This window comes from Notamacropus eugenii, chromosome 2 (genome assembly GCF_028372415.1).
Source record: "Notamacropus eugenii isolate mMacEug1 chromosome 2, mMacEug1.pri_v2, whole genome shotgun sequence".
In the NCBI taxonomy this organism is placed as follows: domain Eukaryota; kingdom Metazoa; phylum Chordata; class Mammalia; order Diprotodontia; family Macropodidae; genus Notamacropus; species Notamacropus eugenii.
This window is the reverse complement of record NC_092873.1, coordinates 416,610,064-416,682,152: the sequence shown is the minus strand read 5'-3', so window position 1 is coordinate 416,682,152 and position 72,089 is coordinate 416,610,064. Positions and strand designations below refer to the sequence as shown.

At 39.1% G+C, this 72,089-nt stretch overlaps 3 long non-coding RNA genes across 4 annotated transcripts; all 3 read right to left on the bottom strand.

The window, feature by feature from the left end:
* Positions 1-7,754: 7,754 nt before the first annotated feature.
* LOC140529268 (uncharacterized) lies at positions 7,755-25,776 on the bottom strand. Of its 2 annotated transcripts, XR_011975477.1 has the most exons (5): positions 25,585-25,776; positions 14,970-15,045; positions 13,462-13,678; positions 9,539-9,621; positions 7,755-7,819 (listed from the first exon to the last, which is right to left on the bottom strand). It is a non-coding gene; the product is annotated as an uncharacterized lncRNA (long non-coding RNA). The 2 variants fall into 2 exon arrangements; XR_011975478.1 differs by lacking the exon at positions 13,462-13,678.
* Positions 25,777-35,028: 9,252 nt separating this feature from the next.
* Positions 35,029-40,383, bottom strand: LOC140524121 (uncharacterized). Its single transcript, XR_011973572.1, has 4 exons — positions 40,036-40,383; positions 38,749-38,907; positions 36,414-36,516; positions 35,029-35,115 (listed from the first exon to the last, which is right to left on the bottom strand). It is a non-coding gene; the product is annotated as an uncharacterized lncRNA (long non-coding RNA).
* Positions 40,384-56,656: 16,273 nt separating this feature from the next.
* On the bottom strand, positions 56,657-71,129 carry LOC140524120 (uncharacterized). The gene is made up of 3 exons (XR_011973571.1): positions 70,902-71,129; positions 65,250-65,383; positions 56,657-56,927 (listed from the first exon to the last, which is right to left on the bottom strand). It is a non-coding gene; the product is annotated as an uncharacterized lncRNA (long non-coding RNA).
* Positions 71,130-72,089: the final 960 nt, after the last annotated feature.

Sequence of the window (72,089 nt, the reverse complement as noted above, 5' to 3'; positions counted from 1 at the left end):
ATCCCTCCACTAATAAGTCTTTTGCTTGCCTCTTTTATGAGAGATAATTTGCCCCATTCCATTTCTCCCTTTCTCCTCCCAATATATTTCTCTCTCACTGCTTGATTTCATTTTTTTAAGATATGATCCCATTCTCTTCAATTCACTCTGTGCACTCTGTCTCTATGTGTGTGTGCATGTGTGCATGTGTGTGTGTGTGTAATCTCACCCAGTACCCAGATACTGAAAAGTTTCAAGAGTTACAAATATTGTCTTTCCATGTAGGAATGTAAACAGTTCAACTTTACTAAGTCCCTTATGACTTCTCTTTGCTGTTCACCTTTTCATGCTTCTCTTCATTCTTGTGTTTGAAAGTCAAATTTTCTTTTCAGCTCTGGTCTTTTCATCAAGAATGCTTGAAAGTCCTCTATTTCATTGAAAGACCAATTTTCCCCCTGAAGTATTATACTCAGTTTTGCTGGGTAGGTGATTCTTGGTTTTAGTCCTACTTCCTTTGACCTCTGGAATATCATATTCCATTCCCTTCAATCTGTTAATGTAGAAGCTGCTAGATCTTGTGTTATCCTGATTGTATTTCCACAATACTTGAATTGTTTCTTTCTAGCTGCTTGCAATATTTTCTCCTTGCCCTGGGAACTCTGGAATTTGGCCACAATGTTCTTAGGAGTTTCTCTTTTTGGATCTCTTTCAGGAGGTGATTGGTGAATTCTTTCAATATTTATTTTGCCCCCTGGTTCTAGAATCTCAAGGCAGTTTTCCTTTATAATTTCATGAAAGATGATGTCTAGGCTCTTTTTTGATCATAGCTTTCAGGTAGTCCCATAATTTTTAAATTGTCTCTCCTGGATCTATTTTCCAGGTCAGTTGTTTTTCCAAGGAGATATTTCACATTATCTTCCATTTTTTCATTCTTTTGGTCTTGTTTTGTGATTTCTTGGTTTCTCATAAAGTCATTAGCCTCCATCTGTTCCATTCTAATTTTTAAAGAACTATTTTCTTCAGTGAGTTTTTGAACCTCCTTTTCCATTTGGCTAATTCTGCTTTTTAAAGCATTCTTCTCCTCATTGGCTTTTTGAACCTCTTTTGCCAATTTAGTTAGCCTGTTTTTCAAGGTGTTATTTTCTTCAGCATTGTTTTGGGTCTCCTTTAGCAAGGTGTTGACCCGCTTTTCATGTTTTTCTTGCATCTCTCTCATTTCTCTTCCCAGTTTTTCCTCCACCTCTCTTACTTGATTTTCTTTTTTTTTATTTTTTTATTTTATTTTTTTTTATTTTTATTTTTTAATGTTTAACAATCACTGCCATACAATTGTGATTTTATCCCCCCCACCTACCCCCCACTACCCCCCTCCCTCCCCACAACTGCATACAATTCTGTATAGATTCTACATATACTTTCCTATTGAGTATATTTTCACTATAGTCATGCTATGTAGTCAGACTAAGATAAATAAAAGAAATCGTATAAGAAATCAGAACATGATACACAAACACATACACATACACAAACATGATCTGCTACATTATGTGAGTGACTTCCATATTTCTCTCTCTGAGTGTGGCGGGCATTTTGCCTTGAGATCCACCATTGGGATTTTTTTTTTTTTTTGTAAGAAGTTCTTGTGTTATTACAAAAATCTAAGTCTACCAGAAAAAACTCTCACACACTGTGGTCGTTGCTGTGCATAAAGTTCTCCTGGTTCTGCTCCTTTCACTCAGCATCAGGTCATATAAGTCCTTCCAGGCCTCTCTGAAGTCTTCTTGTTCATCATTTCTTATGGCACAATAGTACTCCATTACATTCATATACCATAATTTATTCAGCCATTCCCCAATTGATGGACATCCCCTTGACTTCCAGTTTTTGGCAACTACATAGAGTGCTGCTATAATTACTTGATTTTCAAAATCCTTTTTGAGCTCTTCCATGGCCTGAGACCATTGAATATTTATTTTGGATGTTTGGGATACAGAAGCCTTGACTTTTATGTCTTTTCTTGATGGTAAGCATTGTTCTTCCTCATCTGAAAGGATGGGAGGAGATATCTGTTCACCAAGAAAGTAACCTTCTATGGTCTTATTTTTTTTCCCCTTTTTGGGCATTTTCGCAACCAGTTACTTGACTTTTGGGTCCTTTGTCAAGAGTAGGGTATACTCTGGGAATCTGTAAAATCTCATTTCCTCCAAGGTGGCACAGTCAAGCGTGTACGCTGGTCTGGGAGCAGGAAAGATTTTTGTGCCCAGAATCTTAGCAGAGTTTCCTTTCCACAACCACTTGGCCTCCAGTTCCGCCAAGCTAGCACTGGGGGGTGGGATTCAGTCAAGCTGTGGGGGCAGAGCCTCCATTCAGTGCAAGTTAAAGACCAGCTCCCTCAGGGCTTCTACACAGGGCTGAGGAAAGAATCAGCTGCTCAGTGCCCCCAGGGGTTTTACAATCCAACAATGGATGGGGGCTGCTATAGGGGCTGCTCCCCTGCCTGATGTGGCCTCTGATGCTGCTGCCTGAGGCTGGAGCTATGGGAAGGCCCTTCTCCCTTCCCGGCCAGCTGAAAAAGCCTTGTCACTGACCTTTGGCAACTGTGGGTTGAGGGATCTGTGAACCCGCTGCAACTGGGACTGGGGATTCCGGGACTGGAGATTCTGCCCCAAAGGGCTGTTCCTGAGCCATATGGCCAAGGCTGGGCTGGGCTCCACTCTGCGTGGGTGCAACAGACTTTTCCCTGGGCCTTTCAGGTCACCCTGGGCTGGAAATCTCCTCCACTTTGTTGTTCTCCACTTCTGCTGCTCCAAAATTTGTTGAGAGTCCCTCTCTACAGGTATTTTATGGGCTGTGTGGGGACAGCCTGCATTTTTGTGTCTTTCTACTCCACCATCTTGGCTCCACCCCCTCATCTTCTATCTTTTCTTGTAGGGCAAGATAGATTTCTATACCCCATTACCTGTATTTCTTATTTCCCAGTTGCATGCAAAAACAATTCTCGGCATTCGTTATCACAACTTTGAGTTCCAACTTCTCTCCCTTCCTCCCTCTGCACCGATCCCCACTGAGAAGGCAAGCAATTCAATACAGGTTATACATGTGTAGTTATGCAAAAGACTTCCATAATAGTCATGTTGTGAAAGACTAACTATATTTCCCTCCATCCTATCCTGCCCTCCATTTATTCTATTCTCTCTTTTGACCTTGTGCCTCTACAAAATTGTTTACTTCTAAATACTCCCTCTTCCCATTTGCCCTCTCTTCTATCATCCCTCACATACCTCACTTATTCCCTTCTCCCCTATTTTCCTGTAGTGTAAGATAGATTTTCATACCAAATTGAGTATGCATTTTATTGCTTCCTTAAGCCAAATGTGATGACGTAAGCTTCACTTTTTCCCTCTCACCTCCCACCTTTTCCCCTCCATTGCCTCTTTTATGAGAGATAATTTGCCCCATTCCATTTCTCCCTTTCTCCTGTCAATATATTCCTCTCTCTCACCCCTTAATTTTATTTTTTTAGATATCATCCTTTCCTATTCAACTCACCCCGTCTGTGTATATGTGTATACACACACACACACACACACACACACACACACACACACATACATATACATGTATGTATAGAATCCCTCCAACTACCCAATACTGAGAAAAGTTTCAAGAGTTACAAATATTATCTTTCCATGTAGGAATGTAAACAGTTCAACTTTAGTAAGTCCCTTATGACTTCTCTTTCCTGTATATGTTTTCATACTTCTCTTGATTCTTGTGTTTGAAAGTCAAATTTTCTATTCAGCTCTGGTCTTTTCATCAAGAATGACTGAAAGTCCTCTATTTCATTTAATGACTATTTTTCTCCTGAAGTATTACACTAAGTTTTTCTGGGTAGGTGATTTTTGGTTTTAATCCTAGTTCCTTTGACTTCTGGAATATCATATTCCAAGCCCTTTGATTCCTTAATGTAGAATCTACTAGATCTTGTGTTATCCTGATTGTATTTCCATAATGCTCAAATTGTTTCTTTCTGGCTGCTTGCAATATTTTCTACTTGACCTGGGAATTCTGGAATTTGGCTACAATATTCCTAGGAGTTTTTTTCAGTCCTCTTTCAGGAGGTGAAAGGTAGATTCTTACATTATTTATTTTGCCCTCTGCTCTAGAATATCAGGGCAGTTTTGCTTGATAATTTCATGAAAGATGATGTCTAGGCTCTTTTTTTGATCATGGTTTTCAGGTAGACCAATAATTTTTAATTTGTCTCTCCTGGATCTATTTTCCAGGTCTGCTGTTTTTTCCAATGAGATATTTCACATTGTCTTCTATTTTTTCATTCTTTTGGTTTTGTTTTGTAATTTCTTGGTTTCTCATAAAGTCATTAGCTTCTATTTGGTCCATTCTAATTTTGAAAGAACTATTTTCTTCAGTGAGCTTTTGAACCTTCTTTTCCATTTGGTTAATTCTGCTTTCTAAAGTATTTTTCTCCTCATTGACTTTTTGGATCTCTTTTGCCATTTGGGTTAGTCTATTTTTAAAGGTATTATTTTCTTCAGCATTTATTTGGGTCTCCTTTAGCAAGCTCTTTACTCAATTTTCATGATTTTCTTGCATTGCTGTCATTTCTCTTCCCAATTTTTCCTCCACCTCTCTTACTTGATTTTCAAAATCCTTTTTGAGCTCTTCCATGGCCTGAGACCATTGAATATTTATTTTGGATGTTTGGGATACAGAAGCCTTGACTTTTATGTCTTCCTCTGCTGTTATGCTTTGTTCCTCCTCATCCAAAAGGATCGAAGAAAATACCTGTTCCCCAAGAAAGTAACCTTCTATAGTCTTATTTGTTTTCCCCCTTTTTTGGGTATTTTCCTAGCCAGTTACTTGATTTTTGAGTCCTTTGTCAAGTGGAGGATATACTCTAGGGACCTATAAGTTCTCAGTTCATCCAAAGTGGCACAATCAAGGGAGAGGCCACAATCAAGGCCTCTCCTGGCCTGCACTCTGGTCTGAGGGCAACCACAATCTTTTCTGCCCAGTATCTATGAGTAGAATTCCCTCTCCAGAGCCTCCACCACACCAGCCAGTGTTCCTCCTCACCCCAGGATCATCACTCAGAACTGAGACCGAGATCAGCACTCAATTCCCCCAGGGTCTTTATGCCAAGGGCTCCAAAAGTGGATGCTGCTACTGCTTCATGTCACTGCCCTGGCCAGGTTCCCGTCTCACCCAGGTGAAAGGAGTTTCTTACTTACCTTTGAAGCTGTCTTTGGGGTTTGTGGGCTAAGAAATCTGGGAACTGCAGCTGCTACCCATGATTCTGCACCTTGAAACCTGTTCCAATCCTGTCCCTGTTATGCTGCAAGGCCAAGGCTGGGCTGCACTCCACTCTGAGCCCAGTGCAACAGACCTTTCCTGTTGGTCTTCCAGGCTGTCTTGGGCTGGAAATCTCTTTTTACTCTCTCGTTTTGTGGCTTCTGCTGTTCTAGAATTTGTTTAGGGTCATTTTTTATGGGCTATGGGAGGAAGAGCTACAGCAGATCTATCCTTCTTCTCTGCCATCTTGGCTCTGCCCCCACCCAAATATTTTATTTTTTAAATAGTATTTTATATTCCCCAGTTACTTGTAAAAAGCAATTTTTAACATTTATTGGGTTTTTTTTAGATTTTGAGTTCCAAATTCTATTCTTCCCTACCTCTTCTCCTGGCTTCCCTCCCTAAAACAATAAGCAATCTAATGTAGATTGTACATGTACAATCATGTAATGCGATTCCATATTAGTCATTTTGTGCAAGAAGACAAAAAAAAGAAAATGAAAAACAGTATACTTCAGTCTATATTTGGACAACATCAGGTCTTTCTCTGGAGGCAGATAGCATTTTTCACCATGACTTCTTTGGGAATATCTTGTATTGTTGTATTGCTTAGAACAGCTAAGTCATTCACAATTCTTCATCATACAATATTACTGTTACTGTGTATGATGTTCCCTGATTTTCCTCCTTTCACTTTGTATCAGTTCATATAATTCTTTCCAAATTTTTCTGAAATTATCTTGCTTGTCATTTTTTATTGCACAATAATATTCCATTATAATCATATGCCACAATTTGTTCAGCCATTTCCCAATTGTTGGATATCTCCTCAATTTCCAATTCTTTGCCACTTCCAAAAGAGCTGCTATAAAATAAGTTCTTCCCCCTTCCCCTTTTAAAAAATCTCTTTGGAATGCAGATCTAGCAGTGGTATTGCTAGATCAAAGGGTATGCACAGTTTATTAGTCCTTTGGACGTAGTTCCAAATTGCTCTCCAAAATGGTTGGACCAGTTCACAACTCCATCAACAATGCTTTAGTGTCCCAGTTTTCCTACATTCCCTCCAACATTTATTATTTTCCTTTTTGGTCTAATTAACCAATCTGATAGATATAAGCTGGCACCTCAGAGTTGTTTTAATTTGCACTTCTCTAATCAATAGTGAGTTAGAGCATTTTTTCCATGACTATAGATAGCTTTGATTTCGTTATCTGAAAATTTCCTGTCCATAATCGTTTGACCATTTATTAATTGGGGAATGGCTTGCGTTCTTATCAATTTGACTCAGTTCTCTATATATTTGAGAAATAAGGCTTTTATGATACATACTTGCTGTAGTGTTCTGCTTTTTGGTTGCATTGGTTTTGGTTGTACAAAAAAACTTTTTAATTTTATATAATCAAAATTATTCATTTTACATTTTGTAATACTCTACATATCTTGTCTGGTCCTAAATTCTTCCCTTATCCATAGATCTATTTATATTTTTTAGAGCACTTTAAAGTAAGACATTTAAAGAGAAAAGCTTGTCTGTAAACAATAGACATCTTATAGAAAACAAAAAGATATTAAGTAAAGTATATAAATTCACATGGACTCCCTCCCCAATCTTCTTCACTCCACCAGAAACTTGGACTTTACCCTTTTCACCAGGTTTTAATGGGTAAACCTTTTGCCTTACTTTGTCAAGAACCAGTTCTTCATGGGGTCTCCTTGCAATGCTCTCAAAGTAGGCACCCTCTCTCCTACATATACCCGGGTCTTCCTCTTCTCTCCTCCTTCCCATACCCCTTCATGTGTGCTGTCTTTCCCCATTGTAATGTAAGCTTCTGGAGAACAGGGATTATCTTGTTTGCTTGTTTTTCTATTCTGTGCTTAACACAGTGTCTGGCACATAGTAAGCCCTTAATAAATGCTGCATCTATCAATCTATAGAGTTGAATTTGTTTCTTTCTTTCTTTCCTCCCTCCCTCCTTCCTTTCTCCCTTCCTCTCTTTCTCTTTCTTTCTTTCTTTCCTTCTTCCTCCCTTCTTCCCTCCTCTTTCTTTCTTTCTTTCTTTCTTTCTTTCTTTCTTTCTTTCTTTCTTCCTTCCTTCCTTCCTTCCTTCCTTCCTTTCTTCCTTCCTTCCTTCCTTCCTTCCTTCCTTCCTTCCTTCCTTCCTTCCTTCCTTCCTTCCTTCCTTCCTTCCTTCCTTCCTTCCTTCCTCCCTCCCTCCCTCCCTTTCTTTCTTTCTTTCTTTCTTTCTTTCTTTCTTTCTTTCTTTCTTTCTTTCTTTCTTTCCTCTCTCCCTCCCTCTGTTCCTTCCTTCCTTCTTTTCTTCCTTTCTTTGCAATTAACATTAGCAAAATTATGTCTAGTGGAGACCAGAGATACAAGTAATTGAAATATAATTCTATGACAAATACATGAAGGCAGCAATGAAGATTGCTTTTCCTACCACTGAAAACCAAAACAAAGGGTAGACAGTAATTGGATACATTTATCCTAAGTAGCAGTCTTTTTATCCCAGCAATCCTTTCATGCTCCCTGTAAAAAAAAAAAAAAAAAAGGCAGCACAGTGGCCCAAAACTGTAATTGGAGTCAAACATGATCATATCATGTTTTTTTTAATTTAAAAAGCATGATGCTGTGGTTTTTCAGCTGTCTAGATATATCACTTTGGAGCTGGGATTTTGAGAAAGGAAACTCTGAAACAGCTTTACTAGTAGCCATTCATCTTCATAATAATAGAGGAATAAAATGGCATGGATATAATTGAGTTAATTCCCTGTGCCAAGGTCCCATGCTCTCTATGCCCTAACCTCAAGGACAGAGAATCATTTACTGACCCACATTGCATCAGAAAGGTGAGCTATTAGGGAGGGGAGTAACAGGCTTGGACAGGTTAGATTATATTAATTTAACTACAATGATTATTATTCATTGTAAGGTATAATCAGTAAGGATTTCAGAAGAAGGAAGCAAGGTAGAGTGGAAAGAGCACTGGCTTTGGAGTTGAAAGACATATATTCAAAGCCCTGCTCTATTATTTACTACCTGTGTGACCATGGGTAATTCCTTTGAACAATTTGGGCCTCAGTTTACTGATAGATAAAATGTCAGGTTGATCCCTAACGTCTCTGTCAGTCCTGGATCCTATTATTGTTTCTGAAAATGAAAAGACTATATTTGATATATCTTATTTGTCACAAATAGCCTTTTAAAAATGTCATTATACTGGAGCTAATTTAATTAACAACATAATCTGTATTCCTTCCAATTCTGTAATAATTTGTTCATTATTGTCAACATCATCATTTCAAATCAATTCAACAATTATTGAAAGACTTTGCAAGATATAGGGGGCAAGGACAGGTACAAAGATGCCTCAGGCATCCTTAAGAAATAATCCATCCTTATGCTAGAATGAGGAACAGCTGGGTGAAGGAATAGATCGTGTGCTGGGCTCAGAATCAGGAAGATTCATCTTCCTGAGTTTAAATCTGGTCTCAGATACACTAGCTGTGTGACCCTGAGCAAGTCACTTAACTTTGTTTGCCTCAGTTTCCTCATCTGTAAAGTGAGCTGGAAAAGGGAATGGCAGTCCAGTCCATTATCTTTGCCAAGAAAATCCCAAATGGGGTCATGAATTGGAATTCAGTTGGATACAACTGAAAAAACCAAATGAACAAAATGTTAGAACTAGCTATGTGCATGGCATTGTACAGAGGGCTAGATTTTATAAATACCTATTGTTCTATAAAGTAATGTTAGTCTTTAAAGTTATTGTCACCATCATTATCATCATTATTATTTTACTATTATTGTCTTACATGAGCATTTTAATAAAAATTGTATTATGTCTTAGGAAAAAAGGATTTATGCAAGATAGTAATAAAGTCTTTAAAACAGAGCCCTGTCCATATTAGTTTCTGATCTACTCAAAGAAGGTAAACTTAAAAATGCTGAGATGTTAAGCAATGAATAAAACAAGGGAATAAATAATTCAATAAACATATTAATAAATATTTCAGTGCTAAATGGAGCCCTAGTTAATGTATGTTAGCATTTTGGTAAGTGAAATTCTTTGAGTGTTTAATTGTGCCTGTTTTCTCCATGTTGTTTTTTAAGCATTCAATATTTTGTTGCACATGGAAAAGTTTGAATTTGACTAATCTAAATAAAGAATTGTGAAGATTTTCCATAAATGAATACATTAATAGTATGTTAATGACACAGTCTATCCACACATGTAAAGATACATACCTGCAGTTTTTAACATACTCCAAATCAAACTCTTGTACTGGGTAGAGTTCTTCCCACTTAGACCAAGTTGCCATGGCTACATTCTGAACAAAAATTATAAGAAAATTAGCATTATTTCATTCTATATCTACCTTCATTTTATATAACAGACATAGTCTTTTAAAAGCCATATGCAAATATAATTTTTATGAAAGAAATTATATATGAAAATATATACATATACAAATACATACATACATTTTTACATAGTCATAGGCAGGGGTGTACTGGTAAAATGTTTAAGAACCTAGACAATCAAGTAAAACAATAAATCAAATCATGTTTTATAGCATATACTGATTTCTAAGGTATAAACACTCAAACTGAACAATTAACAATCAGGCCACTGGACCCAAATGGCTCAGGAGAAGAAAGTGAGGTTGGTGATCTTACACAGCCCTCCCTCACTCAAATCAAAGTGAACTGCAAGTCATGTCATCATCTTGATGTCATGGTCCTCTTCAAGAATGAAGGACAAACGCACGCACACACACACACACACACACACACACACACACAAACACACAGAACAATTGGTTTTCTCAGGAACTGATTTGGACTTGCTCCAGTAGACCTCTAGTGAACTTGATAGTTAACCAAATTCCATGTATTTTTCTTTGCCCAGGTACTTCCTCGGGTCTGGACCATACTCCCTTCTCATCTCTACCTTTTAGAAACCCTGGGTTCCTTCACAGCACAGCTAAGACCTTTCCTGATCCTCCCAGTTATTTTTGTTGTTTAGTCGTTTTTCAGTTGTGTCTTACTCTTTGTGACTCCATTTGGGATTTTCTTGACAAAGATGCTGGAGTGGTTTGCCATTTCCTTCTTCAGCTGACTTTACAGACAAGAAAACTGAGGCAAATAGAATTAAGTGACTTTCCCAGGATCATATAGCTAGTGTAAGGTCAGATTTGATCTTAGGTCTTCCTGATTCCGAGCCAGCACTCCATCCATTGTTCTAGTTGTTAGTGATCTATCTTTCTCCCCTTTCCTGGCTCCTCAAATATTACTTTCTCTACATACTCCATAATCCAGCCCTGTCTCATCCTCTCTTTCAATTTTCTATTTTCTGTTAAGGATACCACCAAACTTCCAGTCACCCAGGTTTGCAGCCTTGGTTTATCTTTCACCCCGAACTCTCCTTCACCCCAAATATCCAATGAGCTGCCAAATTTTATTGTTTCTCTTTCCATAGCATTTCTTATCTCTATTTCCTCTCCACTGAAATGGCCACTGCCCTATTTCAGGCTCTTATCACCTCTCATCTGAACTATTACAGTCGCCTCCTAATTGGTCTCTTTGCCTCAGGTCTCTCTCCTCTCTAACTAAGCTTTCATAAAGCTGCCGAAACTATTTTCCTAAAGTGAAAATCTGATCCTGTCAGTCCTCCATTTAATAAACTCCACTGACTATTACCTCTAGGATTAATTTTAATTTCTTCAGTTTGGCTTTCAAAGTATTTCATAACCTGCTCCTAAGTGACCATTCCAATGTTACGTATTATTCCCCTTCCCCAATCATCTTGTTCAGTCAAATTGTCTTTCTTGATGTTCCTCAAATATTCCATTTCTTGTCTCTGTACTTTGCACTCTTTGTTTTAAATAAATGCACTTTATCACCTATGCTTCTGGGAAGCATTTCATAGTTCTTTTTGAGTTACTTCAAAACTCAAATGTCATTTTCTAAATGAGACCCTTTCTGATCATCCCAGTTGCTAGGGTCCTTCCCTTTGCCCCAGGTTTACCCTGTATTTATATATATGTTCTCTCTCTCAATATAAGAATCTTGAGGATAGAAACTATTTCATATTTGTCTTTGTATCTCTAGCACCTAGCTTAGTGCTTGGCACTTGTCAACTGATGATTGTCGTCAATCAGTTGTTTCTTTTGGCAAAAATGGAACTACCGAACTATACTTGTTTTGTCTCTTTGGTGTAGAGGAACACTTTCTTGAACTAGTTATCTGGTACACTCATTTGCTCATATTTCATTGTCAAGTATCTTTTCTTTTTCTTCCAGGGATGGATACCCTTTAGGGCACATCACCCTTATGGTTACTCAAGTTGAGTGTTTTATATAATAAAATATATATCATAAGTCTATATGATTTGTTTATATCAATAAAAGCATAGATTGAGATTTTAAACTTTGTTATTCAGTCATTCAATGGTGTCCAACTTTTCATGACCCTGTGTAGAATTTTCTTAGCAAAGATACTGGAATGGTTTGCCATTTCCTTCTCTAGTAAGGTAAACAGAGGTTAAGTGGCTTGCCCAAGGTCACAAGCTAGGAAATTTTGGAGGCAGGGTTTGAAACCAGTTCTCCTGGAATCCATATCCAGAACACTGTCCACCAAACTACATGGCATCCATAGAGATAAACATATTTTTTTCAGCAGGCTGAGGAAAAGCAGCTACCACATTTTTTCCCCTTACTTTCTGTGCACCATCCAAGAGCAAAAACTTCTAGGATTGGGGCCATGTCTCACTATTTCTTACTACTTTGCCCTCTATTCATCCTATATAGTGTTTCCATTTCAGTTCAAGGATCCATGCCAAGGGCAATGAGAACCTTGAATGTTGCTATGTCAGTAAATACAAAGCACAGTAGTATTAGTTTTATTTTGTGATGCAATGGAATAGGACATGAAATAAATTAGAACAATATTGCCTAAAACATAATTAATAGGGGATATCTTTAGGCTTCTACTAATCAGAAGAGAAGGGACAGCATTTCTGAAAATTTTTTATTAGAAATCTAATTAGATCTTGCTTAAGGCAAGACTTGGAGCAAGTCACTTTAACTTCTTTGGTTTCCTTAGCTATAAATGAAGGATTTGGACTAGAGGATTCTCAAGTCTCTTCAGTAAATGATCTTATGATCCGGATTCTTTGGCTATCAGCATGTGTGCCTCATGTCTGGGATTTGGGGAATAGGGATGGGCACTAAGGGCACTCACCCAATCAATGGAGGCATGAAGTGCTTTGAGTCATAGATCAAATCACCATCGAATCTTTGCAATCTTAGCAGCTTTTTGAGTCTTGCGATGCTACCAGCATCTCAGTGCTTTTATGATATACAATGCCCTCCCTATCACTGATTTGCTGACAAGATCTCTTTTCCATCCTACACATCCCTCCCTCCCCCCAAATATTATTGGTTGCCTTTAAGGTCAATATGAGCCAAAAATTTGATATGGCTTCCAAAAACAATTTGCTGCACATATTAGACATCATTAATAGCCATATGATGTCCAGAACAAGTTAAATCACATTTTAATCTTCAGTAGTCAGACTAGAGTGGTGAATTCAAGTTTGGAAGTTATGATTTAAGGAGGATATATCTGGAATGTATCCAGAGAAGAGTATGGAGGGTGTAAGAGCTTACAGAGAACTATTAAAGGACCTGGTGGTGTTTAAGAAGCAGGGAAGACTTAGTAGACGATGGTAAGAGTCTTCAAATCTTTGAAAGGCAGCCTTATAGAAGAGGATTTTGTCTTATTCTGTATAATTCCAGATAACAGAATTAGGACCAGTGAATGGTAGTTAGAAGAAGGCACCTGTTATCTCAATATAAAAACCCTCCAAACAGAGCTTTCCAGAGCACCACAAAACACTTTCTTAGGATGGTGACCTGTACTTCCTGCACTTTTCCAGGGCCAAAGTTAGTTCTTGAGTGGAAGGCCACTATTGCTTTGGTGGACCTCTTCTCCAGAACTCTGTCTGGTGGCCTGAAACCCTGGGAATTTGATTGGCTTGCTCTGTTGAGGTTAAGGCTATTTCTACAGCAAAGCTCTTTGCCATTCGACTTAAAAAAAAAAGTTGGTTTTTTTTTTTATCTTATATCCCTCCTGTCTAATGACCACTAGAGGGCACAGTGACTTACTCAAGCACAGTTACTTGCTCGCTGTCCTTTCCTTCAAAGTCTTCCTGAAGTCCCTTGGTAAGGGTCACTTCTTTCAATAAGCTGCATAAGCTTCCAAAAGGAAGTAACCTCTTCCAGGTATTCTCAGCATAGACCAGCATTCTTTTACTTCGACACTGGGCTTTCCTTGCTTATCAACAAAAGACATTATGGGCCAGTGGCTTCACCTTGTTGAAAGCTGGAGATAGACAGATAAACCAGAAAACAATTCCTTCCCTGAAGGAGCCTACATTCTCCTTGGGATAAAAAATATATACATAGATAAGGAAATCCACTATAGACACAGAATAAATGTAAAGTAATCTTGGTGGTGGTGGAGAGAAAATTACAAATTGGAAGGATCAAGAAAGGCCTCAAGGAAAAGATGGCCCTGGAACAGGATTTGGAGTTGGAAGATGTGATTCCTAACCTTAGCTCTGCCAATAACTTACCATATGATCTTTATTAAATGATTTGATTTTTCTGGGCCACAGTTTTCTCACTGATCAAAGAAGAGGATGGGATTACATGATCATCATCATCATCATCTTCACCATCATGATAAAGACAATGATAATAATAAATGGCATTTCTCTAATGCCTTCAGGTTTGCAAAAGGCTTTGCATAGTCTCTTTGATCCTCACAACAATCCTGTGAGGTAGGTGCTATTTTTATATACTGTTTATAGATATGGAAACTGGGTTAGAAAAGTGAAGGAATTTTCCCACAGTCATACAGCTAATAAAAGTTAGAAGCAGGATTTGAATCAGGGTATTCTGACTCCTGATGTACTCTGCTTTTAAATTCTGTGACTTAAGGGGATTCTGATTAAAGTACAGTCCTAATGAGATCAAACCCATAGGCCATATAAGCTTTGATCTGATTTGTCTCACAGCCAGCAGGAGGTACCCCCAAACCCAGGAAGCTATTTTTAAAACATGTGCCCTTGATGACATGTGATTTAATACAGTACTGTGAAACTCAAATAGAAACAGATTCCTACTGGCTCATATTGATTTAGAAAGCCACAAATTAACACTATCTGTCATATTGTATTTTTAATTTTTTTAAACATTTCCTAATGACATTGTAATCTGAGTTCTGCAAGCCAAGAGCATGACTCGTCTGGTTGTCAAATTTATCACTGATATTGGAGGAATAACTCAGGTGTGTTAATCTGTTAATGGGTCAGTACATGCATCTTTACTTATTAAAGACAGAACTTGTAACCTCATTAATTTCTCTTATTTAGCTAAACATCAGACCTAACTTGGGATCAACTAATTTATAAAAACATTAATATCTTTCAAATAAAAATCTCATACATCATGAGGTCACAGCCTTGCCTTCTTTTGTAAAACTATTTGTCACACTTCCAGCTGAGTTCTAAATATGCCAGAGGAAATTAATTCCTTCCTGTGAAATGTTAATTACTGTGAAGCAACATTTCTATTTCAGGGCCTAGGAAGAAAAGATCTTGCTTCCTTACCTCAGTTACCCAGGTATACTCTGACACATCTCCCTCTCAGAATGGAAAAGACAAGAGTTGCTAGGTGATCAGAAGCCTGAGGGTGACAGTAATATATCAGTCAGCTGCAGGATCCACGTAGCTGAGTCTAGCTGACAAATAAATGGGTAAGAAAAGAAGCTTCCTAGAGCCCTGATCTTTTTTTTAAAATGGTATAGAATTCAACAGACATTTATTAAATATCTCCTACATGTGAGGTATGATGCTAGGAAATAAGGCAAAAAATGAAAAAAAATGGATATGGAGATGTGCATAGGAAATTGAAAAGAAAGGTAGGAAAAGCATATATGAAAGTGTCTTGTGACCTTGGATAAGTGATTGCACCTCTCTGGGCCTCAGTTTCCCAATTTGTAAAAACAAAGGGGTTGGAATTTAACTATATGATCTCGGATCTCCTTCTAGCTCTTTTATGAATCAATTACTCTGGTGAATTCAAATATATCTTTTACATACTTTGTGTCAAAAATTTGAGCAAAATCCTGCCAAATTCATGTTGCAACAACAATGCTCTTTGAGGTCAGTAACTCTTTCATCTTTATCACTGAATCCCCAGTATCTTGCATATAGTTGGAGCTTAATAAATGCTTGCTGATTAATTGATTGAATAATAAATAGGTCATGCTTATATCACGCCTTGAGGTTTGCAATGTGCACAACAACAGTCCTAGAAGGCAAGTAGTACAAATATCCCTATTTTACAAATGAGGAAACTGAGGCACAGAGCAACTGACTTTCCCAGGGTCACTCAGGATGCCTCAGAGATAGAACTATCAGAGAAATTATTATTTCTCCCTCATATTAATAATCAACTATTGAATTAGGACCAGGATGTTTTTCAGAAGCTGGTAGGTTGTTCAGTCTCTGAAGGCAAGTGCTAATAATGAGATTGAATTAACTTTCTCCTCAATCTTGTTCAGACCCCACCTAACCTAACATGGAATTTAATCTAAGGTGGTGAAGTCCATTGTGCTCTATACGAGTATGTGTGGGGATAAATTCTTTTATTAGATTGCCTAAGGCTGTGAAATTTAGAAATAAATGACAAAATCAAAGTTACTTTCTCAAGCCCCTCATTACAATAGGCCCACCTGTCATTGTAATATTCATTCTCTCTCATTAATTGTTAACTAATCAAAGTTGAATGTTATCCTCAGGAACACCTACTTTTCTAGGGTTATATAAACTGTGGGCCCACCATTGTGTTTCATCTTTGGCATTTCAGAGTTTCATTGACCCATTTTATTGGTAGTATGCTGACATTATTAATAAAATGATTAACTAACCAGAATTTATGTTTCTTAAACTTTTAAATGTTACAACTAGAACTCAGGTCTTCCAAATCCAAGACCCGTATGCTATCCAATATAATACATCACTTCATTCTGAGATTTTTTTCACTAGAAGGTGCAATAGATAAAATACTAGACTCTGAGTCATGAAGATCTGAGTTCAAATCCAGCCTCAGATACTAGCTGTGTGACCCTGGGCAAGTCTCTTGACTGCTATCTGCCTCAGTTTTCTCATCTATAAAATGGACATAATAATAGAAGTTACCTCCCAGAATTGTTGTGAGGATCAAATGAGATAATATTTATAAAGAGCTTTGCAAATCTTTAAGTGCTGTATAAGTACTAGCTATTATTATGAAGGGTTATGCACATCATTGGAAAAATCATCTGTTGGAAAGATGAAAGTGCACTTTGATTATGGACCCTCCTTTGTAAGTAGAGACAGCTGTTAGGAAAATGGAAATAATGCCCTGAAAGGCATTGATTAACTGAAGGCTCTAAGTCCTGCCTTCCACTGAAATCCAGCTCTGATGTCTCCTGGAGGCAGAGAAGCAAACTTGTGTCCTTAGAGACTATGCCAGAAAAGCACAGGCTCTGGCCAATTTACCCCAAGGGAGAAACAATTTGCTTGCTCCATGTGACAAGTGGCTAATAACTGGAAGATCAACTGTTCCTGGAATGAACAATGATCACTTTGACTTTGATATGGGAATCTTCATAGATATCCAAGTTAATATCCCTGTAATACAGAGCTACACATTCACTTCATCTTTTTGTTATCAAATACAGCTGGCTCTGTTGTAATCCTATTAGTGGCTAACATTTACATGGTGCCTTACCTCTTACATATAATGGCTCATTTGATCCTCTCTATTATCACCCTATTTTACAGATGAGGAAACTCATGATGAAAGAGATTAAGTTTCTGTCCTCGGGTCAACTAATATGTATCTGAAGCAAAATGTGAACTCAGATCTTCGGGATTCCAAATCTATCATTATATACATTATGTGACCTACCAAAAAGAGTGACTGGCTACTAAGAAATTGTAGTACTGGCTGAATTAGTTACTTAGCTGCATAACTTTGGATGGTAGTTAAACAGCACAGTGAATATGTTTGAGTGTTTTCTCTGGAGTCAGGAAGACCTAAATTCAAACATGACCTCAAATACTTAGCTGTGTGATCCTGAGCAAGTCACTTAACCCTGTTTGCCTCGATTTCCTCATCTGTAAATGACCTGGAGAAGGAAATGGCAAACCATTCCAGTGCCTTGCCAAGAAAATTCCAAAAAGGGGTCACAAAGAAACGAACACAACCGAAACAACTAAACAAACAAAAAAATAACATTGGACAAGTCATTGAATTTCTTTGAGTCTCACTTTCCTGTTCAGTAAAATAAGAGGGCTGTATACTACAATGAGACTTTTTCCTTTCTAGCTTATATGGTACTGAGAATGGAGGGCAGCAGTGACAAAGCAAATTCCAAAAAGCATTTGACTTTGAAATGCATTATGCGATTTTTATTTCTTTTAAAAGCCTTGCCTTCACAATTGTTTTTGAGTGACTGGATTGCTTTACATTCAGGAAAGCCTTCCTCAAAATGACCCTTTCTTCATGTTTTGCCCGTCTAAAAAATGCTTCTTACTAAAAATCTCAAAGTCAGTGAGTTCCCAGATCCTTATTTCCTTCTGTCAAACAGCCCTGACCATCCACTGAAAACTTTGCCAAATCTGACAAACCCAAAGCACAGACTTTACAAATAAGACCCAAAGCTGAGACCTCCGCACTTAAACTATTCCTCATTTAGCACAACAGTATTGATCATAACAATGATTCCTGTTTACATAGTTCTTTACAGTTTGTAAGGTACTTTGCTTCCAACATTCTGTAAGCTAGGTAAGTGAGCTATTAGTACCCCCTCCTTTTTTTATACATGAGGAAACACTGAATCACCCAAAACCACATAGCTTATAAGTGGAGGCAGCTAGCTAGTGCAATGGATAGAATGCTGGGCCTGGAGTCAAGTAGATCTGAATTCAGATTTGACCTTAGATGCTTTACTAGCTGTGTGACCCCATGCAAGTCACTTAATCTCTATCTGCCTCAGTTTCCTCAACTGTAAAAGTGGCATGGTAATAATAACACTTACCTAGCAGTGTTGTTATGAGGATCAAAGGAAGTAACATTTATAAAGTACTTAGCACAATGCTTGGCACATAGTAGGTACTCAATAAATGCTTATTCCTTTTCTGTTTCCCCCAAGCTGATAGGATCAGGATTGGAAGCCAGGCCTCCTGATTCCTGCCGAGGATTCTTTTAACTACAGCCTTTATAATCAAGAATACATTGTATTTCATTACAAAGTAACTGAATAAAGAGAATGATCATTTGGATTGCAACAGTGTATTAAGTGTCCCTCCTTAGATATTTACCACCTCTGTTACCATGAGTACATCAATTAACTTGTCAGATCCTCAATCTACTCTTCTGTGAAATGGGGATAATAATAATTATACTATTTGTCTTATAGGATTATTGTGAAGAAAAAACTTTGCAAATCTTAAAGCATTCTGAAAAGGTGATTTACAACAGTTTTAACCATGGCTTCAGAAAAAAAGAAAAGCACCCTTCTTCCTATCCTATCCTAAACTGTTATGTGATAGGTGCCTCAAAGCTAGTGCAGGTTCGCCACCCCTGGTAGTGTTTTTTACCCTTGGAAGTCAAGGCCATATTTTGTACTAGGGGTGAAGCAGTCCTCAGCTTCTGCTATTATCTGTCTTAGCCTTTGACCTGCCCCCAGACTGCTTGTTCACAAACAGCACAGATTGCTACGTGGAGGCAATAGCGGTCATGACAACAAGGCCAGCATTGGGAAAAAGCACACACTCTGGAATGATGTAACCTGTTCAGGATGTGGAATGATTGGATTACAGGAGGCTCTGACATCAGCTGGAGACTTCTGGGAATGAAGCCACAAGCTAGTCTTGCCCGGAAGACATAGGGGTTTGTCACTACTAGGAGAAAGAAAACAAAAACATTGACACTGTTGCTACTTCCAAAATCTTTTTGGCCAGATCACCAAAAGAAGCAAATCTTGATACCAACTTTCAAGCTTTATTAATATGGCATCTTCTGCCTTTGAATATGTTTAGAATTTTTGTGAGGTAAGGGAACCTGGGGAGCTCTGTGGTTCATCTCCCTGTTTCTAAGAAGTACTATACCTAAGAAGCTAGCTGTTTACATTTTTATAAAAATCTTCTAGAGACTTAACATAACTTCCCTTGATAAATGACTCCAATGTGTTACCTTCTACCTCTAAAATCCTATGGTTTTCAAAATAAAACCATACCCAGATGAAGCTGGTACAGTGGGAAAAGGTGATAATAATGGCGTTAGATACCTGGATTCAATTCCTGGCTTTTAAAAAAAAATTAGTTGTATTTATTTTCAGTGTTCCACAATCACTACCATACAACTTAGATTATTATTTTTCTCTTCCTCTCCCCTACTTCCCCCCTCCCTCCCCGAGACGGCATACAATTCTATATAGGTTCTACATATACATTCTTATTAAATATACTTTCACTATAGTCATGCTGTGTAGAAGAATTAAAATGAATGGTAGAAATCATCTAACAAACCAAAACGCAATACACACACACACACACACACACACACACACACACACATACACACACACACACACACACACACACACACACACACACACACAAAATGATCTGCTACATTCTGCGATTGAATTCCATAGATCTTTCTCTGGATGTGAAAAACATTTTGTCTTAGAAGACCTTTGGGAATTTTTTTTTTAAGTTCTTGCATTGCTACGAAGTTCCAAGTCTACCAGAAAAAACTTTCTCACACTGTGGTCATTGCTGTGCACAAAGTTCTCCTGGTTCTGCTCCTTTCGCTCAGCATCAGTTCATATAAGTCTTTCCAGGCCTCTCTGAAGTCTTCCTATTCATCATTTCTTACAGTGCAATAGTATTCCATTACATTCATATACCATAATTTATTCAGCCATTCCCCAATTGATAGACATACCCTTGATTTCCAGTTCTTGGCTACCACAAAGAGAGCTGCTATAAATGTTTTTGTACATGTGGGACCTTTTCCCATTTTTATGAACTCTTGGGGATACAGTCCTAGAAGCGATATTGCTGGGTCAAAGGGCATGCATATTTTTGTAACCCTTTGGGCATAGTTCTAAATTGCTCCACCAACAATGTATTAGTGTTCCAACTCTCCCACATCCTTTCCAACATTTATCATCTTCCTGTTCTGTCATGTTTGCCAATCTGATAGGTGTGATGTGGTACCTCAGAGTTGTTTTGATTTGCATCTCTCTAATCAAAAGTGATTTAGAGCATTTTTTCATATGACTATAGATATCTTTAATTTCTTCCTCTGAAAATTGCCTGTTCATATCCTTTGACCATTTATCAATTGGGGACTGGCTTTTCTACTTAGTACCTGCATGACTTTGGGTAAATAAATCACTTAGCTGAGCTGGACCTCAGTTTTCTCACCTGTAAAAATGGTAGGGTTAGACTAGATGGCTTTCAGAGTTTCTTCTAGCTTTCAATTAGGATCCTGTAATAGCCTGGAGGGATCTCATAGATGTACAAAAAATTGGTCTGTACAAAAGCTGTAGAGATTATTCAAATTTTCCCTGTAGTCAGGAAGCCTTTTCTAGCAGGGCTAAGGTCATTTACATTTTACACTTCAGTTACTCTTGCTCAGTAACAGAACCCGAAGATCATGAAGCCCTAGGACATCCTTGTACTTGGCATCGGGTTGGAGGCAGCTAGATGTGCTGGACCTGGAGTCAGTATATCTGGCCTCAGATACTTCCTAACTGTGTGATCCTGGGCAAGTCACTTACCCCTGATTTGCCTGTGTTTCTTTATCTGTAAAACAAGCTGGAGAAGAAAATGACAAACCACTCCATTTTCTATGTCAAGAAAACCCCACACAAAGGGGTCACGGAGTCAGATACTACTGAAAAATGACTGAAGACCTTTTTTATGACACGTGAACTTCTGCACCTATGAAGAGATGTGTAATGTTGTCAGCCTTTTACTTTTAACTGACTATGGAATTCAGTAGGGTATATAACCTATCTCCAAAGTATTTGATCATCAAAGCATTTGATCAATTAGATCATTTGTAAGGGTGTATATCATTCTCCACTAACTTAGAATGAGGCTACTGGGATTGTGGGCAATGTGAGTTCACCTTTATTGGGATACTAGAACACCAGCTATTTAATGATTCAGGTGTCTAGGAAGAGCTCTTTGCCACCTCAACCTGATGCCTGATGTATTTGGAAGGACTAGCTGTGGGAGCTGAAACACAGTGACCTCATACTCTACACTTAGTTATCAAAGGACTTTGAAGGGTGGGGACCGTCATCAACTGGTTTTTCTACCATGCTATGGAAGGCAAACTCCCAGCTGTTGCTCACTTATAAAGTTCTCTCATCCCTAATTTAGTTCTCTCCCCATCCCCACCCTCATCCCCAGTGCAGTCCTACTGATTCTCTATCCTTCGTTCTATCGTGTTGCCTTAAACCACTTTATTGTTAATGAGACTCCCTTCCATATTGGATCACCGCAATTTAATCTCCTTCCATTTTCTCACTGCTGACAAAGACCCCAGATCCCTTCAAAAGGCATTGGTATACCTGACTACTCTCCCTAGTAGTGTTTCTTTTCTGATGCCCTCCAAAACACTGGGCCAAGAGGAAGAGTAGGAATAATCCTTGCTCCTCCCTGTCACTTTCACACTGTACCTTTGCCATTTCTGCTCAGTAACTATTCTTCCTTTGAGATTCACCCGAGTCTGTCTGTAGCATATGGTTCGGATCCTTGACTCAGTCATCTACTAGCCTTCAGATCATTCTCCCTCTCCTTTCTCAAGGAATTCAACACTTGGTTCATCCTCTTCCTCTTCAGCCTAACTCTAGGACTCACAGGGGACTTTTATATACATATTGACATCTCCTTAAATATCCTGATCTCCCACTACATCAGTCTCATTCACATGACCTAATTTTTACTCTACCTTAGCCACTCACATGGATGCTTATGCCTTTTATATCACTATCAACTATGCCCATCATTCATCATGTTTAGGATCTGGAATTGCACAATTCCTCTCTGAGCATGGCCACCTATCCTTCTGTTTCTCTCCTTGCCTTGATCCTTCCAAAGCAATTCTTCATCCTTACTGTAAGTTCTTATCCTTCCTTCAAGATCTTAACCCTAAGTTTGGTCATTTCAGATCACTGTATTCTCTGTTTTTAATCCTTTGTTCCCTTGTCCTCTCACCAATCCTACCTTACCAAATTCCATCTCTGGATTACCTCCACTATCCACCTTCTCTGCTCCTACTCACATATTAGAGAACGCTTCTAGGGAGTCAAGTAATGACTTGCTGATAGGGTCCACTACAATTGTATGATACCTAATATCAAACTACTGCATGACAATTCTCCTATCCTTCTGGGGTCAAGAAGATACGTTTAACCCCCTAGAGTCTCTTGTTTTGGTTGCTGTGGAATTCCTCTTTCTTTTTGGAGATCTATGAGATTTTTCAGTAATTGTACTGTCTGGGGCTCTCTGATTTATTCATCTATCCAGGATCCCTCATCTCTTGTCATTTATTCTCTATCACACCCTCCAGTACCTATTCTAAACATTCTCTTCTCTCTTTTTACACTTCTCTTACATTACATTACATTACATCTCTTCCTTTTTACACACTCCTCCCACCATGCTCACAGTACAGGACTTTTCCTCCTATTTTAATAGGAAAATAGAAACCATTAGTTGAGATCCACCTCTTTTCCCCTACTTTATACCTCAAACCCTTTCTATCTTGTCCAAAATTTTCTTTTTCTTTATGACGGTCTCTGAGGACCCTGGGAAAAATGATATATTTGAAATGATTATTTCTTCATCTCTAAAATGAGGATAATAATAGTATCTACCTCCCAGGGCTATTGTGAGGATCAAATGAGATATTTATAAAGTATCTAGCACAGTACCTAACACATAGTAGGTGTTATACAAAAATGTTATTATTTTTATTATTACTATAGTACCTTGTTATTCCCTGAGGGGATGGGGAAGGGAATCATCCCATTTTTAAGAATTTAAAGAGAATGCAAGAGACAACAGGGCTTAGTAGATGGCAAGCCTGCCTTATAGAGTCCTGAAGACCTGGATTCAGTTGTTGCTTCTGATTCACACTGGGCAACGTATTTAACTTCTTTGTGACCCTAGGCAGTAGATGGTGATTGTCAAATTTTTTTTAACTTATGGAACTTTGCCAAGAAGAATTTGAACACTTATGGGAGAGTCAGGAGGCTATCATGTTCTGTTGGGGGTGTAAGCTCAGTTTCACGTGAACAGTCTTGGGCAGGTAAAAGTGAGGGCTTCTAAACCTCAGAGCTCTCACGAGGCCCCCCAGGGAACAGCTGGGGATTGAGGCGTGAAACACGGGCTATCTTGTGCATTTTCACCTCTTCTCAGTGGGAAACTTGCTGGGGAGAGCATCCCACCCTTGAGATTGGTCCGTGGTCTGAGCACACCTGTTGTTAATTAGCGAGGGGCTGAGAGCATGCACGGTATTCACGTGCAAACTTTGTGGCTGGGAGAGCTTAAGTAGAGACAGGAAAGCCTGAAGGTCCTCTTCTTGCTGCGGGGCCCTTAGACGGAAGAGGGTCCCTCCCCTCTTCCGCTCCCATCTTCTTGCTGTATGATCCTTACCCCTTGGGAGGAGGAGGATTCCTCTCACCTAAGGAAGAACTCACCCTGCATATGGATACATAACTAAGACCCTGAATAAAGCCTAACCCTTGTTTGACTCTGGAAAGTCTCTTCTCTCAATACGTTTATCCGGATGGCCACCGAAGACCTGCGAAAGGTAAGAAGACTCGGGTACCTCATCAGCCTCTAGGCCGAACAATGTTCTCACACTATTCTAAGTGTAAGCTTCACACAATTCATGGCATACCTAGAGAAGCACCAGCATACCTTTTGAGAACCTAAGCCTATAAATTGTAGAATTGTAGGAAAGCCACCTCTTTTAAAGCATCAGTGATATCACAGATATAAATTCCCCCTTCCTACCCTAATTCTGGTGCCCACGATCTTGTAGGGTAAAGTATTTAAGGAACAATAATTTATCTCTATCCCTCTCACAAATTGGGTCAGTCTATCAAAGTTGCTCCCATTCTCCACTACTCCTGTTTCAAAAACATTGAAAATATGAGAGTGATGGTACAATATTAGTCATCACTTAGACTCAGACTCCCAGCCTCCACACGCTTTCTATGTTAGATGCATCACCCCAGGCCCTGGTGAATCAGATGTCCTTCCCCAATCAGACTTGGTGAAACAGCAGGAATTTCTGGGAGGAAATATTGACAACCCTAATTGCTGGCACCAAGTACAAAGTTGCTATCAGCCAGGAACAAAGTTTTCGTCTCTAGCTTTCCAGACACTGAGCAAGCTCTGTCTACACAGATGCTTCTAAGCTCCAATTGAAGTCCTTTTGGTTCCTCAGATGATATTAGCTGACAACAATTACCAGTCATAGGCATTTCACATAAGAATGACAGGAACAGGAGAATATTAGAGCTAGAAGGGACCTTTCATTTAACTCCTGCCTTCTTACAGAAAAGAAAACTGGGGCCAAGAAAGGGAAAATGATTTGTCCAAGGTCACTAGGGATTGCTCTGGATGCCCAATTCTCATGTTCTTTTTACCACTACCTGCTGCCTCTCCGAAAATGACCCACGCTAAGAAAAGATGTTGTTTTCCATGTGGCTTCCTTTCATAACACTCATCTGTCAGTTCCTCCTAGTTTTTCCTTCTGGGGTCAAATAGACACATTTAATCTCCTTAAGTCTCTTGTTGCAGTTGCTGTGGAATTATTCTTTCTTTGGCGATCTATGAGATTTTCAATAATTGCATTGGCTGATGTTCTCTTTGATTTTCTCATCTCTCCAGCTTTAGTTCATGAGTTGTTTGGACCTTTAGCTTCACTAAGGTCCCCTGTTTTAATGTACTGTGGCACTTAGCCAATTTACCCTGTTATATATATGCTGGCCAGTATGACCAGAATACTAATTAGAATTACACTTCTCAATGCATGCGATCAAACTTCAGTAATCAAAATGTGCAAACAATACCCTCTAAAAACAGATCACCACCACCACCCTGACATTTTAGAAGTTCCAAAAGACTTCTTTCTTACCAGATTAGATGAGAGTTCCTCTCTGCCCAGCTGAAGGCCCTGTACCTCCCTCAAGGGCAATCTTCTTGCAAATCTCCAGATCTTTCAACCAATCAGCACTGCCCTGGAGCCACATGGCCTTGTTCCAGTTTCAAATGTTGGGAAGGCAGGAGCCAGCCCCACTTAGGAAAAGGCTGACAACTGGGATCTCAGATAAATTTTTTTATGCTTTTAATTAAAGTTGTTTACCACAAAATTTGATTGGTAGTTTATTTCAAAATTGCTGATAAGGACGTTTGCAGTATTGTCTCATTGGAGCTTATCAGTTGTTTTTTAAGAACACACACATATTGACTATATCATCACACAATTGCTTATCTTATTATTGAAAAACAACTTACAGAAAACAACTTACTCAAGACAGCTAAATGACAAAATGGAAGTTTAAAACAAAATGGAATTAGTCATGTTGTTGACAAAGCATCTTAAGTTAATAGAACATATTCACACTGTTATCAATTATACTAAATTGACAGACTTATTCCTATTATCTTAATGAGGTACTAAAACTTCCTCTTACTATGAGGTATACTTCTCTCTCTCTCTCTCTCTCCCTCCCTCCCTCCCTCTCTCTCTCTCATTTATCTCTCCCCAGAATGATTGCCATCTCCTTATTTCATTTTGCGTTCCTCTGCCAGGTAGCACTATCATGCAGTGCAGCCTCTACTGACCAATTTACTGTAACAATTAAGACAGAAAGCTAGATTTCATTCATTCATGCAATAGGAAAACTCTGGGTACACAGAACTTCAAGAAAAGTAGGGGAGTGGAGGAATGAAAGGGGAAGGTCAAAGTGCTAAAAAACAAACCGCCCCAACTGTACAAATTTCTCTAGAACTGACTATGTCACTTGACCCTCACTTACTTCATGTCTGCCAGTGTAGGGCTCTACATACATTAGGTACTAGATACTCAGCCTGTATTGCTGAATCATTAAGTTTTAGAAATTCAAGCCTTATGAAGTCTTGAGAGGTGGAACAGACATAATTAGACAGCAGAGCACTTGCCAGTAAGCTCTCTGCTCAATTTAGTTTAAGTAAAATATTGATTTAGTGCTTACAATAGATAAGGCACTATGCTATGCTTAGAGATCAATTCAACATTTATTAACTATTATGGGTGTATCTATTTGCCTTTGTCATTTCACAACTTCTAGCCACCCCAATTCCACTCTTACCTCTGAATTCAGCAACCAGTTGTATCACCACATCTTTATCATTTTCTGTGTTATATAGTGACCTTCCAAAAGCTTCCACATTAACCAAAGACCTCAATACTTGGTGTACTTTCTTCTTCCCCACCCTTTTATCCTGACTTCAGCATTCATATTGATGACCTTTCTGAAAATCTATACTATTTGTCACAAGCCTCAACAACTCCCTTGACCTCCATTCCTACTCCATCTTAACAGCTGGTCACGTTTTAGACCCTTGACATTGTCTGAAACCACTTCAGCACCATCTTGAACTCTAAAATTCCCTTCTCTGATTATAATCCCCTATGCTTCCACCTCTCCCACAGCCTCACTACAACTGAACCCAGTTTTTACTCATATTGTAATGTCTAGTCCTCAATCTCTCCCCTTATTCCCACCCTCATTTTCACTTCATTTCTCTCCCTATCAGTTGTTCAGTCCAACTCTTTGTGACCCCATTTGTGGTTTTCCTGGCAAAGACACTGGAGTCATTTGCTATTTCCTTCTCCAGCTTGTTTTTACAGATAAGGAAACTGAGGCAAACAGGGTTAAGTGACTTTCCCAAGATCACATGGCTATGAAGTGTCTGAAGCCAGATTTGAACTCAGGAAGATGAATCTTCCTGACTCCAGTCCTGGCACTTTATCCACTGCATCACCTAACTGCCTATTCTCTCCCCATAAACTTGGCTTTATAATTGGATATTTCAAGTATATTTTCTTCCAACCTTTAGCTTCCTATCTCTAGTCTTTCTGCTACTCCCACCCTGAACTATTTGTATTATCCTTCTCCCCATTCCCTGCCCTCATCTGCCATCTCTGCAGCTGTTAAGCATTGTTGGATAAAGTCCCCAACCATGCTGATTGGATCTGACGGTCTGGCAACAGATTCATCCTTTTGAACTTCAGGGGGGCCCTCATTGTTGTAGAGCAATCCTATTCATCTCTGACATTTTCATACTGTTCACTGCTCTTCCAAACCTCTTATATTTTCAAGCACTCAGCTACTATCCCTACTACACTTCTCAGCAAGATCATATCACCTACTTTACTGAGAAGATACTGAGAAGGTGAAAATTTGATAGGATAAAAAGGTGCATATGTAAGAGGTATTGTGGTATTAGATTAGAAAATATTTGATAACTGATAATCTAGTAATAATGATAATTATTATATATTATGTATATAAATATATGTTTTTGTATATATGTATATGTACAGCTACAGCTACATATACATATCAGAAAAAAGATTGTCCAGTGTGTAGGGCCTTAGAGTTAATTTATGACTGAGAAAGTCCACAAATCCACATATCCCCTGAGAAAGGTTGGCACTGTTCCATATAAAAAAAGAAGTTTAGGAAAAGAATAACTGATTCTCTGAGAACCAGAGAAAACTTAATGGTTACTCAGAGTTTCTGCCAGCAGGATATAAATAAATTGCGAAGGTGTGCGAGGGACTTTCTAGGAGAGTAAACACTCAAAAAGAGAATTTGATAAGACCTTAGCTTAAAAGGGCCAGGGTCCCACACTGCATCCTGGGCCATCTCCAGTTTTCCTGAAGAATATCAGGCCACCGGACCCAGTTGGCTCAGAAGAAAGTGAGGTTGGTGACCTTGCACAGCCCTTCCTCACTCAAATCAAAGTCAACTCCAAGTCATGTCATCATCTTGATGTCATGGTCTTCTTGGAGAACAAAGGAAAAACACAACCTGTGAGGAGAATAGGATTAGGTAAGTGGTTGTTAGTGCTACCTGGTGATCTAGTCTGTACTATACCCTTGGTCCTCTCAGTCTGGATTACTATCCAGTCTTTCAGTAATCCCCTGAAGATATTCCCTTCTGGTTTTCCAGAGACCTTTTAATTACCAAATCAATGACCTTTCCCTAGTACTCATTTTGAATCACTTGACACTGTTGACCATACCCTCTTTCTCATGAAGATACTTCCTCACTTCTCTTCTGATTCTTTTCCTTATCAGACTTTTCCTTATCAGGCCCTTCTTTGATCAAATTCATCTTCATACTTCACTCCTGAGAGTGAGTGCATGGGAATCTTCATCCTTTGCTCCCTTCTTTCTCTAAAATCAGTCTCTCAGCAATCTCATCTATTCCCATGGCTTCAATGATTTTTAAACAGATGATTCCTAAATCTATATATATGACCTGTATCTCTCCTTTCCCTCCAGGCCTCTTTTTCAGTTGCCATCTAGATCTTTCTATCTGTCTATATAGCTTACCAGTACTTCAAATTTAAGATATCTAAATTTAATATCTTATTATTCCTCCCTTATCAAAAACTTGTCCCTCCTTTCAACTCCTTTTTTGCTCTGATGGTACTATTATAATCTTGAAATCTCAGGCATCTTTGATTCTTCTCCTCCCAGTCTTTAATCTTTTCTATTCTACCTCCACAATATTCCTCACATATGTATCTTCCTCTCCATTCACACTGTCATCACCTTGGTTTAGTCTTTTTTTCTCCAACATGTACTCTTTTAATAACCTCTTAAATTGATCTCTCAGTATTTAATTCCTTCTCATTTTAATATATCATTGATTCAGACATCATAATAATCTTTCTAAGGTATAGGTCTGACTGAGTAATTCATTGTCTTAAAAAATCTTCTACCACTGTACGATAAGAGGCAAAAGGCTCAGCCTGGCATTTAAGGTCTACACAATTTGTCTCTAATCTATTTCTCTAGTTTTGTTTTACTACATGACCCTTTTGTGGTCAAGGATATGGGTGGAACTGGGGAAGTATGAGATAACCCCTCATATTTTCACAATATCAGCCAGGATTGTAAGTAAGAAATAGGTAAGGCAGATCTGGGTTGGTTGTGGTTAACTCTGCATCTAGGTGGGTTGATTTGAGACCCAGTTATAAGCCCTTGGAGCAAACTGAGATAATGTATGTAAAGCATTTTGTAATCCTTAAAGTAGTACATAAACGCTCTCTCTTAAGTTAATCAGTTACACACTTAGTGAAAATAGTGGGTATTTTCAGATCTCTCCCCAACTGGGCTTATTCTCATCTCGCTGAACTTCCTGGATAAGCAACCTAAGATAAATTCCATCCTTGGCACCTGATCAATATTTTTCAGAAGAAGATGGGATATAGCATCCTGGAAAGCTGATGTAATCTTTAGCTGTACTGATAGGCAGACTTTCCAGAAATGAGTAGATGCCTGGTCAGCCCACATATGGAGTATTGTACCCAGTTTGGGGAACTACATTTTAGGAAGAACACTGAAAAGTTGATGAGCATCCAGTGATTCAATCAGGATGATGAAAGCCTTGAGTTCATACCATATGATGGTATAGTTTAAGGGACTGGTGGATGTTTATCCTGAAGAAGCATTTGAAAAGCTATCATGAAGGAGGAATTAAACTTACTTTACTTGACTGGAGAGAGTACAAATAAGAGCAATAAGAAGACATTTTGAAGAGGCTAGATGTCAGGAAAAAAATTTTAAGAATTGGAGCTGTCCCAAACTAGAATGAGCTTCCTCAGAAGGTCAAAGGTTTCTGCTCAATGGAAGTCTTCAAGCAAAGACTAGAAGATCACTTGTTGGTTATACCATAGAAAGAATTCTTTTTCAGGCATAATTTGGACTAGATGGCCACTGAGGTTTCTTCCAACCAGAGGAGTATTGGAGCCAGCTTGAACCAGCCCTCAAAAGTCAATTGTTAATGTATGAGCATTTGTGCCTTAGAAATTGGAAAACACTACAAATTAAAATTTTGTGTGTAGTCTTTTTTGAGTGCCTACTCTAGACTTAAGAAAGTGATGGAGACAATGTTAATGATAAAAGTTAAACTTAGAAGTGTATTGTACATTTTTGAAGATCTGGTTGTTAAACATTTTATCAGCACACCCTGCTTCCAACTCTGAAATTCTCTGATTTTGTGATCTGTGAGACTTCAAATCTAAAGTATCATGTGAACTGGGATTGGGATTAAATCTTGAGGTGGCCCTCAAGTGATATCTTCAGCCTTTAAGCTTTTGTAGCTTTTGACCATCTGAGTTGCTGGAGGTCTCATGTAGATGAACAGGACTGAGGAATGTTGCTAGATCTAATGATTTTGCTGTGTGATTAAACTTAGCGTAAGATGTTATCTAGGCATAATTACAACTTTTTTTGTTAATTTATTTAGGAAAGCATATTATCAATAAAATGGTTCACAATGGGCTTGTTTTTTAGGTACTAGAGAAATGTAAATTACGATTATTCTTATATATATGTTTCTTAGTCCCTGGGAATTCAGAAGAATTAGGTGTTGCACACACAGAGACTTAGGTGACTTTTTTCATGGTGTGCCATGATGGTCAGCATAATTCCATATCATAGAATGAATGGTCAAGGAAAGTGAAAAATGACTTATTGAAACTAATCATTTTAGGAATACAATAAAACATCACTCTGTAGGATGTAATTTTAGGATTTTTTTCTTTTAAGATCTATATCTTAAGTCTTTAAGGTCTTATACAGTTTTCTTATTTTATAGAGGTCCCAGAGAGGTGAAGCAACTTGTGAAAGTTACATATCTAGCTAGTGGTAAAGCCAGGCCACGTACTAGAAATGTCTTACTCTCCCAGACACCATCAATTTGTATGTAAAGTAATAGAATCATGGATTTAGAGCTGGAAGGTATCTTAGAAATTTTCTAGTCCAACCCCATCAGTTTATAGATGAGGAACCTGAATCGCAGAGAGGTAAAGTATTTGCCCAGGAACACAACTAGTAAGTATCTGAGGTAATATTTTTTTACTTCTTCCTAATTCCAAAACTCCAAGTCCACTTTATCCCTATGTTGTTTCTTAACATGGTGTGTGTGTGTGTGTGTGTGTGTGTGTGTGTGTGTGTGTGTGTGAAGAGGCATACATTCTGGGCTTGGGGTACAACAGCTATCAGTTTGGCTGAACCTTGGGGTATGGAAAGAATATGTCAGCATAGCCCTCTGGTACATTCCAGCATCACAGTGGACAGCTCCTTGACACATTTACATAAGTGAATTTTTTTCACCTTTTACAACTAAGAACTACTTTAGTAGGTTGCTAACACTAAAAAAAGGACATTCGTACTGAGGAAGGAAATTTACCCCCATTTTAAAAAAAGCAGCTTCATTTCTGTTATCTCACTCATAGCATATAAATGTTGTTTTCCTGAATTCAAAAAGAAAATTGAGAGAAGGAGAAACTGAGAAGTTGACCCACTTTAATAGACTATTTGGATCTGCTGGAGCTACCATGGGGACTTTAGAATTTTCCGTGGTTTATATGTCAGCCAGTCTGATGCTGTACAAAAGAAAAGAAGAAAAGAGGGCATATGGAGGTTTCATTTGAAGCTACCTCTAGTTGCTTTAGTTCTTAAGTTGAGAAGTCAAGGGTTATTTTCTATCAGAAGCTCTTGAAAGACAAAGCCATTGCCTTTCTGAGAAGATTTGAAACCTCCTGGTTTTTCCATTTGGGCTATTCTAGTGGTTTCCCTACCACACATTTTCCTTTTCTTTACCCTCAGTAGTATTTCCCAAGCACCATTTATTAATTCATTCTTTTCATATTTCTGGCATAGTACTTTCTCCTACACTCCCATCCTCCAAATTGGCTTAAAGAATGGTAACTGCCTGAAACCTTGTATGTATTAAGAACTACCCTATGACCTGTAGCTACTCTAGGGGCTGGCTGTCATAATCCCCCCATCCCCTCCAAAGTACTTGTGGAGGGAAAACCTGTCATTTGTAATCTCCTAGAGCAGTAGAGGGAATTATTTTGGCTAAAGGATACCTTTTCCTAACAATAGAAGCAGTAAAATAAGTAAATAAACAGATAAATGTGTGTGTTTTAAATTACCTTATCGGAACACAGGGTTTGTTCCTATATTATACAGTGGAAGAGTACTGAATTTGTAGTCCTAGGTTCATCAATCAGGAGTTGGAAGGGATCTTAGACTTCATTTAGTCCACTCCCCTCGTTTAACAGATGACGAAACTGAAGCCCAGAGATTCTAAATAACTTGCCCCAAATCACACAGGTTGCAAATAGCAAAACCAGGATTAAAACCCAGGTCCTTTGACACCACCACGGTAATTTTCCAATGCTGCCTCCTAGACCAGGATTAAAATCCCAGCTCTGTCATTTACCACTTGCATGACTTTGAGCCAGTCACTGCATGACTTTGAGCTCAACTCATCAGCTTCAGTTCTGTTTGTAAAATTATTGTTGCTCTGTCATTTCTGACTTTTCATGACCCTGTTTGGGGTTTTCTTGGCAAAGATACTGGAGTGGTTTGCCATTTCCATTTCCAACTCATTTTACAGATGAGGAAACTGCAGCAACCAGAGTTAAGTGACTTGTCCAGGGTCACTCAGCTAGTAAGTATCTGAAGCCAGACTTGAACTCAAGAAGAGGAGTCTCCTTGATTCCATGCCCAGCACTCTCTCCACTGCTGGCCCTTTGTAAAATTGTAGGAGTGAACTAATGACTATGAGGCCCTTATACTTGTAAAATCCTAAAATCCTATGCAGCTGGATGTGAGCTACAGAGGTGTGGTGCCATGTTGCTAGAGCTGTGGCCCAAGTGGTAACTCTTGCTAGAGCAGAAGAGGAACTGCAAAGGTTTATGAAGGCTACTATCATCCTCAGAAGGCATAGTGGGACCTCTAATGGCACCAAGAGGAAGTCTTTGAGAGAGGATGCCTGTGAAGACTCTCCAGTTGAGGGCAGCAAAGAGCTGTATGAAGTCATCAAGGCTATGGGAGCAGCTAGAAACTACAGGATGACCTGGTCCTGGGATGGGGAGCCTGTGGAATACTGGATGAAGAATATTGTGGAAATTGAAGGTATTAGAATTCCCTTGGGGAGTGTACTGTGTTCATAGATTCTTCTCTCCTTATTAGTAAAGCTTCCTGTAGGTATAGCACCAGTGACAATTAATACTGGAATATGAGCCCTCCAGTTAAGACAGGCAGCTAGCTAAGTGGTACCATGGATAGAGTGCCAGGCCTAGAGTCAGGGCCTGAGTTCAAATCTAACCTCAGACACTAGCTGTGTGACCCTGGGCAAGTCACTTAACCCTGTCTGTCTCAGTTTCCTCATCTGTAAAATGAGCTGGAGAAGGAAATGGCAAACCACTCCAGTATCTTTGCCAAGAAAACCCAAACGGGGTCATGAAGAGTCAGACACAACTGAAAAAATGACTGAACAACAACAACCAGTTAAGAGATTCCAAGGTTTCTATGTGGAGACTTGTGCCAAGTCTAACCTCTTCTCCTGCTATGTCTATCTGGTATCTCTGATAAAGGTGTTAGGCAGACAGCCCTGCTGCTTCGCAGGAATTGAGCACTTGCTTCCTAATCTGGCCACCTCCTTCTCCCCTTCTACGTGACCCTTCCCCCTCTCTCAGCCTTACTTATTTTAGGCAGCTTGGCCAGATCAAAAACAATTTCCTCTCTTTGCCAAGTGTTTAGGCCCTGAAAAGGGGCAGATAATGAGGAAATACCCTGTCATTGCCTTGGAGCTGAGGCAGACCTCATCCTGTGTCATTCCACCGGAATGCAGCTCCAGAAGTATTCTCCAGAAGCAGCTGTGGGAACACTCAAGGAAGCTCAGGATTTAATCCGAAGCTTTGGATTTGAACCTCAGTTCTGCTGCAGTTTGTTAGCTCCAATTTGTCCTTTACACATCTTGTTTGTACATAGTGGTTTGTATGTTGTCTTCTCCCTTTAGAGGTGAGAACTCCTTGAATGCCTTTCTTTGTATACTCCACACTTAGCACTATGCTTGGCATATAGTAGGTGCTGAATAAATGCTCATTGACTCACTGACTTTTATTTTGGACATCTCTGGCTCTACTGTCAGTATTCCATGTGTGTCACTTATCACCTCCACCCCTTGCCCACCTGAGAATGGGACTCCACCCCGGGAACCTCCCTGGGCTTTGATATCTTTTATGACATAAATATAATATAATGTAATATAATATAATATAATGAATATATAATATATTATATTATAATGTAATATAAGATATAATATAGTGTGGTATATATAATATACAAAATAATATGTAAAATAATATCATCATATTATATATAATATCATAACATAACAATAAGCTTTGGTGTTATCTTGCTTGGTTCCAGGCCCCCGCAAAACTTCTGAGATATCTCCAGCCTCACCACCTGGAACCTGCCTTCACTTCCAACTTCTCAGATCCTCAGCATCCCTTGATGTTCTTAGAAGGTGAGGACTAACTTGCTTGCTTCTGTCTGTATCCCTGGTACTTGGCACATTGCCTGGAACACAGTAAATAATTAACAGATAGAACTAGGAAGACCTGAATTCAAATCCAGTCTCAGACACTTCCTAGTTATATGATCCTGGGCAAGTCAATTAACAGCTGTCTGTCTCAGTTTCCTCATCTGTAAAATGGAGATAATTATAGTACCTGAGCAGCTAATGAGATAACATTTGTAAAGCTCTTTGCAGACCTTAAAGTGTTATGTAAATGCTAACAAATATTAATAAATTCTCCATTTCTTCCTTTCTTTTTCTTTCTTCCTTCTTTTCTTTCTTTGTTTCTTTCTTCCATCCTTCCCATCTATCTATCTATCTATCTATCTATCTATCTATCTATCTATCTATCTATCTATCTATCTATCTGTCATCTGTCTGTCTGCCTGTCTATCTGTTTATCATCTATGTAGATGTATCTATGTATTTATGTATCTATCTATCTGCCACTATGCTGGGTGCTGTCAGGACAAATTGGGGAGCCTGACAGTGTTTTTTCTTCTTTGTGAAGTGGTCTCCAGGGCAGCATTTTACTCCTTGAGGGAGCAGTGGTCATTACTATCCTGTGGCAATGGAGCCCTTTCCTAGGGCCACCAGAGTTAGAGACCCACAGAAGCCTCCCAGGACTGGTGAGTCCAGTAACTGCTGCGGCTGTTTTTGTTGCTCTCTATCTCTCTCTGGTCAGCAGTCAAAGACATTAAGAGAGGGACTTGGGAAAGGGAATGACTCGTTGGCACTAACGAGGCTACTAAGCTTCTTTTCAGCATTTGTATTTCTACTCTTGTGGTTTGTAACTGCTTTTGTCAGGCTCTCCCATCGGCATGAAAGCCCCACCTCAGCAAGTATCTCTGTTCAGCCCAGATAATAATTTCTGTTCTTCTATTGCTGAATAGGAATTGAGCTACAAAGAAATGATCCTTACATATTGTTTCTCATCTAAGTACTGCCAGACCTTAAATAAACTTTCCCAGAAAGCTGAGGTAAATGTAACATACTAAGTTACCTGAGTATTTGGGAACTGAGGCCTTCATCTTTGAATAGATTTAGAAGGATGGGCCAGAGTCCTCTTTCTACTCTCCCCTCCAGCTCTTTACATGAGATCAGTAGGCAGCATTCCCTCGTATTGTTACCAAGCAGCTGGTATTTCAGCCAACCAAGGAAATACTCATCTGTTCCTCTAGCAACCCCTGATTCATGTAATTCCTCTATTTGGTGACTAATTAGAGGTGATGCACCCAGACTACATTCCCAGAGACATGAAGGGGTTGAATACCTGCTGTCAGAAATCAAGTGAACCTACCTTCAATTCTCTGGCATCCTCATAAACAAAAGGAGATCTGTCACCATTTTATTATGTTGCTGGCCCAGACTGATTAACCAAGTGGCACTCACAGTCTCCTCTCCTATAAAAATACAGCAGCTCTAATTAACACAAGGCATTCAGTTGACATTTTCAGTACTCTAGTTATATTGGATTATTCCTTCTAAATGTGGTGTGACAAAACAAAACACCTCATTGCATCTCATTGCTTTGCTTTAGTGGGCTGGGAGGTAGTCCTCCAGTAATGGCTGTGAGGGTCAGGGACGTCTTCTGGGTTTGCCAAAAATTCAAGGATATTAAGGGAGAAGAAACCTGCTTAGCTTGACACTGAGGACAATGAGCTTCTCTTACCCTAACTCATTCATAACAAAAAAGAGGAAGGGAGTTTGAGAGGCAGAAGTCACTTATTCTCTCTTTTTTGGAAATATAGTGAAAGTATCTGAATGGATCAAGATCTATCAGTTTATTGGGAAGCTTATAAGGCAGAGCAGGATCAGACAGGGGAGCAAGTGTACCTGGGAGATCAACTTGGAAGGTATATGATCAGACTGAGCAACAGAGGTGATCCCTGTTAGAATAAAGCAGACCCAGAACTCAGGCTAATGCTTCACGCATAACTTGGTGATGTGGGAAGTGGGGCTGGGGTGGGAGGGTTGAATTAACGAAGTAAAGGCAGGGTCTGTGTAGCACAATGGGAGGTGGAGCTGGAACTCTATGGGCCCTTCTTCTGGGCCCTGCAGCGACTCTGTGGTATCGATGTATACATTGTCATGCCACCCATTGCCCATGGCCCCACTCCCTTGGTCTTCTAAGAGTAAAAGGGTATTTCAAATGGGACACTTTTCTTTTTCTTTCATTACATGGGTACTTTAGAATTCAGTAGTTCTGAAAGTATAGTCCAGGGACCTCTGGGAATCCTCAAGACCCTTTCAGGGAGTTCATGCTTTTTGTAACAATACTAACATGTTTTCATTTCTCATATGGTAAATATTGATATAAGCCACATTTTAAAAATTCTTTTGGGGAGTCTTCAATAATTTTTAAGAGAAAGGAGTGCTCAGATCAAAAAGTTTGAGAACCATTGTAAAAGAATACATGCCTTATTTTATCTAGGTAATCACATGGCATGCTGGTAATTCATGAACCTGAGGGAAACCTTGTGGATGAAAATCACTGTAAGGAAAAATAGAAGCAATATGGGAAAGGAACTGGGGGTACAGTGGCTAGAGAGCTGGCCCTGGAGTCAGGAAGGCCTGAGTTCAATTCTGATCTCAGACACTCACTAGCTTGTGTGAACTCTGGGCAAGTTACTTAACCACTTTCTGCCTCAGTTTCCTTATCTGTAAAATGAGGATAACAATAATACCTATCTCCCTGGGTTATTGTGAATATCAAATGAGATGATATTTGTAATGTGTTTTGCGAACCCTAGAGCACTGTACAAATGCACTTTATAAATGTATAAATTAGTATTCTAATACCATGGAGCCTGCTGTGAAGATCTAGCCTAAACCCTTTTGGCTTTGGTCTTTCTCTTCATTTCAGAGGCACCCAGTTAATGGTCACATAGCTCAGTACTGCTGGGTCCAGTAGGGCTGGTCAAGATTTTGAAGCAGGTGTCTTCTTTTTTTTAAACATATAATTCATTCATTTTTCAGTTTTCATCATTCACTTCCACAAGAATTTACATTCAAAAATTTCCCCCCATCTTTCTCCATCCCACGCCCCAGGACAGCATGCTCCCCATCCACCCCTTCCTCCAGTCTGTCCTCCCTTCTCTCACTCCCACCTTCTAGCAGGTAGTCTTCTTGCAATGCTTTACTATTCCTCTTTTCAAAGCCTTTCTTCTCCTTGACAGAATCTGTTGTCTTGTCGTCCCAAACCCCACCGCACCAGTGACCCTCAAAGATTTACTCATTCTGATTACATCCCATGTTTGGAATCTTTCCAATTCATTCCATATTTTAAAAAATAGATGTTTCCCTATTCCTTTAGAACTGTGATCAGATCTGAAGTAGAAATCAGTTATCAAATAAATTAATATTTTGCTAGATGATAATAAATGATAATGGGTACTACTAAATATTTATATATATACATTTAACAACAGATTTTTATTGATTATACATTTAATTTTTACAATGCCTAGGTTCCCCCCACACACACCCTGATATTCCTCTTCCCCTTCTAGGGAGCAATCCTTTATAACAAATAATTTTTGTTTCAAAAAGAGAGGGGGGGAAAAAGAGAAACAATTCAAAGAAATCCATAAATGTATTGAAAATAACATGATTATACATGCAATGTTCCATACCTGTGGACCCGTACTTCTGTAAAGATGTAAGGAGAGGTGTCTTGTCATATCAAGATGTGCTTTATACTTTTCCAACATAACATTCAGTTTCAATTATTTTATGGAGTCTTCCTTTTTTGTCAATGACCTTGTTGGAGTATATATCTCACAGTGGAATCTCTGGGTCAAAGAGTTGGGACATTTTTGTCATTTTAGTCACGTCATTCCAAATTGCTTTCCAGAATGATTATACAGTATTAATTCTTAGCTCTCCCCAAAACAAGATGTGTTTGTCTTTCCACAGCTCCTTGAACACTCTTTATTTTGTCATTTTTGCCAGTTTACTGGCTATGATATGAAATCTCAAGGTGATTTTGGTTGGCATTGCTGTTTTGGAGTATTCTTTTTGCATGTTAAGTTTACATTTCTCCTTTTGAGAACTGTTGTTTTCAAAGGAGTCCTTTGACCTCATCTCCATTGGGGAATGGATATTTCTGTTTATAGTGGGAACTTCCAACATCATGATATATCAGCAAGAAAGATATTTCTAATTTTTATTTATTTATTTATTTTTGGAAAATGCTTTATTGATACTTTCCTTTAAAAAATCATTATCAATTCTCTCAAAGGAACTCTCCCTTTTAATATATAACTACTATTCAAAACAAATCACAACTTAGTCATATCTAGCAACATAACTCTCATTGAATATCTATGGTCTTCCACTTCTCTACCAAGGAGAAGGTTGACTTTACTGATATTTCTCTGAAGTCATGACTGCTCTTTGCATTGATCAGAAACATGTGCTTGGTCAGTGTCATCTTCCTTTACATTATTAGGGCTATTATATAAACTGTTCTCCATGTTGAACTTACATCACTATGTATCAGCCTATACAAAGGGAAGGTATTTTTTAAAAGACTGACATTTGAAGCTCCTCATCACTTCTGTATATATCCTGAAGTATTTTGCTGATATCACCTGTCACCAGGGATAAGCTTCAGTTTGTAAGCTTTTTAAGGTCAGAGACTATATCTGTGATTTACCTTATATCCACTTTATTTTTAATTTATTTTATTTTATGGAATAAAATAAGCATTTCCATAACATAGCCTAATAAAAAAGATGATTGCACATGAAACTGCAAATCCATTATGTACAACTTGCTATTCCCTCTAAATATACAACAGAGTTATCATATAAATTTCTTCTATTTTTTATTTTCATTCCTCTCTGCTCTGTCCCCACCCTAGAGATGGCCTTATGTCCTACTTTATGTCCCTAGTACAGTGTTGTATGCCTACTGACCTCTCACCACATATGGTATGTTGACCAGCAGTGAATTCTGGTAGCATGAACTTTTCTATTTCTAAACCAGTTGCTTGGTTTATGATTCTAAGAATGCTTTTTGTTCCAAAGTTCAAGACAGACTGGAGTTTTACTAGAAGGTCATTCTCCTGAATCTTTGGCTTTCGTTTGGGATAGGGAGAGGGCAATGACAATAATTTCAGCTCCTTAAAAATACCACCAAGGTCATGGAACTCTCTCCACAGAAGCATTCATTTCTCTGTGTCAGCAGAATAGTCAGAAGCAAGTGTCAGCTGTTCATTCCTGGGTCTGAACCCAGTACTTCAATGCACTCTGCAAAAATGAACAAAGTGGTTATCTGTGGTAATTATAGGGGAACTTTCCTTTCTGGACTCACAAGGTACAATCGCTCTCTTATTCTCTCAATCATTATTACCGTCTTTCCCCTATGGCAGGCAGTTAGCTCTACTCTTTCTCTTTTACTAGAGGAAGACACAGAATCAAGGAGACTGAGTGACTCAATGCCCAGGTCACCCAGGGGCATAGACCAGAACTACTGATGTCACTGTGGTTGGCAGACCACAGCAACATCTCTGATGTGATGTGGGCTGTAGGGCAATGTAAATTGCCAATTGCTAGCTTCCAAATCAGTTATTATAGTGGAAGTGATTCAGCTAGGCTTGTGATCCTTTTCATTATTTTGTGTTCTGAAATTTCCACAATTTCTAATGATTAGATATGGTACTGGGGCTGCTGGTAAAGAAATATGAATTGGAGTGTAATTAACAATTTTGGTGCTTGGGCCAAGCAGCAGGTCCAAACAAATTCCACCTTGAACCAATTTTGTAATTCATGATATGAAAAAAATACAGGTAATTGAGAAAATTCAGTTGAACAAGAGGGGAAATTATTTACTTAGAGGCTCACAAAAAGGTACATCTGGGAGTATTCTACATTCACTGATTATTTTTCCTAAGTTGGTGCCAATTCAGTTGTTCCTCTGTTGCCTTGAATACATATATTTGTGCCCTCTAAATTTCAGTGTTCTGGGGCAAAACCCAGGTTGTTTTCACCCATGTTATGGTTTTAGGGATAAGCCTCTCCCTGGAGTGAAGATACCTTTTGGTGACTACACCATTTCTTTAACAGCACATTCTCATTGTGTTCATCCTTCATTGCCGAAGAAGACCATGCCATCAGAGGAATGATGGACATGACTTGCACTTGACTTTGATTTGAGTGAGGAAGGGCTGTGCAGGTCACCAGCCTCACTTCTCCTCCAGAGCCATCTGAATTCAGTGACCAGATATTCATCAGGATGACTGGACATGACCTAGGGTATACTGGGAGACCTTGGCCCCTTTAGGCCTGAGTGAGATACTTCAGTCTCTCTTTTAGGCAGAAAACACATGTGGGATGATTAAGGTTGGGTGGCAGATCAAGGCTGGGGGAAGCAGTTCATGGTCTCACTGAGAACAAATAGAAAAGCCAGAAGTCTAACATGGGTCAATGTCCTTGGATAGGAAAAGAGCACTGGCTCTTGAGTAATAGAGCCTAGGTTTAAATCTTGCCTCTAAAGCTTACTACTTGAGTGACCTTAAACAAGTCACTTATCCCTGGACCTCAGTTTCCTCATCTGTAAAATGATGGCCTTGAATAATATGACCTCTGAAGTCCCTCCCAGCTCTAGATTTATGATCCTATGACAATTCCCTTATCTTAGCTTCTTCAATTTTGACTACTTTTGCTAACCATATAGTATAGTAGCAGTGAATGAAAGACCTCACCACAATGATCTATTCATTCCTCCTTGTCCTCCAAAATTAAGCACTATTCCTCTTTGACATCATCTAAATCATGACTGCCACTGAAACTAGGAGGTAAAGAAATGAGCAAAGGTTTCCCTATTTTCCTTCCCCACATGTTTCAACCTATGTATAACATCACGTATTTGGGAGATATAGAAGGTGCAGATATATTCTTGTGCCCTTTGCTTACTATTTTCCCCATCCAGGATCCAACATGGCTATGTGTCCACAGAGGTTGAAAGCTCAGCCTCCCTAGAGAGATGATTAAAGAACATGTGATTTTCTCTTTCAGGTAGTTCATTGATTCTGGAGATAGTCAATAGTCTTATAGTTGAGTTTGTGTTTTTGCTGGCAAGACTGCAGTGGGTTACATTTAATTTTTGTTCTTATTCTTACTGCCATTATTAATGATACAGCTTCAGGAAGGATGAGTGAGGAAAAGAAGAGGGATGGAGAGAAGGCAGTGGAGGAATGGAAAGAAACTATTTCTGAATGACAGAATTAGGAAAATGGTAATAGCTTACTTATGACTAAAAAGCACTTTGACATACATAAATTCCATGTGAGCTTCATAAACATCCAAAGGGCTGGAAGATATGCCTCATATCTCCATTTTATAGATTAATCAATCAAGCAATTCAACATTTATTAAGGACTTACTATGTTCTAGTCACTGAATTCTATACTGGAGATGCCAAGACAAAGATGAAACAGTCTCTATCTTCAAGAAGTCTATTTTCTATGGTAGAGGACAGCATATCCTTATATAAGCATATACAAATTAAATACAAAGTAATTTTAGGTGGGCTGGCAATATCAATCAGGGTAATCAGAAAAGATTGCATATGGGAAGTGACATTTCAATTGAGCTTTGAAAGGACTTGAGATTCTAAGAAGCAGAGATGAGGAAGGATTGTGTTCCTAGGGAACCCAATGGGACAGCCTGTGCAAAGGCATAAAGATGGGAGATGAATGATCACCTAAGCTTTACAACTGAGAATCAATCAGTAAGCATTTATTAAGCACTTACTATATACCGAGCATGATGCTAAGTGTTGAATATACAATTAAAGTAAAACATAGTTCCTGCCATCAAGAAACTCACATCCTGATAGAGGAGACAACATGCAAATATCACTGTTGTTTATCCTTCCTTTTGAAGAGGATCAAGGACATCATGGGGGGATGTCTTGACTTTGCATGAACTGGATTTAAGTGAGGCAGAGTTGCACAAAGTTATCAGTCTCACTCTGTCTTCCAGAGAGAGTGTCAAAGTCTAGGGGCAAGACAAAAATCCAGATGCAGTAGATGGCCTTGGGGTCTTTGATGTCTGACCAGGCTCTCAGTGCTCCATAGCACCCGCAACTAGAACAACAACCACAGGTTTTATGTTTGATCCTGGAGGAAATGGGAAATCACTGGAGTTTTCTGAGTAGTAGGGCAGAGAAGAGGGTGACAAAGTATAGACTACATTTTAGGAAAATTACTTTGGCAAGTGAGTACAGGATGGATTGGAGTGAGGAGAAATCTGAGGCAGAGAGATCAATTAGAAGACTGATATAATAGGCCAGATCAGAGGTGTTGGGGACCAGGAAGTGGGATCGAGGAGCCACGTAGAAGGCAAAAGAGCCATATCTTCATCCTAGACTGGAATGAAGGAAAGGATAGCGGTGATGTATGAGTGAAGTCATTGGAGGAAAAGGGTAAAAGGAGAAATCTCATTGAATGGCCTCATCTTTTTTTAAATGAAGCAAGAAGCAACATCCTCAGCTAAAAGAGCTGAAAGGGCAGGGGGTTTCATGGGAGAATTGAGGAGAGATGAGCAGCTGCTGTTAAGCGTGGGATATCTGACTGGTTAAGAAGTAGAATGATTGTTTTGCTATAATGAGGTCCCATTTGAGATAAGGTAACAAATTTCTAGTGGATCTAAGTCAGTAGTTTTGAGATTTCTTTTTCCAGTTCTGGTCAAGAGCCCATGAACAGGGGTGAAAGATGTAGATGGGGAGATGAATTGAGGGTTGGAATTTTGCAAGACACTACTGGTGATAGGACAAAGGGGATGGGGATTAGGGTTACAGAAAGAGAGTAAGGGATAATATATAGTTTAACTGATTCTCCAAGGGTTGAGATAGGGAAAGGAGAAGAATATCATCAGTGCAGGGTGATGATCTGACAAAGAATTTAGGGTATGAGGAAATAGAAATCATGGTGAGGGCAATAAATAGAGTTAGAGGTTGTAAGACATAGGGGAAGATGGAAAGATAAAAGATTATGATTAAAATACAGGTTTCAAACTTGCCTCCAAGGCCATACAGCTAGTAAGTGACACAGTCAGGACTCAGCTCAGATCTTCTGATCTCCAGTGATGTTTCCATTATATCTCATAACTTTTCAGGTTACCTATCTGAGTAACTACGTGCTGAACATTCAATACTTTTAAGTCTACAAATGAAAGAGTTACCATTACAAATCTTAGGCCCTGGGAAAAGGTGGTTACATTAAAGAAAAAAAAAACTCTTTCTAGATTTCCAGAATCTCTAGCATCATTTCTACCTTTTAGTTTTCCGGATTTCCTTCAAGACTCAGCTCAAATGCTATCTTCTATAGGAGACCGTTTCCAATTTTCTACCTACTAGTATCACCCCCTTCAAAATATTTCTGGAATTTCTAGCAATTTTAAGTATTGTTCTTCCCATGGGAAAGTTGGGTTGTTGATTTTTCAGTCTCATTTTTGCTTTGTGGTTTTTCCAGGTTTGGTATATGTAGACTACTGTCTTATCAAGCTGCTGGTTCTATAAGAAGTAACCTTCCTTCTGTGGAGATGGACAGCATCTTTCATCATACGTCCCTCAGAATTGCCTTAGATTATTGTCTTGCTGAGAATAGTTAAGTTATTCACAGTAGATCATTAAACAATATTGCTATTTATATATACAATATTCTCCTGGTTCAGCTTATTTCACTTTGCATCAGTTCATATAAAGCTGAGTTTTCCTGGGAGCATCCTGCTCATTATATCTTACAGTGCTTAGATTTCGTAAGTATGGCAAATATGTCTGACTTGCCTATAATAATAAATGATTTTTCTTCTTACCACTTTACTATTTGCAAAGTTTTTCACACATATGGATCCAATTCTGGACTATATCCTAATTCATACTTGCAAATTGGGGCAAGGAGTGGGGAGATTACTGTCCCAGGTTCAAGATATTCAGCAGTTTTGTATTCTTGAAGCTACAGCTCACAATTCCCACAAGTACATCTTCCTTTTCACTAGGGGTTCACGCTTTTTTGTGTCCTGGATCTCTTTTCCAGCCTGGTGAAAACTTTGTACCCTTTCTCAGAATAATGTTTTTAAATGCAGAAAATGAAATATATAAAATTACAAAGGAAAATAATTGTATTAAACAATTAGTCAATTACCATTTATTAAGTGCCTACTATTTGCCCAGCATCGTATTAAGAGATAGAGATACAAAGAAAGGCAAAAAACAGGTTTTGTTCTCAAAGAGCTCCTAGAATCAACTAGATACAAAAATACATTTAGCAAAATGTTTTTAAAGACCAGTTAATGGACTCCAGGTTAAGGACCCCTGCTTTGCACAATTGGCCCAACCCATTTATTGATATGGCCTCGTAAAAACAGTAGTTATAAAAATTCACTTCATAAACCTGGGCTGGATCTCCCACAGTTATATGGAGTGTTATTAGGGAGAATGGGCACACACAGGATGCTCTAGTAGAGAGACACACACTTCTTAACACGTATGACCCAAACAGCTCACACCTCCAACACTGTGGGACCCAGAGGTCTTTTCTCTTTTTTTAGTGTCCACGTTCTCCGCTCCCACCCTGACCCCCTCTACCCCAAAGGTGCAGTAACTCTGCTGAGTTAGACTGACTGGGTCTGCTTTTGGGTAGACACAATGTCTTCTATTTTGTTGTTCAGTGGATGGGGTGAAAATAGAGCTAAATCCTCTGCCACCCCCTCCCCATCCCCTGCTAAGAGGTGAAGAGATGTTAGTTGCTGCTCAGGAAATGGGCTCTTCTTTCATAGCTGGCTCTCTTTGCTTCCTGAAATCGTACTCCTCAGCTTCATTCCCTATATTAACTACCTGCTTAGAGTGTCTCATTTTTAAAGTTTTCCCAGGGGGCTAGCTATATTCTAATTCTATTGATTTTGATCTGAGAACTTCACACCTCATAAAGGAGTAACAAAGTATAAGCCTTTCTTTTTACCTTGAAGCCTTAATAACTTTTAAAAAATCAATTCAATGTCATGTTCTGTTCCCCACACCCTTTGTTCTATCTTTAGCCTCAACATATCCAACTGGCAAATTTGGACCAGCATTGCTAGAGATCACTGCATGTGGAAGCCTAGGCTTTTTTAGAAAAACAAAACTCTTAAAGGACACATTATTGAAACTTGGCTGTTTTTGGTCTTCCTGCCATTTTATTTTCCCCTTGAGAAACTTATGGTAACAAGGAAAAGAAGGAAAGGTAAAGGAGAAGCTGGAGAGACATCCCATTGAATTGACAGTCTTTGAATAATAATTAATCATTATACCCTAAATAGATTGGCAATAACTTATCCCTGCTAAATGTCCTTCTAAAAGTTAAAATTTACCATTTCCTTCTCCATCCTGATGCTGACTAACCAGTCTGAGAAACCCTCTTTCACCACATCCCTCCCCCTGACTCTAAGAAGTAGTTCTCTATTTCCTCAGCAGATTTATTGTGGTCATCGCTGTTGTGGAGACAGTGGTTATTTTAGCTGAAGCCACCAACAGCACAGTCTCTGTAACAGTGAAAAGCTCAATGACCTGATACTATCTCAGGTAACTGGAGCATGACTTCTAAAAGTGAGAAGCTGCTTTTAAATTATTCAGTGAACCTTCCTCCAGTTCACAGGCCTTATACAACAGCAAGGGGCACAAAAGAGGCACAACTTTTGATGGTTGTCATGTAGAGGCACTTGAGGGGACAAATGGAAGGGAATGGGGATTAAGGTCCCGGTTTGAAGGATGCCAAGCTGGAAATAGGATACATTAAAGCCATGCATTTTACTCTATATTCAAGGCCAGTCCAGGGTCAATCAAAACCTATGGGTGTAGAGAAAATGACTGATTTGGGAGATGTTTGTGGGGTGATATAAGGGAATCTGGAAATTATTTGTATAAGAAATTATTTTCTCCAATTTTTCCCCCAATAAACAACTTTCACCCTGCCATGGACTCTGATTCCTACCACCATTGTCAGTCAGCACTGAGAGAAATTATTATTTTCTTTTATATTAATAATCAATTAGTAATTTGGGGTCCAGTCTTTTATTTTTTATTTCCTTGTTAGCCCCTGTAGGTCAATCAGCCAGTTTCTGAAGGATAAGGCTGATGAATGAGACTGACCAAATCCTCTAGGAACTTCTGGATCTTGAGAGGGACCCCAGCCAATTAGGAGACCTTAAATTCTATTTTGAGTGTAAACAGAATCTAATCTAGATGATTTCCAGCCCTAAAGCATTAAACCCATGTCCTTGTACCCTTCCACTGGAGTTTAGGGTGATCCAGCTCATGAAGGAGAAAACCAATCAGAGTAGTCTAGGTAGAGATGGATTTCTCTGTGCAGATTGCTGGAGGCAGCTGGAGGCTCATGATGAAGCCACATTCTCTATAGGAGGAGCTGAAGACTTTTAGCCCACCCCCTCACTTAAAAATGCCCACTGCTTCATTAATTATTCCACAGTCAGGGTTGATTTTCATCTGTCTAGGGCATCATCATCCCCTTTTCCAAAAGTATATTAAGGCTTCCAGGCTCTTTATATATATATTCATGTCTTTGGTTATCAAGAGAGACCAATGAACATTAATTTATTGATTATTAGCTAGCCTAATTAATACATTGATTATTAGTTATCCAGAAACACTCCCTCATGGAATTTTTATTCATCAAAGCACCAATCCAAATAGATTAGAGAAAGAATAAAAAGAGAACAAAAAAGAGAAGAAAATGACTGAAGGAAAAAGTATCTTTCATAATAGAGTGTATCATTTATATGGCATTTTAATCTTTATAAAACCTTAATATATATGTATATATAAAACCTCATTTGATCTTCACAAATAACTCTCTGAAGCATTCCATTTTGAAGGTATGAAAACCGCAATTCAAAGAGTCTAACAGATTTGTCTGTGGTTGCATTCTATTAAATGTCAGACTTGGGATTCAAATCTAAGTCTTTTCTGATTTCTGTGTGATTCTGCTCTTTCAAAGTTGCTATGGCCCAGTAGGTACAGTTCTGGACTTGGAGTTCTGGAGTTCCAATCATGCTTCAGATACTTACTAGGTGTGAGACCCTGGGAAAGTTTTAAAAAATTTAACCTCTCTCTGTTTTAGTTTCCTCATCTTTAAAAAAAAGATAATACTAGTTTACAAGATTGTTGTGAAGATCAAATAAGATAATACTGGGGGGGGGGGAACCACTTTGCAAACCTGAAGACACTATGTCAATATAGGTTGTTATTATTAACCTCAGAAAGACAGCATAGTATGGTGGGTTGAGTTGCCAGAGTTGGAGTAAAGATCTGTGTCCACATTCCGCCTTTGACACTTATCAGATGTGTAACTATGGGGAAATCATAACCTCTCTTTGCCTCAGGCAACTCTGTGATTATAAGTTATAGGTAGGTTACAATTTGCTTGGGTGGAGGGAAAACCCACGCTGATGAAATGATGGGTCTGCAATATATTTAGCACAGGCTAATACTAAAATGGCACACTCACAGGATGAGAGACTGAAAGCGACCTTACATCTGCTTAGTCCTACAGCCTCCTGTTACAGATGAGGAAACTAAGTCCTAGGGGAGTTAAATGACTTTCCTATGATCACAATTTGGCAGAACTGGGATCTATACTGAGGTCTTCTGATTCCAAATCTAGTACTCTTTCCATTCCATGTTATCTAAGCATACAGTGTTGATCAGAGGGAGGTAATCAATGCTGTGTTGATGAATGTTTAATAATTAGTCTTCCAAACAAAAAAGTACTAATAATACCTTTAAATTTAATCTGCATTAACATTTTCTCCATCACTTCCTAAAGTCTAGACAAGAAAATGTTAAATCAAGTCCTGATTGGTAGCATGTGCTGCATTCTAAGGTGCAAATGTTCATGAAAATTTAACAATTTAACAGCCAACAGCTGGTAAGAATTAGCTTCAGCACAGAAATGAAGGTCACCCAGAAGCAGCACTATGGAAGGTAGACAGCAGCACTTCGGTTTAAAAAAACAAAACAAAACAAACTTCTGGAAAATCTACAAAGCAAATAATCTACAGTGCAGATACACAACTGATTTTACCTTAGAAACAAGTAATCAAAGTGATTAGAAAGGCCAGAATCAGCCCTATCTGGTTCCTTTTGGTTCAAGTTTTAATTTCTTCCCACAATCTTCGCTTTAGAGCAGTCTATGTAATGCACATTTTCTCTTGTTAGTCACAGGCAGCTCGGCTGTCTTTTGCCAAGAGGTAAGGGGGAGGCATAGGAGGACACACTGTACTTTATCCAGGGTAACAAGGTGTTTCCACAGGGAAATCAGTCAGCGTTAATTTCTCGACATTTCTCTAGCACTGTCTGTACTTTGCTTGTACTTTGACCCAAGGTCTCCAGGTCTGCTTCTTTCCCTCACTTAAACCTGCCTTTACTCATGACTTATCTAATACAGCCTTGGACTTTGCTCCATGAAGGCCTTTCTACTCCTTCAGCAATGACCCCTCCACTCATATGGCTCCTTTGCTATGACTTCTACACACTTCTCGGGGATCAGAGACCTGAGTTCAAACCCTGTCCCTGATACTTAATAGCTATATGACGAAAGCTAAGGTACTCAGTTTCTTCATTTGTAAAATGGAGACAATGTTCTTGTAGCATCTGTCTTATAGAGTTCACAAAATCACAAATTTAGGAATGGAACAGATCATAAAGGTCAGCTGGTCCAACCCCAGAATTTTATAGATGAGAAAACTGAAGCCCAAGAAAGTGAAGGGATTGTTGTGAGGGTCAGAATAGATAATGCATTTATAACAACCTATAACTGGAACCTAAAGTCTCTGAGAATTCTGATTCTGGAACCCCTTATCACTACCTTTCCCAGGTATAGTGAGAAGTTTGGTATAAGCAATAATGAAAATCACAGCCTACGTTCCTGTCCAATAAAATACTCTTTATTGCCTGATTGTGTAAGGGCCACCAATTCAATAACAAAAGCATTTACGGTGCAAAAGCATGTAAACAATATTTCACTACTACAAATATTTATTGAGTACTACGATATGTAATGAATTATGTTAGACATTGGAGACATAATTTAAAATAGTCTCTGCCCTCAAGAGGCAAAATTTTTGCTGGGAAGAAGTAAGAACTAAGTAATGGAATCATTTGTTGCCCCCTACATAAATCAGTGCAATTTTCCTACACTTCCCCAGACAATAGATTGGATAGAATCTTGGGAGAGTAGGAAATATGTCCCTTAGGTATTGGTCTGAGAAAACCGTCAATCATCCCTCCCACCCCCTTCTTAGCATGCTCTTAGTGGCTAGCAGGAACTTTGGGTAACATTTTAGGGCTGACTGGAACCTGCTAAAATCCCCTGATAAAGTTTGGGGTTGGTTTTTTCAGATACAGTTTGGACACTAGATAGTGGGGCTAGGTTAGTGTTCCAAATTCAGACTATAAAGTAAAGGATTTTGGTTTCATGCCTTTGAGTGGTAACTGAAGGAGTGATGAGTGGGAGAATGTCTTCCTTTTGTAGATGCCGTGGGAACAGAGAATGACTTCTTGCCTTGAGATATATTTCCTCAGGCTATGCCTGAGGTAAAAATTAGGGAGCAGATAGGGTTCTGTTCCCTGATTCATACCATTGTCCTTATGACCCTCTCCTCCATGTCCCAAACAAAAGTATACCTCCCCACTGCCATTTGAACCTTTGAGCTTGAGGACAGAAGGCTGTAAGGGCAGTGGCTTGTAACCGTTCAGACATAGGTGAGTGGGGTTAAAGCTGCTGAAAGGATAATGAAAATGACATTCCACTATTCCATGATTCCTCCTTTCCTTTTGTCTCCTCCTCCTCCCTTCTTGCCACCAAACTAAAGCACTATTCAGTAAATTAAATAAAACCTTTTTCAGTAAGATCCAACTTTCTAAAAAGTCATAAAAGGCATGGATCCCTGTGGTTCAGCCCACTCCAAGATTTAGTTGCCAATAGCAACAAATAGTCGTCTGCAGCCTAATTCTCTAATGCCATCTGTCCTTCACCAGGAAACTTGCTGGCAAACAAACTGAAGGTCTCTAGTAACACCTCATAGCAAAAGTCTGGAACCATTTTAGATACTCAGAGACAGACACAGGAATAATTGCTTTTGAACCACCAACCCAAGCATAGAAGCTTGTTCTTCTCTATATTTTTTTTCTTTCTCTAGTGCTCAGAGATCAGATTCACCCAGCTCAGGCATGAGCTGTATGAAGATGATGTCGGTGTAGATGGTGGGCTAGTATGAGAAGCGCTGGGAGATGTAGCAGTGGAGAGAAGGCAAATTGTCCAAGGCTGGCTCTGAGCCTTCTTTCAGTTTGATTCAATAACTAGTCATTAAGCACCTGCTACCTGCAGGGTACTGCACTAGGCACTGGAGAGGTACAAAAGTTAAGGAAGACATGACCCTTGTTTTCATGGTGGTTAGGTGGGAGGGGCATTCCTTGTTCTCCCTTTTCAGGTTCTTTTTTGTGTGTGTCTTCCCCCATTAAGCTTCCTTCAGTTCTTCTTTCTTCTCCTTTTCTCTCTTCCTTTCCAACTCCCACTTCTTCTCTTCTTCTCCTCTTCCTTCTTTTTCTGTAGCACATAGCAAATGCTTCCTGCTCTGTCTTACATGGGCAAGGACACCATCCATACAAAACAATTATAGTAAATGTAAACAGAAGCTCAAAGCTCATGTGCACGATTATTTTTCATGCAGCTCCAGAAACCCAGAAGACTAGCTCTCTTATTCCAGGCTCTTGTAAACTCTGTCCCCCACAACACCCCCATAGGTTCAGAACATTGAGTAATCAATCTTCATCAATGAGAAAAGTTTCATGCAAATGAAGTTGGAGCCCTTGATTATACATAAAATAGAACAAGTACTAGACATAGTTTCATCATCAAGGACCAAGCCAGTCTGAAAGATCCATGGAGCTATTGGAATTTACTTCAGGTAGACCAATCAGAGCAGAAGTAAAAATGCATGAGAGAGAGAGAGACAGAGAGACAGAGAGAGAGAGAGAGAGAGACAGAGAGAGAGAGAGAGAGAGAGAGAGACAGAGAGACAGAGAGACAGAGAGAGAGAGACAGAGAGAGAGAGACAGAGAGAGAGAGAGAGACAGAAGAGAGACAGAGACAGAGAGACAGAGAGAGAGAGAGAGACAGAAGAGAGACAGAGACAGAGAGACAGAGAGAGAGACAGAGAGAAGGAGGGAAAGGAGAGGAGAGAGAGAAGGAGAGCAAGAGGGAGAGGAAGCAGAGAGAAAGGAAGAAAGGAAGAGGAGGAGGAGAGACAGACACAGAGGCTTCTAAGGACTGGACTGTAGAGACCTCAGTAGGAAGAGTCAGATGGCACAGGTAGAAACCTGAAGTTGAAGTGAGATATATGTGTGTGTTCGTCCTTCATTGCCAAAGAAGACCATGCCATCAGAGAAATGATGACATGACTTGCACTTGACTTTGTTTTGAGTGAGGGAGGGTTGTGCAGGTCACCAGCCTCACTTCTCCTCCAGAGCCATCTGAATCCAGTGACCAGATAGTCATCAGGATGACTGAAGATGACCCAGGATGAGGCAATTGGGTTAAGTGACTTGCCCAAGGTCACATAGCTAGTGAGTGTCAAGCGTCTGAGGTGAGATTTGAACTCAGGTCCTCCTGACTCCTGCGCTGGTACTCTATCCACTGCACCACCTAGCTGCTCCCTGAAGTGAGATAGCTTTGGAGTGAAGACTTAGGGGAAGGGTCTTTCTCACTGAGTAAGGGTAGTACACAGAAAGATACTCTAGCTCTTTTAGTGAGATGTCTTGGGTGATGAATGTTATGAGATACTGGGTTACCTACTGACTGGTAAAGGGTGGGTGGGTGGAGACTATAAGACAAATGTACTGGCAAGACTGTCTCATAATTTAGGACAAGAGAAACATATTTCCAAGAGCTAAGATGTAGCGACCTGGCCAAGCATTCAACCAGGCAAGTTAGAACCTGGGGAACATTAGGAAAAGACTGGACAAGGGAAGGAAAGGAAGAAGAAAAAGGGGTCCACGTTTGACAGTGGGGTTTTTGGTGGTTTTGTTTTGTTTTTTGGTCTAGATTCAGGTTTTCACTTCCTTGAGCACTTGGTGAGGAAATGCCTACTGAACCAGTTGCACAGATCTGCAATTTGTAGTCTCAGAGAATTGCCTGGGATAGTGAGAAGTTAAGTGATTTACACAGGATCACATGCCTAGGACATGAACCTGCATCCTAATGATGGTAAATCTGTCCACCATACTTGGCTTTTCTCAGTTGCTTCTTAGGACTAGGACAGAATCATGAGAACCTTTGTAATTGGTAGACCTGATATCCTTTTCATTTGTCACCACACCGTTCTCCTCTTGAAACTTTGCCCTGCTTTGTAGTAATCCTGGACTTTGAAAATACAGTAATGTATTGCTTTAAGAGAGGAGGAGGAACTGAGGTGGTGGAAGAAAGACCTCGGTATTCTCTTTTAAGGTATCTTGGGGTTGGGTAAACTAGAAAGGTCAGGGGAAGTGATAAGAGTAAAAAAAAAAAAGAAAAGAGTGAAAATAATAGGTTATATTTATACAGTCTTTTAAGATTGAAAAAGTGTTTTACATACATTACCTCATGTAATCCTCACAAGAACCCCGACAAGTAGGTGTCATTATTACACTCCCTTTAAAGATGGAGGCCCTGGAGTCTAGATCTTTATAAGTTTAACTCCAGCATTCTATCCACTATACCATGATGCCTTCTAGATGGCACTTACCATCCACAAAGGCGAGTATCATAAGACTAGGGTTCTGGGGTGAGGTGGGCTTTAAAATATAAATACATTTTTGTTGTTTAGCCTTTCAGTCATGTTCAACTTTTTATGACCCCATTTGGGGTGTTCTTGGCCAAGATTCTAGGTGGTTTGCCTTCCCTTCTCCAGCTGATTTTAAAGATGAGGAAACTGAGGCAAACAGGGTTAAGTGACTTGCCCAGGGTCACTTTTGAGATTTGAACTCAGGAAGATATTCATATCCCTTCCACATCACGACTTTCCCAATCACAGTTTTGATATATCATGGGTTGGCGTAAGAAATTAAATGGAAATTTGGTGGGAGTTTTGAGGAAGCTGCAGACAACACATGAAAGACAGTAGATGATACAGAAAAAGTTTAGAAACTCATAAATGCACAAAACATAAGTATAGTATTGTATAATATCAACATATTTTATTTTTAATACCATAAGACTTCTTCTCTTGTATGAAGGGAGGGTCAAAAACTTTTATGTGAATTTTCCAAATTGTGGAGATGCCACACTCCTCACTCAGTGATACGGAAGGGATAACTGTAAACTGTTCCTACTCTTGGATGCCTTCCTGGGCAGGATCAGGGAGAACAGCACAGGAAAAGGGACAGATCTGGAGCACTGCCAGTCATCATAGCTGATAGTACTAAGACTCCTGAGTAAGATTATGTGAAACTTTAGACAATCAATAAACCATATTATGGCAAATCTATATGAGAAGAGAGAACTTTGGGCAGCTAGAAGATAGTATGATGTCACTGGATACCTAAAGGGTTTGGAATCATAAAGACTCATCTTCATGAGTTCAAATCCAGCCTCAGACAATTACTAGTTTTGTGACCCTTGGCAAGTTACTTAACCCTCTTTGGCTCAGTTCCACATATGTGAAATGAGCTGGAGAAGGACATGACAAACCACTCCAATATCTGTGCCAAGAAAACCCCCAAATGGTGTCACTGAAAGGCTGAAACAGCTGAACAACAGCATTCCTCATTGAAGAAGAAAATCTAACAAATTGATTTTCCTATTTCTCCTCTCCTTCTAAATTTAGGATTCTGTTATCTTAAAAGAAAACCACTGAAGAAGATAACACACAATATAATAGTGGGAATAAAATAAAAATAAAAAACTAGTAATGTCCCTTTCCTTCCCTCCTCTTCCCTCCCTTCACTTTCCTTTTTCCTTCTACCCTTTCCCTCCTCTAACCTTCTTCCCTTCCCTGTTAAAAATGCATAAAAATGTAAATGCAAATAATTCCACACATATTAACACAATGTTCTATTTTTTAAAAATCTAGGAAAATATACTTGCATGTGGATATTAATAATAACTACTCTGGAGTGTCAAATATGTTAAATATTCATGTTATATTTGCAAATGGGTATTTTGGGTGAGTGATGGAATTACACTGTATATTAAACAGCCATTCATAGGATTTTATACCAGTCAATCTGGTATGTAGCAAAGACATAGCCCCATTGTAGACATATAGAAATGGATGAAAGAATGAGAATAAAGCAAAAGTGATTTGAATGTCTTGAAAATATCTCTGCCAGAATGAAATACCATCTTTTTTTAATTACAATGAAAATTTTAGTTCAGACAGATATTGTAGATCTTATGTGCTATATATGAGTTAGGTATCCTGATATTATGAAGATTCTTGTACAAGATTCTGGAAGCCTTAGTCTATCTATAAAGCAAATTATTCAGTTATTGTAAGGCATAATAAAATATGTTGCTAACCCAACGACCCCCAAGTCTCGTTGTCCTGTTTACTGGTGAGTGTGGCTATGTGATATTAAAAAAGTACTAGAAATCAATTAGACTTCCTAGTTTTAATGGAGTGCACCTGAATTACAGGAGTTTCTTGAATAGGTCAAATCTTCCAAATATTAACCAGTGGAACTAGGAATGTAAAATGTAGTTACATTTTACCTTGGTTTGCAGCTGCGCAATGAAGTGGTGGTAAGAACAGGAAATAGTGGTTTTGCTAGTCCCATGATGGGGGTGGAAATCTGGGCTCTCCTTCCCACCCTCTGGAGGACCTGATACTGACTTGTCAGGCCCTCAGGGCTATTGCCTTAAGGCTACTTTACAACACTCGACTAGCTTACCCCTGTACCCTCCCACCACTACTGCTGCCTGCTTGACCAGTTGGAAATGTCAAATCCTTTTGTACAGCAAAGAATCATTTATCTCTCCCTCACTCCAGAATGAACCAGTTAAGTACATTTAGATCAGACCAGTAATTAGGGCAGGGCAATCATGGCTTTATCTCATGGTAGAGAGTATTGACAGCACTTGTCTCTCAACTGTATAGAAACAAGTGAGTTTAGCGTTAATAATAATTCGTTAACATAGAAAGATAGCAGATGGTATTCCAGGTGAGAATTTCCACTTCCCTCCCCTGTTCTAACTCCCCCATAGTATTTGAGGGAGTACTTTATGTTGCTTTTCCCAGGCACCTTTTGTGCTACTTCCCTCAGGTGCAAAAATTCCTAGTTATGTCTGGTTTTTTTTTTTAACCCAAATCTAGGCTTTTTATTTCTAGGTGTCCAACACCCACTCTCCCTTAAATACCGTGCCAAGGTGAAACAGAATACTCTAAACAACATTTTCACACATCCACTGTTGATTGATAAGTGCTATCCACAACAATGACATTGAAGTACCTTTTGAATCATCACCGAGACTAAAGAATTCTCAGATCAGTTTGGGCCTATGTATTTATTGCATTTTCATTCTTTGAAAATGTATAATCCATGCATAGAATATGGAAGAATTCTCTATCAACCAGAACAGTTGCTTAACCAGTAGCACAGTCTATTTCCTTGACCATACCAGATAACAAAGAACTTACTGTATTTTCTTGTAATAATAATTTTTCTTTGTGGGGAAAGGAGAAAAGAGTTGTTGCAGCCCAGTTTATTTTCATAGTAAGTGGAAGTGAACTCCATTGGCAGTTGATTCATTTTTAGAAAAAAAGCACATTTTGTCCTGTAAAAGTAGGAAAGTATTGTAATGTCATATTTTTTTCTGGCAAGGACTCACTGTTTCACAGTAACTCTAATTAAATGTGCTAATGGTATGCCTTGCTCAAGATAAGGGCAGAGGCCAGCAGACAGAGTGAACTCTTCAAGCCCATATATCACTTTCTAATTTATCTGGAGCATTTTCTCTCCCTTCCATGACAGAATCAGGCACTAGCTCTTTGAAGGAGAAATGCATCCTGTTATCGCCTATATAGAGGACACTTCTAAGGAGCAGATTCTATATTTCATTTAATGAACTGGGTTTAAAGAAGTAGGGGAGTCACTGAAGCTAAAGCCTAAATTCAACAATGTTAAATAAGATATCAGCTGTTTTTTGGCTTAGAAACTCCCCTATCTTAGGTCTGCCATACATTGATTTAAATACAAAAGACACCTCAAACATTTATGTAGAAACATTGTGACTATCCTTGGATTGGTAGAGCCAAAAACATTACCTTTTCTTTTACATCACCAGGCAAACTGGATTTTTCTGAAGTCAGCCAGAGGAATAGGAGTGGGTAACCCTTCTGGAGGCTGTCTCCCTTGCACTGACTTCATTTAACCAAAGGGAAGGTCTTCCTCCCTATAACTTCTTTTTAAAATTTTAACTTTTAATTTGTGGAATTTCCCTATGACTTCTTGATGGCAGGGATTCTGGGGAGATTTGGCTTTTACTGGTGAGGGGAGAGAAAAGAAGCAGGTAGCTAAATTTCATTTTCCTGTGACCTCTAGAGGAAATGATCATGCTAAACTGGTGACAGGAAAGCAGCTTTCTCATCAACAAGCCAGAGTGACCTCTACATGGGATTAGATCTTCACAGCAGGACCTAGTAGAATTAAAAGCTGAGTATTTGGGGGTCTAAAAAAAAATCCCAAGGACCTTAACTCAAATGCTGCCTCAGATGTATATTTACCTATGTTGTTGTTGTTCAGATGTTTCAGTTGTATCTGACTCTTTGTCACCCCATTGGGGATTTTCTTGGCAAAGATACTGAGGTGGTTTTCCATTTCCTTCTCCAGTTCATTTTATAGATGAGGAAACTGAGGCAAACAGGGTTAAGTGACTTTCCCAGGGTCACATAGCTAGTAAGTGGCTGAAACCAGATTTGAACTCAGAAAGTTGAGTCCAGTACTTCATCCACTGTGCCACCTGGTTGCTTTATTAGCTTTATGACCCTGGGTAAGTCATTTAACTTTTCTGAGTCTCATTTACTTCATTTATACAACGGGAATAATAATATCTGTGTAGCCCTTACTTCACAGTGTTGTTCTGAGAAAAGAAATAATGTACATAAAGTGTCTTCTAAATCTTAAAGTGCTACACAAAAGTCAGTTACTATTAAACGGAGAAGAAATAAAAGTTTGCCACACTTAGCACAGGCTTCAATAAATTAACAAATATTTATTTATGTTCCAGTCAGGCTATACACTGGGGAAACAATCTATTTACAAAAAACTTACATTCCAGTGGGTGAGAGAGTAAGTACATATGTAAATACATGCAAAAGAAACATAGAGTAAATAAATATAAATCTATGCAAAGAGGTTAAATCCAAGGTAATTTTGGAGGGAGGGCAGTAACAACTGGGAGGACCAGGAAAGATTTTGTGAAAACTGCTTGAGTTGGATCTTAAGGAAGGGACTCTGTTAGGCAAAGGCAAGAAAAGAGAACATTCCAGGAGCAGAGATGAGAGACGGAATGTCCTGTGTGAGGAACTGAGAGGAGATTAGCTTGGCTGGGTCACAGAGTGGATGAGGGGTGGCAATGTTCAATGAAACAGGAAAGATCTGTTGGGGTCAGATTATATAGGACTTTAAAAGCTAAACAGAGGAGTTTATACCATATAAACAATAAGAAGCTACTAGACTTGATTAAGTTGAAAAGTGATGTGGTCAGATGTATGTTTATGGAAAATTACTTTGGCATCCCTGTGAACGATGGACTGGAATGGGGAGAGACTTGAGGACAGAGAAACCAATTAGGAGGCTCTCGCAATAATTTAGGAGAGAGGTGATGAAGGCCTGAATGAGGGTGGTGACTGTGGATGAGTGGATAGAAGGGATCAAATATAACAGATATCATGAAGGTGGGAATGGCAATATTGGGCAACTGGTAAAATGTGGAGTGAGGAGAGTCAAGACTTGGAGATGATTCTGAGTTGAACTTGGGAGTTTGGAAAGATGGTGGTGCTTTTGACAAACTGGGAAGTTTAGAAGAGGGGTGGTTTAGGGAGGAAAATAATATGGTCATTTTTTTCATACCTGGGTTGAAGATTTCTTTAAGACATGAAGTTTGAAATGTCCAAGAGGTAACCGATGATGTAGTTGGGAGAGAGATTAGGCTTGAAAGAGGGACTGGGGTGGATATATAGATATTAGATTCATCTGCACAGACATGTAATTAAATCCATAGGAGTTAATGAGGATAGACAGACAGGCAGAGACAGAGAAAGAGAGAGAGAGAGAGGGGAGACGGTGAAATGAGATATAACAAAAGGATAAGGGATTTCAAAGAAAAGGACAGTATTGAGTGGAAATGACCAATGGGTTGAGGTTAGAGATGGAAGAGTGAAGTCAGAGAAGAGGTAATGGTCTGAAAAAGTACTAAGGGGTGGAGGGATTGAAACTCAATGAAAGTGAAAGGTTTAGGAGAGGGTAAAGCACAAGGAGAGAAGGAATGATTGGAGGTTAGGAGAGATGAGTTAAGGGTTTCTAATTGGGGAAGAGTGACATTTATGGATAACAGAGATACCTAGTATGTCAATATCGCTTCGTGTGACTGAGATGGAGTGAAGGAGTAGGTCATGGGATTTAAGGAGGCTGAGGAAATGAAAAGTTTGGAGGGAGGGGTTGAGGTAGCACTGATGTGGATATTAAAGTCCTCATATCAGAGCAGATGAAACTAGGTGGCACAGTGGATAGAGCACTGGGGTTAGAGTTAGGAAAACCTGAGTTCAAATCCAACTTCAGAAACTATCTGTGTGACCCTGGGCAAGCCACTTAACCCTGTCTGTCTCAGTTTCCTCATCTGTAAAATGAATTGGAGAAGGAAATGGCAAACCATTCCAGCATCTTTGCCAAGAAAACCCCAAATGGGATCATAAAGAGTCAGACATGACTGAACAACAACTATATAAGGGCAAGAGTTGGGGAGGAAAGGAAAATGGCAAGCCAACTACTGAAATCCTTATAAAAGGAGGAAAAATGACCAGGAAGTTGGTATACTACAGTTACCATATAATTAAAACTGGGTGGAAAATTATTATTGAGTAAACTTCAAAAAAGGAAAGGATACTAAGTGACAGAATTAAAGGGAAAGTCTGGAAATGACAATGTGGAGAAAGGAATATTTCGATTCCCTTTCTGAACCAATGTAAATGGGACATGAGAGAAGGACCCCCATTACTGGAGAAGAAAACTGGGGATGTAGTGTTGTCAGAGGAGAGTCCCATCTCAATAAAGGATAAAAGATGGAAGGAGCATGAGGGAAAAAAGGTCTAGTATGAAGGGGAGTTTGTTTATTATGGAATGGGAATTCTGGAGAGCACAATGGAAGGAACATAGGTATTGAGGGGAATAGGAGAGAGAGAATAGCGCCAAGGTACTTTAACCATGCTCCTTCCCTTTGTTCCTTAAAGGAAACAACTTATCAGAAATTGATATCTGCACAAGTTAATTTTGTAACTATAAAGGATCAGACTTTATAAAAAGGAAGAGTTATGCAATCTTGTTTAGACCTCTTGGTATAGCAGAAAGGACAGTGGATCTAGGAGTAAGAGGACTTTACAGGGTTTGAATCCTGATTTAGTAGATATGTGTGATGTTGGGTAACTCTTCATTTATGATTTCAGAATGCTTTAATTCCCTTCTATCTGATCATGGCTAATCGTCAATAAAGATTAACTACCAACCTCCCAGATCTGTCTCTCTTTCTCATTGGTCACTATTCTATGTACTCAGGATACAATGAGGACTTCCTCCTACTCCCTTGTAATTACCCAGAGTCCTCTAATCATTTAAACAAACCCAGATTTTAGTGGAATAACTCATATTGCCCAGGGCAAATTCCTAAATATGAATCCCACTCAGATCCAGATGCCTCAGTTTTCCCTATCTCCAAAAGAATTTGGCCTGTTTCCTATATTCTGATTTCATGTGGGAAAAAAAATTCTTCTGGAAAGAATTTTGTTTTTACAGGGCTCTTCAGGGTTTGAATTCGTTTTTCTGCCTCTGGCTATTTTTTTTATGCTGAGAAAAATCAGCAGAGAGTATGAAAGAAATTGAGATACATCCCCATAATATCCTGTGCTTAATGGTAAAGGGAGAAGTCTAGAGACCTGATGGATCTATCACAAGCCATGTCCAAAGACTTATTTTCCTCAAATGTATTAGGCCTCTCCACTTTGTCTCAGGTCAACCTATTATATCCTAAACAAAGAGAAACTTTGATTAGCAAGCTCATTTTCCTACCTTTAAAAAAACCATGAAAGACCACCCATTGATAAAAATGTCAATACGCAGTTTTTTTAGTTTGAAGGAGTGGAAGAAGGAAGAGGAGGACAACAACTCTGGAAAGAAAAATCTTAAAATATTGGCTTACATGATAATAACTTAATATTGGTAATCCATGTTTCAGGCTTTCTTTGTTATTATTCAAAAACATTTATTAAATATCTTCTTTGTGCAAGGCATTGTGGTCTTTAACATAGGTGACTTGCAAATGAAAACAAATATTGCTTAGTTATAAAGTTTCTCTCTGTTGCCTTCAGCTATTCTGGAAATAATATTAAGCAAATTCTAGAAGGGATTCCTGTCTTCAGAGTAAGAAGGTTAAAGCGGGTTAAGAAAGAATTCAAGTCAGAGCTGTTCCAGTGTCATTAGCAGGAGACAGAAAGAGGATAAAAGAGGAACCAGAGTCAACAGACAAAACTATTTGCTTGGCATCCCAGAATCTCAGAATTAGTAGGGACTTCAGATGTTATCTTTGCAGCTCTTTTTGATGCTCAGTAGTTTTCAGTTGTGTCTGATTCTTGGTGATCCCACTGGAATTTTTTTGGCAAAGAGTAATGTTAATGAGATTTATGTTAATGAAAGATCTTCCCCAAATATTAATAGGCCTCATCTGGAGCCCAATAAGAGGAGCTTGATTAGGGGAGGCTTGTTTTGTAGGAGCACCCCACTTTTTGTTAAATTAATGAGGCTCTGGGTCAAGAAGGTCGTGCCCTACTCTGAAAAGTGTGTATATATATATATATATATATATATACACACACACTCTTGAGTTGAGGTTTTGCTTTGGGAACTTGGAAGAAGGTTCATGTGCCAGATGAGACTCTGGGTAGCCCTTAAGGAGCAACCCCCACCTTTAAAAACCCAGATGTTGGTGCTTCTCTCTCTGGTAACTATGTATGTATGTAATGGTCAGACAGTTGGATCTGTCTGTTGATCTGTGATATATGTATTGCTTATGGTCAGATAGTTAGAAGCCCTATATGTTGATCTTTACTTCTCTGCTTGTATTTTTTCTGTTGGTGAACGTAATTAAAGTTGATGGTTGACCCCTCAAAAGTTGTTTTTCTTTTAGAAAAGCAGATCTAGGACCTGTACAGCAAGCTCTCCTGTGTATACCGAGGTGCTTGCTGATGCACAAAAATACTGGAGTGATTTGCCATTTCATTCTCCAGCTAATTTTACAGATGAAGAAACTGAGGCAAACAGAGTGAAGTGACTTGTCCAGAATCACACTGCTACTTAAGTGTCTGAGGCTGAATTTGAGGTCATGAAGAGGAGTCTTCCTGATTCTAAGTCTAGTGCTCTAGCCATTGTGCCACCTAACTGCCCAGAGCTAGTAATAGTAAAAACAGATGGATTTTGGATAGTATTTTAAGGTTTGCAAAGTGCTTTACATACATAAGGACTGAGTGTGGGTGGATGAGGACACTGGCTCATAAGCCCAGTCCTCATAAACATGCTGAGTGTGCCAGGCTGACACTATCCCCGCATGGACTGTGAACCGTGCATAGCCATTGAATACTGGCCTGGTTATAGTTAGAAAATGAGGATGAGCTGCTGTGACCTTTCAGGACAGGAAGAGTCTCCGGCCTTTTCTCATTTGGAGCTGGTATGAAGCTGAGTGTTCTTGGATCTGTTGCTTCTGTATGTTGTGTCCATTCTTTCTTACTTTTAAGTGAAGGAGACTGAAGATGGCTATGAATTTTATAAGGTCAGGCAAGTGAGTCCCTGGAAGTTTGGGAACTGGATTTCATGATGAAATTTGCTAGTAGCCAGAGGGCAAGAAACAAAGCCTGAAAAGATGTGAATTCATACACCCACTGGCCATGCAGCATTTGGAAATGAATTTAGTGGGATAAATGCCATGTGGAAATCATATTAAATCTGAACTCTCCTTAGAGACCAAAGTGGTACAGGGGAGTGTGTGTTCATAGGTGTTAAAAGGAAATGTTGTATTTCTGTTCTTATAATACCATTACCGTATAAATGCTCATCACAATAAATATCCTTTTGTGAAAGATAATTGATGTCAATTAGATAAATGAAATTAGGGTGTTAGTCATTGGTAGATAGCATTTGTTGGGAGTGGGGAGGGAAGCTATTGAAATGAGGGCGTTAGAGCCAGTGATATTAGAGAAACCCTTCTCTAACCCCTCAGGGGTATCCTAGAACCTTGAAGGGAAGACAGAAGTCCAACTTGCTGTGGGAGAGTAAATCCAGAGCCTTGCTTACCTATGTTACATCAGTTAAGCCAAACAACAAATCCCCATTTATTTCAAAATATCAGACTTCACAAATGGAGAAAGGAAATGGGACAAGCATTTAGATAGCACCTACTATGTGCCAGACATTGTGCAAAGTGCTTTACAAATGTTATATCATTTAATTATCAGAACAACCCTGTGAGTTAGGAGCTGCTATTACTCTCATTTTACAGTTGGAGAAACCGGGCTAAGAAGGTTAAGTGCCTTGCCCAGGATCTTACCGCTAGTAATTGCCTGAGGTTGGATTTGAATTCAAATCTTCTTGACTCCAGACCTAGCACTCTATCCACTGAGCCACCCAGCTGTCCAAACAGGTTGTTGTTGTTGTTGTTGTGTTTGTCCTTTGTTCTGGAAGAGGACCATGACATCAAGAAGATGATGACATGACTTGCTCTTGACTTTGATTTGAGTGAGGGAGGGCTGTACAGGTCACCAGCCTCACTTTCTCCTCCTGAGCCATCTGGATCCAATAACCAGATATGATCAGGATGACTGGAGATGGCCCAGAATGCAATGGGGGTCCCTGGCCCAAACAGAAGGAGGATGAGAAAGCAAGCCTTGGGTGTAATTTATATTCCTGTAATTCTCTCTGTCTATTGTACCTTCATTCCCTATGTTTTGCCTTCTTAGACCCCTGAACCTTAAGTTCTTTATAGTGAGAGTATCCAAGTCTCTCTCCCCCAAACTTCAGCTCATTGATCCTAAATCTGCCTTCTGAGGCTCATAAGCTCCTGTCAGTTAAAGATATAGCAGTAATTATTCTTCTTTAATTCAGCTTAAAGGAAATGACAGCAAAGGACAATTGACTAGTACAGCCTGGGTAAGCCTTCAGGGCTCCTAGTGGTATTATGTTTGTCCAGTAGATTAATATAGGGTTTAGGTTTGGTTTTAGCAGTTAATCCTTTCAATGTCAGAGGCACTGAATATAGTACTTTGTCTGATAAGACTGAGTAGAAAAGAGAACAAATATTCAGCCTCTAATCTTTCACTGGGGTGACCTTCAGTATTGCCTAATCCAGTTTAGGTATGTTCCATTTACCGAGAAGCGTCTGTTTAGGAAGCCCATAGCAATCTTTCCTTAAGGGCTGATGGGGGAGGTGTTGTTGCTTGGCAAACTGTAAAATTCCTAGCTCCCCTTTATGCTTCTTGGTATGTATTGCTTAGAATTTATCACTAGCAATTTTAGAGTCCTAACTTAGAGACTGACCCCAGAAAAATGCAAGTTGATGACAATGTAGTACTGATAAAAATAATATAATGCTTTGCACTGCATATTTTAAAAAGATCCAAATATTACTGTGCTGAAATAATAAATATGAAGATCCAGAGAAATATAGATTTATTTGAACTGTTGCAAAGTGAAGTAAACAGAGTCAGGAAAAATGTATACATAATAATTAAAACAACGTAAATGGAAAGGATAACAATTTCCCTCCCCTCGTCCCCCAATGTTAGTTCTGTATAATTATATTGATCAGGAATAGGTCTAAAGAAAAGCTGAGAAAACGTACCTCCTTCCTTCCTTTTCAGAGATGGAAGACTATGGCTGTGGAATATAATGTGCACTGTCAGACTTGGATAATGTGATAATGTGATTTTATTGCACTGTTTTTCCCGTCTTAAAATTCTTTAATACATGGGATGACTGTATGGGTAGGAGAGCAGAGATAAATTTATAAATGAAGGTGATATAAAAATGATATTTATACAACTTAAAAATTTTTTCATAGAACTTTCACATAGATAATAGCTAGTATGTGTATATATCCACAAATGCACACACACACATATATAAGGTTTTACAAATATTTGTAAGTATTTTGTATTTACAAATGTTATCTCGTTTTATCCTCCCCCCAAACCCTTAGAGATATGTGCTATTATTGTCCCTATGTTACATTTGGGAAAACAGAAGCAGACAGATGTTAAATGACTTGCTCAGGGTCACGTGGTTAGTAAGTGTCTCAGGCTGGATTTGAACCCAGGTCTCCCAGACTGCAGGCCAAGTGCTCTAGCTGATATATTGCCTGGCTGCCCCAATGCATCTCCTTGTCTTCTCTTTGCTACTCATAATCGCAAAACTTCAACGTTTCAATTCATATCTGAAAAAGAATTCCCTTTACATTGTTGTCTAGTTGTCATCCAGCTTTGCTTGAAGACCTTCAATAAAGGTAACATCCCCCACCCCACCTCCCCACCATCTCCTAAGGCATCTCATTCCACTCTGGACAGCTCTAATAATTAAGAAGATTTTCCTTGGATCAAGCCTATGTTTGCCCCTTTGCAACTTCCTTCTAGTGCTTGTGGTCTGTCCTCTGGAGTCAAACAGAACAAATCAAATCCCTTTTTTGCATGACAGCTCTTTGACCCTTTGAACATGGCTATTTTGTCCACCCCACCCCCACCTCCACCCAAATCTTCTCTTCTCTTCTCTACACTAAGTGTCCTCAGTTTCCTCATCTGGTCTGGGCTATTGCCAGTTGTCTTGACCTTTGTCTTGCCACTAGATTCTGATGACTCTGGAGGAGAGAGAGACATGATTTTGTGCAACTCCGCCTTATTTAAATCCAATTCACTTGCGAGTCAAGACATCACCCTCATGGTGCCAGGGATGCCACTGGTTCTCGTTGAGAACAAAGGATGAACACAACTCAGTCATCTGGTATGAATTTGAGGCTCTTCATCATCCCAAGCACCTTATTCTGTTTTCTCTCTTATCAATGTTCTTCCCAAAACATGCTATCCAGTTTTAAACATAGCGTTCCATAGATTGTCTGACCATAGCAGACAATCATTTATATTTTACTAAAACAAGTGAGGTCTTTCTCTCAGATTGCTTCCATGATCTCTTTCTCCTTGTCCCCTTTTGCTCCTCTTAATAGAATGTGCACCTGATACTTGTAGAAGTGTGTGTGTGTGTGTGTGTGTGTGTGTGTGTGTGTGTGTATGTTAATAGTGTAGAGTATAGGATGTATGAAGATACTTTTAATAATGTTTAATTTTAGTGGCATTTCATTAGAGTTTGAATTCCCTTCCTTTGTCTTTTTAAAACCATAAAACTCCCTTGGGTATAGTAAGGGCTGCCCAAGGAAGAAGGGTAGGATTTTGTGCCTTCCTTATTTTTTAACATAATAGTATTGTTTTTAGCCTACCAAAAAAATTCTGATAGGCAATTAACACACCCTAATATTCTACAACTAGGTGGCATAGTGGATAGAATGCTGGACCTGGGGTCAGGAAGACTCATCTCATGAGTTCAAATCTGGCTTCAGATATTTACTAGTTTTGTGACCCTAGCAAGTCACTTAGCCTTATTTACCTCAGTTTCCTCATCTGTAAATGAGCTGGAGAAGGAAATGGCAAACCACTGCAGAATATCTGGCAAGAAAACTCCAAGTGGGGTCATAAAGAGTCACACATGACTCAACAACATTTTAGCATCTTCGGAGAAAAATCTCCATCTGCTAAAATTCTGGTGACCTGGTCCTGGGGGCTTTGTCTACACTTCAAGATACCACGCTCTGAATTTCATAGCCATCCCTCCTTCAGACTACATTTTTGCAACCATTTTCAGTTAACCTTTTGCTTCATTTCAGAGATGACTCACCAAGATGAAGGCTGAGGGGGCAAACCCGCCATTTACTCAGCAATCTCTTCATGTAGAGATTGGATATCTGTTAGTAAAATCTTTGTATCAAAGCAGAGGCCCCCAGCTGCCTAATAAGAATGGTTTCTATTGTTTGGAGGGAAACTCCCTTCTCTCTCACTACCTCCTTTTTCCCCCAAACACATAAAGAAGTACAGCATCCAGCATAGGAGTGGAGAAAATATGTGCTGCTCCCTCAATTTCGAGGTGTAAGCTAAGCATAGGATCAAAGCAACTTGGATTTAAATCTGGAAGGGGACTTGGCAGTCATTTTGTTCAAGCCCTTTATTTTACAGACGATGAATTTGGGCCAGGAGAGGCTAAGCAGAGGTGGGGAACCTGTGGACCTGAGGCCATATATGGCCTTCTAGGTTGTCAAGTACAGTCCTTTGACTCAATTCAAACTTCACAGAACAAATCCCTGTAATAAAAGGATTTGTTCTGTAAAACTAGGACTCAGTCAAAAGGCTGCACCCAAGGACCTAGAAGGCCACAGGTTCTCTAAGGATGGGTCCTGGGTCATATGGGCAGTAAATTACAGTTAAGACTTGAACTCCAATCCTTTCACTCCTGTTCCAGCAATCTTTCTTCTATACTACCTCATTAATATAGTTAGGGATAGATACAGGCTATATAAAGCATGCTATAGAGTGTTCATGTGTTATATGGGGTGGAATGATGAGGAAGGAAAGGGGAATGCCTTCTGTTTAGAGTAGACCAGGCCACTTGGAAGTAGTCTGAGCCTTGAGGTTTGGACTCAGATTTCCTTAAGGATCACTACAGACTTCCATGTTTTCTCCCAGTCTAGATTCACACTCACAAGTGTGGGCAGTTTGCCTTATGGTAGGAATTTTTCACTCCTTTCTATTTCCTCCTTTGGTTTAGACCCCTCCTTGGGTTCTGATCACACTCTGTATAAGGCTGCCATGTTCTTCTCTCTCCCTCTCCCCAGTCTCTCCATTTACTTCATTTAGGTTCTTATGCTCCCTTGAAAGCATAGCCTGATATTCTATCTTTCACCAACTAATGTACCTAATTAGATCCTATTTAATGGAATGTGGTTTTAAATGGGATCTTTATAAGACAGGGTACCCCATAGCAAATAGAAACCTTTTCTGTTTCTGATATATTGATTGGTTAGGTTGCAACTCATGCCATTTAGGGTTAAATTTCCTTGACTCTGTGTCCTTTGGGTTGAGGCATTTAGCTTTATTCAAAGAATTATCCTAGGTTAACTCTCTCCACTCCTCCATTTTCATTAACTCTTTATTCCATATTTAATCTATATAGTTTTTGTATTATATAACTTTAATATTATTCTTTACTTGTAGCACATATTTGTCTTATCTTTCTAACTCTGTTATAAATTTCCTGTGGGCAGCGATCAGGACTTATATATAGTACCTATGTAGGTTTGAAAGGACTATTAGAGTTGTACACATGATAGAGAGTAAATCCTCATTGAATAAAATCAGGTTCTGTTTAAGGGAAGTCACAATGTTAACTGACACTTGAGCAGCCCTACATGGTTCAGGGTTCTTGAGGCCAGAAAGGCCTAAAGGGATGAACCCATAAGTCAAAGTCATGGACTACTGAAATGTTTTGCTTCTACAAGGTATTTTTAGGATTCAAAAGTTCCATAAAACTGGTATTGAAATTCAAGAGCAGAGCTGGCTAAATCAGAACACTTTCAAGAGGTGCCCACTTGCTGCAGATTAATTTAATAATGGAAATTCATTATTTCCATGAATGTTTAAGAACAGTGGGAAAAGTAATGGCATGGTAGAATCAGAGCTGCAGAGAGAGCCCTCCTGTTTTTCTTTCTTTGAAAGAATTAAATACTGCCCAAGAAAACACCTATATTACCTTGGAGGTCTCAAATATAGGGGCAAGGAATTTTTCAGAAATATTTGCTAGGGTCCTAAAGTTTGGAATCATGCTACTGAAAGAGACCACAGAGAAAGCTAGAATCTTTGAATAAGAAGCGTTAGAGGTCATTTTGTATTGGAGAAGGGCTGTAATACCCTTGCAGGAATTTGAGGTGTCTGGTCACTCTGCCATTAGCCCCCAGTTAATGGCATTCTCTTAATTTTAGGATCCTCAGTACCACTTTGTCACTTAATAGTCAGATGAACTTTTATGAAAGAATATTTACCTCAAAGATATGGCAAGAATAAGTATAGAAACATTCTCTCCAAGTGGAGCATAATCCCCTCTCTACCATCTCATATTCTGCACAGGGAAAGGTATTAGATTCGCTAATAGTTCAGTTCATTTTTGCGTAGTTCCACCAAGCCCCAAGTCCAAAGTCCCCTTTGGGTTTGAGTTGGGGCAACCTGGCTTCTCAGGGCTTCCCTGCTGGGTGGTTTGGCTGTACATCTGGTCTGGAATCCAGGCTCCAAGGCTACCACAGCTCAAGTCTGAGCTCAGTGGGAATTCCATTGCCTGAAGTTTCCAGCTGAAAAGGATGTATGAAGCAGAAAAAACCCAAACAAATCTATCTCTCTATCAGGACCATGGATTAAAATTAAAAGGTGGTGGGGAGGAGTGGAAGGTAACTTTTCTAGGAAGGTAACTTTTCTATCTACTCAGTTAATTCATAAAACCAGCACTGTGGATGAACTTAGATCTTCACCTTCTACAGATTCAGTGAGAAAAGAGCAAGATTATCTTAGTCTGGTCTTTTGAAAGATGCAGTTTGTTCCAACTATGGAACCAGTGGAAAGAGGTTGTTGCCACCTATGACTTAGGAGAACATGAAGTATCTTCTCTCAGAAGCAATTTGCCTCCATGTTAGGTGATCTGGGCATGTGCAAAACCTGTTATATTTACAGTAGCTGGTTAAAAATAACAATATCAGCTGTTCCCTCTTTTGGACTTTGTAGTCAACTAAAACCCACAGGTCTTTTTCATATGAACTTTTAAGACGTAATTTTCCCTCCTTTACTTACACAACTGCTGGGGGTTTTTTTTTGTTTTTGTTTTTGTTTTTTTTGTGAACACTAAATACCTGACTTTGCCTGGAGTCAGAAAGCTTCGTCTTCCTGAGTTCAAATCTGGCCTCAGACATTCATTAGTTCTGTGACCTTGGGGAACTCACTTAACCCTGTTAGCCTCAGTTTCCTCATCTGTAAAATGAGCTAGAGAAAGAAATGGCAAACCACTCCAATATCTTTGCCAAGAAAATCCCAAATGGGTCATACATGATCAGAAGACAACTGAACAACAGTCAACAGTTATTACTGGTTTCAATACATAAATCTAGCGAGGTGAAACTTTTTTTGAACCCTGATTCTTTGTAATGCAGTGTGCTAGGTATCTGTTAGCAGATGGAGAGGCTGAGCCTTGTTAGAAGCATCAGCGCCATCACTGACCCTCTTTACAGATAAGCTGCTCTTGACTGGCCACTGTGGGGGTGAGGGGAAGGAATGTGGTCAACTAGAGATATAAAGAGGTGGCAATCTTCACATATTGGTAAAAGCTGGTTCCCATATTGTAGACTTGTAATTTAATTTACCTTTGGAAGGTGACTCAGATTGAGGTGAGCTTCTGGGGTACAGGAAAGATGTGGCCTCATTGTCAGAACTCCTAGGAAATTTCTCTGATGTAGGTGTTTATTCTAGATCTCCTACAGTATGCCATCCTTGGACAGTTAGACCTGAGTGGTATGTGGGGTCTGTGTTTTCCTTCTTCTAAACTTCTCATCTGCTGTGGCTATCCTGGGTCCTTCCCAGTCTCTGGGGGGTAGAGGGTGGGTACAGTCTCAGGTGTTTGTGACAAAATGGCCTTCTGTGACAAGCATAGGTCTGCAGTTCTGGCATAGCGACAATCTGGGAATCTGTTCTATTAACTTTAGGGGTTGTTTGGCAGCCCCAGATGGAAAAGTATTCCTCCCAGTTGTGTGTCATCCCTAAGTTTTAAAAATTTTACTTTTTTTTTGTCTTTGTCCAAATTGTTGATAAAAAAAAAATTGAACAGGATAGGTCAAGAAGAAAACCTATCGGAGATATTCCATGAGAATAGTATCCGTACATTCATTAACCTTCTTAGGATATTGTTACACAATCACCTTCGAATCTATATCACTATACCATCATCTGATTCACACCAATATGTGAATCCAGAGGAATAGAAAAAAATTGTCAAATGTCTTACTAAAATAAGTATATGCACCACCATATCTACTATATTCCCCTAATCTATTAGACTAGTAAATCTGCTTTTTCAAAAAGGAAATAAGGTTAATTTGTTATGGTTTGTTCTTAGTGAATACATACTGTCTCCTAGTAATCATTACTTTTTTTCTAATTTTCACAAACCATCTATTGTAGAAATTTTTTCTTGAGATTGATGTCACCCTTACCAGTCTATATCTACCCTTTCCCCCTTTTAGGAAAATTCATATATTTGTCTATTTATTGTCTTATAGTGTCTCTTCAATTCTCCAGAATTCCTTAAGGATTACAGATGCTGGTCCTATGATGACAAATGTAAATTTTTTCAGTGACACTGTGGGATGTAATTCATTGAGGTCTAGAGTAGTCAAGTAATATCTTACTATCACTTATCTCGGGCTTTAATTTCCTCTAAAAAAAAGTTTCTCTGTTCCTTCTTGAACATTGTTCTCTTTGGTGTAGAATAAAGAAACAAAAGGGGACTCAAGTAGTTCTTTCTTTTTATTATGTTCTCAATACACCATCTGTCC